The sequence below is a fragment of the Lichenostomus cassidix genome, chromosome Z (genome assembly GCF_008360975.1).
Source record: "Lichenostomus cassidix isolate B80296 chromosome Z, HeHo_3.0, whole genome shotgun sequence".
NCBI lineage: Eukaryota > Metazoa > Chordata > Aves > Passeriformes > Meliphagidae > Lichenostomus > Lichenostomus cassidix.
Window position 1 is genome coordinate 11128490 of NC_139511.1, and position 72089 is coordinate 11200578.

General features: G+C 38.5%; 1 protein-coding gene across 2 annotated transcripts; it reads left to right on the forward strand.

Annotated features, from left to right (window-relative positions):
• Positions 1 to 14102: 14102 nt before the first annotated feature.
• On the forward strand, positions 14103 to 43726 carry SLCO4C1 (solute carrier organic anion transporter family member 4C1). 2 transcript variants are annotated; one of them, XM_085041836.1, is made up of 13 exons: positions 14107 to 14499; positions 19392 to 19655; positions 23777 to 23971; positions 26607 to 26703; positions 27589 to 27710; positions 28375 to 28490; positions 28787 to 28931; positions 30781 to 30976; positions 35133 to 35286; positions 37026 to 37213; positions 39214 to 39278; positions 41225 to 41362; positions 42891 to 43726. In XM_085041836.1, the coding sequence occupies exons 1-13, from the start codon at positions 14139 to 14141 to the stop codon at positions 43013 to 43015; spliced, it is 2166 nt and encodes a 721-aa protein (XP_084897962.1). In that variant the 5' UTR covers positions 14107 to 14138; the 3' UTR covers positions 43016 to 43726. The 2 variants fall into 2 exon arrangements, with proteins under 2 accessions (XP_084897963.1, XP_084897962.1); XM_085041837.1 differs by lacking the exons at positions 28375 to 28490; positions 30781 to 30976 and having other exon boundaries at positions 14103 to 14499.
• Positions 43727 to 72089: the final 28363 nt, after the last annotated feature.

Here is a 72089-nt window from a genome sequence, read left to right on the forward strand (position 1 = left end):
CCCTGAAAGAAATGAGAGGCAGGAGAGGTTATAAGGAAAGAGGTGTTACAGTCTTGCCCAATGAGTCCTTGGCTGATGTATCATTGGTGTAAGCTCTTAGAGCACCATGCAATGACAACTAAAGAATGGCTTTTCCATATCTGTTAACAAGCACAAGCACAGCTTTTGAAATATTCATGCAGTGCCCAAACAGACAGTGCAATAGTTTATTTATTGAAATGGCCCAACCCTGGGCAAACATACTGGCTAGTTTAGTATGTACAAATAATTGCAACATATACTGCAGCAGAGGTGACTCAGAGTCTCATAGTTTCCTCTCGGTGTTTGCAGTAGCAAATCAGATGACCCACTTCGAGAAGTATCACTGGCAGTGGGTGTCTGCTTTTTCTGCAGCATGAATCCTGTCATAGAGGCACAGTCAACCCTATGAATGAGACATTGCCAGAAAGAGATAATACTAGAAAGACATAGTTTAGAAGAAAAACATTCGTTCTTGCAAAGGAATTCCTGTGTTTCTTGAGAAAGAATTCCTCTGTGCTCTGTCAAAATGCAAGCTGAGGATGAGGACCTACTGGTTTCATTCAAACAAGATGAATATAGGGATTTTGAAGCTATTCTGTTATGCAAGAGGTTTCAGTCATACTAATGCTTTCAAATTCCAGAAATAATAACTCTTAAAGTGGCATTCTTATAGCCAGTTGAAATATAATTCACATTCCTCACCCAAAAAAAAACCCCAAAATCCCCAATCAACAACAAATAACTCTGAACTTTTAGCATTGACGTAAGATACAATTATGACAGAAAAATATATGACTGATTTCATGGTAGACACCAATTACGAAACACAGTGATAAAATAATTACCATAAATCAGATTATCTCTCTGTTCTGCAGCCCCTCATGTTCAGAAGATGAGCAGCAATGCTTGCTGAAGCAGAAGTCATAAACATTGTTGAAACTTCCAGCCACTGTGCAGATTGCTCTAAAAACTGAGAAAGAATAAATTTCCTTTATGTCCCAATAAAATTTTTTTTTTAATATGGCTGCACCTAAAGCCCCATAGACAGCAGAGGTGGAAGAGGATTCTGCCCTCTCTGGTGAGACCCCACCTGCAGAGTTGCTTTCAGCTCTGCGGTCCCAGCACAGAAAGGACATGGAGGTGTTGGAGCAAGTCCAGAGGAGGCACCAAGGTGATCAGAGGAGCACCTCTCCTGTGAGGAAAGGCTGAGAGAACTGGGATTGTTCAGCTTGGAGAAAAGAAAGCTTCAGGGTGACCTAACTGCAGTCTTTCCATATCTGAAGGAAGCCCACAAGAAAGGAGAAGAGGGATTTTTTTACACGAGCATGTAGTGACAGGACAAGGGAGAATGGTTTACTGAAATAGATTTAGCACAGAAGAGATTTAGGTCAGATATTGGGAAGAAATTCTTCCCTGTGAGGGTGGCTAGGCCCTAGCACAGGTTGCTAGGGCCTAGTGGATGTGGATGCCCCATCCCTGGAAGTGTTCAAGGCCAGATTGGATGGAGCTTTGAGCAACCTGGTCTAGTGAAAGGTGTCCCTGCACAGGGTGGGGGAGTAGGAATGAGATGATCTTTAAGGTCTCCTCTTCTCCTAACCAGTCTCTGATTCTGTGATTCCAATGCAATATGCACTTTCCTCTTCTGCTATTTGACCACAGATACATAAATTTTCTCACATCCATTGTTTGTTACATTTCTTTTTCTAAATGTATAACTAAAGGCAAGTTCAAATACCATTAATAGCATTTTACAATTTCTTTTATAACCAATTTTTGATAAAATTGCTACACTAATATGCAAACAAACAAACTCTGTTCTCCCACAGTGACATGATACCGCAACATGCTCACATCTTTCTGTAGTGCATGCATTAGAACACAACAGCCCAAACTGCTGTCACTGGCATGGATTAGACAACTTAACCTTGGTTGCTATCTCTTTTTGTTGTAGCAAATTTTTTGAAGCTGTGGTGAAATTGTCTAGTGACATGCACTAAAAAATCTGGTTTCTCCTGTTGATATCACTCAGATTTCTTAAGACACCACTGCAAATACAACCAAGCAGTTGTTTTCCAGCTGGCTCAAACACGGGTATTGATCTAAGACCTACTGACTCATAGCACAGATTAGACCTGATGCCTGTGCTTTCAATTTATGATGAAATCATGTCCTAATAGCCACTTCTATAATGGAATGCATTATTCACCTTTAGCCATTAGGTGCTTTTAGGCATGCAAAACTAGAAATTACATGCTAATAGATAACTGAAAGGCATCTCATTAATTGAACTCCTTTCTTTCTTTTGTAAGGCAAACATACACTTTTCAATTTTGTTATTGAAAACAAATAATCCCAAATAAACAAAATTGGAAAAAGAGAAACACACATTCTAAGAAATTTGTTTTATGAAATAGATAAACATTTTCCTAAATGCATTATTAAGAAACATGTTGAGGCCTAACTCAATTTAAACTGGCTAATGAAGTACTGGTTTGCAAGCAGATGAAGACCAAAGAAGTAGCAGCAAGTTAGGTACTTCCAGATTGTACCAATGCTTGTAAACATCAAAGCTAAACAGAATAGTACTGAAATCAATAAGTTATGTTGAAATGTGAATTCATCCTATCACACAGAAAACGGAAACGACAATAAACTCTGGCAAAATGTTTTGTTTTGTTTTCCTCAGCAGTCCAATTTGGAGCCCTCTTCTGGAACTTCCAAGTAAAAGGCCAAGTGAAATTTCATTTAACTCTGTACACTTGAGACCTTATGAAACCTCCTCTGTCTTACAGAATCAACCTGGTTTTTTAGTTTTTTCACTTGAGGTGAATCATATTATTTTTATGAGCTCTTCAGTCTCAAATAGTCATACATACAATAGTTGTAATACTTGGAACAGAAATTTAGAAAATTCTCCAGTTATTATCTGCATTTGAAAGACAGAAAATGGGCAGCTTGAGACATTCTACTAGGTTATATTTCTTAAAATATTCTGTAAATATTAATATGAATATAATTTTAGTTTCATTTTTTGAACAAAAATGAGATTGTGGGAAAGGAGCAGATTGCTTTCTCACACCTACAAAGATTTTATAAATATCACAATTGTATTGATGGATTTATTAATTGAAGATAAAAGCTCATTGCTACAACATTTGAAGTTAATATTTACAACATGGACTCCAAACTTACAGATATGGAGATTTGAAATAAAAGTGGTCTTATAATTTTTACTTAAGAAATGAAGTAAAAGTGAATTAAAGAGAATTTGAAATATTACACAGGAAAATGTTATGTGAATTATGTCAGTAACATATATTTTAAGACATATTAAAGTATTTAACAGATAAAGATGGCTAGACCTGTCTTCAACATAAAAGACAAATAGAGCAAGAGTAGTACAAATATATGACAGGATAGGAATAATCTCTTCCTTTAAAATGGTATTTTTGCTCCTGTTTCTTCAATCTCTCCACATGTTTACAGCAGCCCTGTGTCTCACACACTCAACAGGTCAGATTATTTCTGAAGGTTAAGGCCAGAATTTTGGAATGCTTAATCTGGTTCTGAAAGAGACCCTGTGTTTTACAGATTTCACTGATCAGTTTATTTCTGAAGGTTAAAACCAGACTTTTGCAATCCTTAATCTGGTTCTGAAACAGGGCCTAAGTCTCTGTGGAATGATTTTGGCATACAGCGTGATGCATGGGTAATTACTGCCTTCAAATCTTTTTCAGACTAAGTGTAAGTAGTAAACACATGGAGTGACTGATTGGGTAGAAATTTTTTTTCACAACTGCCAATATATTTAGTTCATATTGTCTCATAAATACTTCCAACATTCACTGCATTGCTGGATTTACTGTTGGAGATTTAGTTTAAAGATTGCAGTTTAAACAATTCAATGTTATGTGAGATTACAGTTTACATATTGCCACACATCTTACAGACTGGGCAGGCTGTATTTATGAATTGAATTTTAAAATTTTTCCCACATAACATAGTTTACTGTAATGCTGTCACTGACAAATAAATGCCATAATAAATTACAAAAAATATCCAGAATTTTTTTTTTGGTCTAATCCCATACAAACATGAGTCTATTTTTAGGTACTTAGTTTTATATTAATTTTAATGACTGCATATTAGTTTATATTTTGTCATAGTCTGTATGCAAATACTTTTCCGTTATATTTTATTGTATTTTACTTGGTTTAAACTTAAATCCTGAAAATTACCAACTTTTCTGATTCCACACAGTGAATTTTTTCCTCACTCACATGATCTCCTACTAGAGGCACATGGATATTTCGTCAATATCAGTGGACAGTGACCCTCTACATCCTCTAAAAAAATTTCCTAAACAGTTTAATCTACATTTATGGAAGAATATTGCAGTTATTGAGACTAAATATATTTTTGATGGTGAATACATACAGTAGCGTTCCTATGCACACAGGTGTCCCATTGATGCCAGGGCTATTATTAGATGGATAAAATGTATCAAATGGTTACAGTCAAGGAAAAAGAAATCTTGCTCAGTGATGTGAATATCAGGATGTCTTCAGCTTTGCAAGTGTCAGGTTTTTGTTCTGATTACTTTACATGAGGCTTTTTAAACAACACCAGTCAGTGGGATACCTTCTTCTGGCATACTTGAATGGGAGAATCAGTATTTGTAATTTTGCCCTGAAATGTCAGCTGGGGCATGTGTGAGCATAACTTGTAATTTCAACAGCTAACATCAGTAGCTGATATAAAAACAGTGGAATCTTAGCAATGAGAAGTTAAGATGGCACAAGATTTGCCAAAAAAAATCCTGATTTTTTGTCTCTAAAAAGCATTTTGCTCTGCTCTATTTTAATAAGCTCAGTTTTTCTTTCCCTTCCCCTTGGGTTGCAACATCTACATCCTGGATTACTTGCCAGTCTTCATTTATTTAGAATGATTTACAATCTGTTCAATTACCTCTTAAAGCCTTCCTCAGATGATTAGCATTTTCCAAGGAGAATATATTCTAAATGGAATTGATTTGGCAGTTTCTTTTTGGTTGTAATCTAGCATTCTGAAACATTTTTAAGGTCAGAAGGAATTTTGAGAACAACTTAAGCTTTCTGCATAAGCATGCATATGAGTTGTATGCTTGGAACAAAGAAAACTATCCAAGTTCAAATAAGATTACTAATAGCTTCTAGCTGGAGGTAAAATAATAGGATGTTGACACAGCTAAAAAACTGTGTGTGTCCCCAGCTGTCTGCCATTTCCATCTAAACAAGGATGTGGAACAAAGGAAGAAAAACACACAATAGCAATTATAGATATAATGGATGGGAGAGATGCACAGCTGGTGCTATTTGATGTGACGTAGTTCAAGAAAATGAGAACAAATATTCATAACATGAGTTCCTCCTTAATCAGGCCAACCGGGGTCTCCAGTGCTCCGGACTTTTTCCTCCCTTCAGGTTTCCATGGCTGTGCTCACACGAGCTCTGACACAGTGCATCTGTGCTGCCCTGGATTAGGGAGCAGGGAGCAGAGCTGCATGAGCAGGAGCTGGGAGAACTTTGGTGAGGAGCTGTCCCCACTTCACCTGGGAGCTGCATCATGCCCAGATCCCCCTGCCTGTGGTGTTGATACCCTCAGTGCATGGCTTCCCAGAAACTGCACAGCAGCAAGTGCTGCTGCCTGACCAAACCAGTCATGAATGTACTTCCATCATGTTCACAACTCTAACAGTGATGGATCTGTACTGCATCCAAACCTCAACCACTGCTCCCTTTCTTGCCTTCTGTAACAGCTTCTAATACCTTTGATACCCTTTTTCTTATGATAGGTTTCAAAACTCCACCCTGTGTTTCTGATGTGAAGTGGAAAACACTATGGGTTGTTGTCTCACTTTTAAAATACCCACAATTACTCCTGAAATTTTGACTTTCCTCCAGTGACACACCCTAAGGTACTTTGGGTGTGAGGCTGTGAAGAGCCTCTGCCCCTCTGTCTGGCACACCTCTGCCCTTCTGCCTGTGGCCTGGAGCTTCAGCAGTGGACAGGGGAGAGACCCCCTGCTCTGTCCTCCTGGCTGTGCTATTGCCCTTAGCTCTTAGTTCCCAGTCCCTGGCACAGCCACTGGCTCTTTTTTCTCCCTGACCTCAGCTTAAGGGTTATGCTACAAGCAACTCTCTCAAACAACTGCTACCTCTTACAGAGTCATTGATGCCTCCAAAACTGTCATTCTGGATGTGATTTTTGCTCCCTCAGGCCTCCTGAAATTTCACAACCTCAATGTGCCAGTACTGAAATTACCACCTGGAGAACTGAGAGTGTTTATGGGGAAATTTGACTAAACCAGACACAGGCTGCTAGCCCACTCTTCAGCTGATACTTAGCTTTAGAGAGGTGATGACTAGTAACAGATTCATAGCCTGTCTGTTCTTCTGCCTCCCTTTACAATATCCTTTCCCAAGTTGCACAGGTGAAAAGATGATAGCAGCCTCTCCCCCACAATCCAAATTGAAGCTATCAGCCAGCTATCAGCTATCAGGGGCTTTTGGAAATATGAATAGAAAACCAAAGGAAGGGCTGAACACAAGAGGTTTCTGCATGGCATTCTAGCTGCTTACAATTTAGCGTCTAAATGTTAAAAGCATGGTAATTGGACTATCACTAATTCCTTGATTAGATGGCTGAGTCAGTGTGTTTTTTTCACCTAGAAGAAATTTGAACTTAACAAACTATTGGGAATTTAAGGAAGCTACTCTAACTTGGATCCCATAAGTTGGTGATAGCAAGAAGTGCCTGTAGATTTATCAAAATCTTCCCATGCCTTGCTGTTGGCAGCATGTCTCCTGGCACTTCTGGCAGGTATGTTACATCCTCACTTGTTGCATTTAGTGGGAAATCCTCTGATCCCTTTTCACCCTATTGCTCTTTTGTCACTGTGTTTAGGCTGTTACATAGATTTAATGTAAGGTTTTGGCTTATTAAATCTTGTGCTAATGCAGGCCTTTTCTTTCTGCAAGGGTTCTTTAACATCACCTACTTTAGTAGCAGTACACAATGCGAAACCGTGAATTTTATTTATTTGATGGAAGACCGTCAGTTTGACTTCTGTTTCCTCAGAGCTTCAGCTTCCCACCCAGGTCATCTTCAGTAAAATAGGTAGCTGCGATCAGGATATTTTAATTATATTACCTTAAACAGAAATAAAAGTCCAAACTTTTATTTCTAGTACAAAAAAAATCTAGTACAAAAGTAGACTGTACATGAAGCAATTTTTAAAAACTAGTATATACAATCCCTTAATCAGAAATTAAGAAATAGAAATGTATTGTTATGGTTTCTTGTGAACAACACCTATTATATGATTCTATGTATAAATTAAATGAAGCTTTAATTATTGTGTTATGGATGTCTAAAGAGATACTTGAAAATAACAATTTAATGCAGAACAACACTCTTTTCCAGTCAAACAAGTCAGCTGGGCATCTTTGCAAAAAAAATTTAAGGAGTTCTGTCATGGTTTAACTTCATAATTTGAGTACTGCCTTTGTTACAAGCTAACATACAAAGGGTTTGAGGCTTTTTTTCACTTACACCTGTTCGATATATTCCATGGATTAAATCTACCTGAAGAATCTAATATTCAGTGGACTGCTGAGCAGGTAAATTCCTTAATTTGCAGCTAAAATTATTTTAAACTCCAGTGCAATTGTTCACTTGACTTTGAATTGTCAATTTCTTTTTTTTTAGTTACAGCTTTTAATTTACATATTTGCTTTTTAATGTTAATTTCAGTATTTTGTTGGTTTCTGTGTTAGAAGAAATAAAGAAAGTAATTAATAACTGCAAAGCCGAATTTTTGGAATATTTTCTGTTCAAGGAGACTTTTGAAGGCCTAATTTGTTAATAGATTTTTTTAATTGAGAAGTTTCAGGGAGTTCATCAGCTGAATAATTTTCATGCATGAATTTTCTATTTTGTTATATGTATTAATACTGTCCAGCTTTTCTATTTCACATATTAAATTATCATGACTAAGCACATTTTTAAAAAAACTCATCCGAGCTTGGAAGCATTTTTGGCCAGGAAGACAAGTCAGTGAATGAAATCATACTAAAATCTCCAAAACAAACAGAAGCTTTATATATTTAGAGAAAGGGAAAATCCCTGAAAAAACCCAGACAAGTTTATGCTGCGTAAAAAAAATCATGGGGTAGATTTCTGTAATTTCAGTTTTATTACACTTAATGTTAAAATTTTCCTGTAAACACCTGGAAGAGTTGAAAATATTTGACATTCTGACAATCAAAGCAACTAATTCAGATTTTATATATTTATCTGAATATATACCTTACATCTAGACAGAAATGTCTAGCTAGTAAGAAGTTTTCATACAGTGTATGCTTACAATTTGCAAAACTGCTACAACCCCCATATAATCTTAATGGATTTTCCAAAACTGAAAACATCAATTTCTTAGAAAAATATGAGATTCAGGGAGAAAAATTGCATCTGAGTTTTCGAGACTACAGACATCACATATTGCAATGAAACTCAAATCTTACAAACATTTGATTTTGTTATCTATTTTTGAAACATTAACTATATGGACTGCATAGCCTTGGTACAAATTGGTCTCCTTTTTTAGTGGTATCTCTAAGATACTAGCAAGTTTCTTATTGTACACATTTCTGTCGGCAATATTGTCTAAAAGCCCAAATGGACAGATTGATAAAGTCTCTTTCCACATGCACATTTACAGCAGTGTTCTCAGTTAATAAAGAGGAAAAGTCAACTAGACTACTACTAGACTAGTAACTAGAACTCTGACAGAATAGCATTATTCCATGCCAAACCAAAATAAGCACTATTTTTTTTTTTTTTCTGCTGTTGAAAACAGGAGAAAAGCTCTGTTTATGCAATCAAGCACAGAATCACAGAGCGGTCAAAGGTGGCAGGGACCTCTGGAACAAATCTGGTATAACAGCCTGCTCAAGCACATATTTGCTCAAGAACATACTTGGTCATCATTTTAATATGTGTAAGATAGAAATTCCACAACCTCTTTGGGCAACCTGTGGCGACGCTTGAGCACCCTCACAATGGTCAAGCATTACCTAATGTTCCAACTGTACCTCACATGTTTCAGTTTGTGTCCATTGCCTTTGATCCTGTCACTGGGCACCACTGAGGAGTTTGGCTCTGATTTCTCTACATCCTTCCTTCAGGCACATTGATGAGATCCCTGTCCAGAGCCTACTCTTCTCCTGGCTGAAGGATCCTGTCTCTCTCAGCCTTTCCTCATATGAGGGATGCTCCAGTCCCTTCAACGTTGCGGTAGGCCTTCACTGGACCATGAATGCAATATGAATATTATAAATAGATGAAATACACTGCAAAGGAAAAACAAATTTCCATCATGGTAAGCATAGTACATAAGAGAGAGAAATTTTGTTAATGTTCCTGCTCTGTATATACAGAATTTATTGTACATCACATCATAAAGCATTACTAGCTTTCTGCCACTATAGGCCATCTATTTGCTGATGAAACAAACAATGAGGCAGATCCAATTTAATTTAATTTAATTTAATTTTGTTCAATCTGTGAACCTGCTAGAAAGAAAATAGGAGAGACTTCCCAGTTTTAGAAAACATTGAAACTAGTGTTTCTGAAAATAAATGAGATAATTAGTTCTTCTCTATTGATCTACTCATTAGATTACAATGGTAGAAAAAAATATGTGGAACTCACTGTGTGAAAAATCACTTATTCTAGTAAGGGTATTAGCTCCAAGTATGTTTGAGGGTCAAAACAATGGGAAAGTTATAGAAAACAGGTGAGGTTTGACTGAAAGTAAAAGATTATGGCATTGATACAAAAGAGGAGAAGCCTTAAGCTTCCACATCGAGGCATATTTATTAGGCAACTTAATAAATGAGGGGAAAAACTATAGGTATTGTAGGATATCATTTTAACTCTCTTAATATCACTATCCAAGCAATAAACAAGTATACACTTAAATGCATTTCACTTCATGACATGTTGGTTGGACTTCCCTAGAATTAAAATGGCATAGAAGTAAGAATGGAACGTCCATTACTAACATCTTAAAAAGGTCACTATTCAAAATATAGTGAATTTGAATATATATTTGTCATATATTGAAAATATAGTGAAAGTTGATATTGCTTCTTTGGGGCCTTACTGGTATCAGAATTACGCACAGACCAAACTAAAAGCTACATTACCATAATTTAAGTAGATTTAAGATTCTAGACAAGCAGTACAGTGGTGACAGAAGAACATGATTTCCCTGAGGCACAGTGGGATTTGGAGATACCTTCAGCTAGTTAGAAACTATAGGAGAAGAGTACATAGCTGTAGGTTTGCTTTTTTTACTTTCAAAGGGATAAGCATGTTCAAAAGGAAACCAAAGCAGATAATTTTTAAATAAATAAGTAGAAAATTTCACAGAGGCAATAAAAATGCTATTTTTACATTGTTTCCAGAACAAACACACCATCAAGACTGGAACAGGATTAAGACTTTACTAGTAACATCAAACAACAACGAGAGTCAAGAGAAAAGATAACTAATATATTAAATTCCTGGTTCTATGAGCCAATCAGGCAGGCTAATTTCTACTTGATTCTGACTCTTTATGGTTAATAACATTCCTCTTCAAAACAGGGAAATACAGTTGGTAAAAGTGCTAGTTGCATCTTTAAATAGCACTAAGTATATAAAAAATTCAAGACCAATTTTCTTAACCAGGAAAAAATTTAAAAAGAAGATGCAAAAGGAGATTCTTCATTAAAAAAAAAAAGTAATACTGTTTTTTCATAGTATACTTTGCATGAATTCTGACACAGCTCAAAAAATAGAAAGTTATGTGGAGAGAGCTAGTAGAGATGAAATAATTCAAAGAGGAGGACTTTTTTCCGTGACAAGGTATCAGAAATAAAGTTGTGCAAGAATTTGAAGTCTGAAACTTTCAGCCAACACTGAAAAGCTGCCTGGAAATTATGTTCTAAGGACCGCAGGTAATCTGCTTTGCATCTAATTTTATAGTTGGTAGAATAAAAGGGAGTATTGTACTGACAAAATGTTTTGCCAAGTTTCTGGGGGATAATCTTCTTGCAATGTGAGAGTGAGTCTGTGCTCCACTTGGCCTTCATATGAGAGGAGATGGCTTTGAGATGCTTGAAAAAAAATATTTTGAATACTCATTTTCCCTCTATCTGCCTTTTCTGGTTGCAAAAATTCAGTCACTTGAAATTGAGAGAAAACTCAGACTTCATAATGCAACTCTATTTCTTAAGCAAAACCACACATATTATCTAGTGTTCCCATGATTGCACAAAATGTGACATGCCACGATAACATGCAACTGGACAACTATGACTTGTGAGGCTACAGACTCAGTAGATGATCAAACACAATCCTGATAAGTTAGAAGGGCCTAAATTTTATAATTTTTCCACAAATTAAGCAATTTTTTTACTTTAAAATAGTTGTGTCTCTGCAAGGTATTACAGTGTTAATTTTATTACATTCTTCTGTAGTAAACATCCTTTTTTCCCCCTTAGTGTATAGCTTCCCATTTTTGCTTTACACTTAGGATCAGAAAGGGACTTCCTAGTTAATCGGTTCTCATGTCTTTATCCTAGTATATAACCTAGAATATATCCCATATAACTTGATCAAGCTCCATTTGGCATTTTAGAATTCAGTAAACCCATTATTAGATTGTTCCGAAAGTCACCTCTGCTGAAGATTAAAAGCCTTCTAATGTCAAAGAGAAACTTAATTGAAGTCAGTTTGCACCTTTGTTCCAAATCTTCAGTTGCACTTTGTCTTTTTCCTTATGGTAGCATATTTCATGAAGCACTTCACTTTTTTAGATTGAACAAGCTTCTTTCATTGAATTTATAATGGAAAACAAACTTCTCTGTAATATTTCTGCAGATTTTATCCTTCAAAGGATAAATTTGAGGGTACAAGTTGTACACTATGGAGGATAACAACATGTAAAGAAATTTTAGCAGGTACCTCTGACTGCAATACACACATAAACGATCGGACATATTTGCCCTTTTCATGAGCATCCTTGGTCTAGTCAAACAGATTATTAACCTCACCGTCTTTTATTACCATTTTTTTCTCTGAGACTCTAGATACTCTCCTAGAAACCACTTATATTTTGTCATTTTCAGGTTGGTTTTTTATCCCGGTCTTAAATACCAGGAACTTACACTTCTATAATGGCTTTACATATTGTCTCAGAGTAAAGCAGTTTATAAAAGCTGGTTAAATCTACTGCATTTCTGTGTGAATTGCTTTTGGGAACATAACCAGTGCAAAAATACATCATATTTTATTCCCTGTCTCTCTCTCTGTAGCTTTCTCCTAAAATCTGTATTTGACTAGCATGGTATAAACTCTCAAGAGTTCAATTTAATTTCCTGGATTATTCAATTCCCTGTTTAATTCCCAGGTTACACCTACCCTGGATACCACAATGCTACCTCATCTCTCACCAGTTTTTTCAAAAATATTACTTCATCTGAACACACTTTTTCCTCATACTGAACTCCATTCATTTCTCTTTTCCCTTTCCATTCTGTCACCTTCCTGTGGTGGTAAAACAAAACCATCAGTTGGTAGGGTGACAGCTAGATGAAGGTAACAACAAACCTAGCTGATCTGTCAGATCAAGGAAGGTTTTCATGTCTCATTAGCAGTACAATGATTTAAGAATTTTGCTATACAAGCATGTAGGCACTCTAGCAATGATCAGGATGTAATTTCAAATGGCATGTCCTATTTATTATAATTAGGAAGATAAAAAAATCCAAAAAATGGAAACTCAAAAAGAAGAGTCTTCCATGTTCTTCCGGAAACAAACTGGTGTCCCAGCTGGTTTATGCAGAGTTAGACTTCTTATGAAGCTGTTAGACTTCTCATGAAGCTGTTAACTGGAATAAAACTTGATAGCCACTTGAGGAAACAACATCCCAGATTATAGCCTGAAATTATAATTAATTCCAGGGCTTGGGGTCATCAGTGACCAGCATAGGAATGTTTCACTGGAGAGCAGCTTTCTGCACTCCTGTGGGCTTGAGAAGGTCATTGCTGACTGTGGTGGTGGAACAGCACCTTGGAGGGACCCTGAGGTGGCTGTGGAGAACAGGATGGAGAAGGCCCAGGGAAGTCCATGGCCATCTAGCTCTAGCCACCACTCACTGTCCTACAAGATACAGCAGAGGCAGCAATAATAGCTGATTTTCCATTTTCAAATTACCTATTTGAATAAATAGAAATATATTGTCTTATCTAACTTGTTTTCTTTCTAGAGAAGGATGTCTCCATGAAGTTTTCTGTGCTGCTAATGAATATTGGAAAATGTGTCCTTCTCTCTAAGAAGAGGTGGTGAGGAATTCAAGACGATGCCCTGGTTTCATTGTGAAACCAAAGTCACTGATGTCTCTGGTTTCAATCTTCTTTCTCTCAACTCTAAAATGTTTTGGACTCTTAAAAGGGCAAGGACTTTCCAGTACTAACTTGTACTGCCTAGAGATGAGCACCGTGGGGATAATCAATTGTCCTCAGACTCTCTCTCCCAGTTATTCTTGTGAACATGAGTCAAATAATTTATCCTAAATGCAAACAAACTCAGACTCTCTTATGCACTTGACAAATTCTCATTGTTGATGTCTGCAGCTGAGTCAATGTGTTCAATTACTGAGAACTCATGTATGTGGAAACTTTCTGTGGTACAGGAAGAGAATAATATTTCAAAAGGAGAGCAGCTGCAAATGACCAGAGTTTTTGTTGTGGGCGGCTCATGTTGCCTAAAGTGGGAAAGTACCACATCTGGTACATTTTGCAACCTTTCCCTTTTTGCAACACTTACATTAAACTTTTTTTTTTTTTCCGTTTCTCAAAAGAAACTTTCTTGATGACTTTTCTCAGGTAGGCGATTTTTTTTTTCCCTATAAGTGTTTTTATCCCTCAGAACGAGTGTTGTTGGATAACATCGAAGGCCGGTCCAGCCGCCCGCCATTCAGCGAGTCGCTGAAGCACTCGGCGCTGCGTGGCCGCGGTAAGGGGCGATGTCCCTGCCGGGCCGGAGCTGGGCGGGCCGGGGAGGGGCGGGCAAGCACCGCCACCTGCCCGGCGAGGCCGGGCCGCCCGCAGGGTATGTAGTGGAGTGGTGGGGGAGGGTGCCGACGGTTTCTGGCGCCATGAAGGGCCGCGGCATCGAGAACCCGGCGTTCGAGACGCCCAGCCCCGACGTCGGCCGGCGCTACCTCGCGGGCCCCGCCACGGCAGGTGCCGACGCCGCGGCCTTCGCTGGGCCCGGCGCCGAGGAGGGGCCCTGCGGCTGGGGCCCCTTCGCCCCTAGAGCTCTGCAGCTCTGCAACAATTCCGAGGGGTACCTGGCTGCCTACAGCCTGCTGGCCATCTTCCAAGGTAACCTGTCCCTGCTGCCCAGGGCACACGCTGCGCCCCGTCCCGGGGCTGGGGGGAACCGGGCGGGAGCCTGTGCTGGGGAAGGCAGGGAAGGAGTGGTGATGTTGTAGGTGGTGGGTAGGGAGAGACAGGGTTTGTCTAGTGCTGTTGCTGAACAGCAACGGTAATGGCTTCACTAGGGGAAGAAAGTACACTTGTGCCCTGGGTAGGGAAGTTGCTCATAGAGTATTACTCTTTGTACTTAGCTATGTTTCTCCTTTCTTCTTTTCCCTTGTACTTTATTGACCACTGCTGAGTCCACTGTGCTATTGGCTCTTTGCTTCACGCTCTTGTTAATGCTGCATCTCCTCTGATCATGGGGAAGTTGTGTTTCATGGGCACCCACAAACAGAGATTTACAAGCCGGGGAATAAAACATCAATATAAAACAGTAGACAAAATTGTACTACCCTACCACCTCCTTACCTGCTTGCTAATTAAAACAGTATCCTGGCCTGGTTGGGTGGGACTTAGGGTAATTTTGAAAACAACAAAAACATGTGATTTTATTCTATGAATCCCAGTGCAGCTATCTAAACTTAACTAAAACTTAACTAATGGTTTAAATTGACCTTGGGAGTAAGCTGGAGTTTAGCTTGTCCTAAATTCCTGTTGTTCAGCCCCAGAAATTCTTGTCCCTATTTTTGGTTTTCTGTTATAAGATTTGTTAGGGCCTTAGCAAGCCTGAGGCTTAGAAAGTAGGAATATTGACTGAGGGGAGAAGAAGAATTAGTGTAACAAATATATAAACTTGACATTTGTGAAGCTTAGATGTTTGTCTGCCAAAAGGAGTAACTGGGTTAATATTCTTATCCTTTCAACTTCATTCGACTAGCTAGAAAAGAAAAGGGTGTCTCCTGAACAATGATGAGGCTTTACAGCTTGTTGTTGTTCATAAAGAGATTTCTATAGAGGGCTGGAGGGAAATGTTGGATATTTGGTGTTAGAGGAGCAAGCAGCCTACACCAAAGAAACGCAGGGTATGGATGATTCCATTCCACCTGTAACCTCCCTGAGGCAACTGGGATTGTGTGAGTAGAAGAGAATGGGAGGCTCTGCTTAAAACCTTGCAGGCTTTTAATGCTACTTTTGATGCTTGGAGAATCCTTGCATGAACTATTGTCTTGATATGTGTTTCTGTGAACTTTTTCTGGTTTCAGCACCTCTTGAGTCTCATCTTTTCTTAGCATATAGGTTTAGTGTTAGAAAAGAAGGATTTAGAGAGTTTTGGGATGAGCCTGTTGTTTCTTGCTTGGGTTTGAAAGGCCATGCTACAGCTGGTAGAATCAGATGATTACTCTTGCAGTTGTCCTGCCAAATTTATTTTCTCATATTATAAATGAAAGGAAAGGGAGGGGTGGAAGAACTTCTTACGTAGTAGGTTTCAATGGTAGCTGAGTAGTAGCAGACTATTAGAATACATATATAATTTTTTTTTGATTGGCTTAAGAATATGGATAGACAATTAAAATGCCCTGAATATGACACTGAAAAGATTGTGTAAAACTAAACAAAGTGTCTTGAATATTTCTAGAACTTCTGAATTTCTTAAAATCAGTCCTTCTGTTCTGATCTGACTGTTGAGCTGAATAACAAACTCAGTGTAATTTAAAATTGTGTTTGTAGTTTGGATAGGTTCCCCATCATAAAAACAAGTTGTATCATAAGAATCTCTGTCCCCTTAGTGAGGTTATTGGTATTGGTTGTGCCACTCATCCAGCCCTTGCTTCTGTTATCTAACTATATATGTGTGCCAGGCACTTAACTAATCCAGTTTGGGTTTAGGGCCTTAAAGTAAGGAAACTTAAGACATTTGTTTTGGAAGCTGGCGTAGGCATGGCTATTACAGGTCTTGTGGCATTCTCGATGTGTTACCTGGATTTTCTGACAAGAGCTTTTCCTTTGGTTATAACATAAAGGAAACTGTGTGTTAAAGACTCAAGTTGCAATTCTTTTTGAGATGCAGGAAAAACAAGGGTTGTCAGCAAGAAATTCAGGGTTGTGTATGAAACTTTTTGAAAATATTCAGGTCTTGCAGCTTCAGAATTTAGATAAAAGGACAGAAAACACAACTGGGATTTTTCAGTTATGTGAGCTAATACTATATTTTAGTTTGGGTCTAGTCATTGATTTACCCTCCAAATTACAGAGACCATCACTGAGGAAGATATATCTATTAAACTTGGTAATGCACCCTTAGAAAATACTATTTCTTACTGTGTTGAAGATCAATGAAGTAATCCGTAACACACTTTTGATGAGTGTAAGTTGTTATACCAGACCTTTTACAAGTGAACATAATGGATGATTATCTGCAGTGATCTGGTACATTGTGTATCTCACTGAAAACATGTATTTATCAGATTATTTTCTAGCTGCTCTAGAAAAGAGATTGTTATCATTAGCACCTGATATGCTGTATTTCAGCTTCTCAGAAGATTCCAGGTGGAACTTAACTCCTAATTTCTGTCTGTTTCTGTTTCAAGTACATGTGAAACCTGTATTTCCAGAATAGAAAACACTTTGCCTAGAATGTTTTTACATGACTAATACCTGCTTTCTGTATGGCACTAAGAGTTGCTTAAATGTATGATTGCATCTAGTAATACAGTAACTGGATATGCTGCAGTTCATGGCTGTAGTAGAAAACAAGGTAGAGGTTTTCTCACTATTTTGAGTACAAGAAGGACTCTATTTCTCATGTCATTAATAATTTTTAGTAAATAAAACAATGCAACCACTACCTAAAATCTAGCGCTAATATTTTATAGGCCCACTAGATTTTGTGCTTTTACCAGGGACTTTTTAATTGTTATTTTTATGTGCCTGTTGTTAAATCCACTATGCCTGTAACAACTTCCAAATACATATTTTGGTTGAATGGAGGAAGAAAAAAATACTCTTGTGTTTGTGACAGCAAATAAAGCTGGTTTATCATTAATCTGGATTTTGTGGGTCAGTACACACTGTACTTAAATCTCTAACAGATGTGTCAAGACAGCAAGGTTTTGTTTGAGAATAGTTAAAAACTAGGTTCTATACTACAATTTGAAGCGTTGGGATGTCCTTACAGAACTTGTTTTTCAGATAAAGTCAGTATCAGCCAGGTTCTGTCTTTCCTGAAGAGACTTTAGTGATTAATCAGTAGATGATGTAGTTGGAGAAGTTACACTGCCATTCATCACATCTGCATTTTTACAGACGAAATCTAATTATCCAGTATAATTAACTGCAAGGTTTTCTGACTTTTAGGATGCAAATTAAAGGTAGTAACTTAAACTACAGGTAAAAGAAATGTCTTCTAGCTCTGTAATCCACCTGCTGTGTAGCATACCTTCATATGAGCATTTTAAAGCCTTAGTAAATGTTTGAAGTACTGGCAGATGGGAAAAATTTGTTTGTTCATCCCTTCATGCTAGTATTGTTCTTTGGTTAATGCTCCTTAAGAGGAAAATAAAGTTGCCGAAAGTGTAATTATTGGCAGTGGAAGGACACCTGATTACTTATGTTAATACCATATGAATTTAAGTGTGATGACTGAAGTGACAGGTGAAATTGTCAGCCTTAATAAAAAGGCCATAGTAGGGTGTTGGAACTAAGATAGTGCCAAGAATTGCTTCCATATAGAAAGCTGAAGTTTGGACATTAGAAAACAGCTGGTTGATTTGGAGGAATTTTTTTAACACATTAGAGTGCTCTAAGGAGACGTTGAAGTTTGACTCAAGTAGTTGTACTTATGGACGGTCCAATGCCTGTTGAAAACTAACTTAAACCCATCTCTGTCACTAGTCTTGTGTTCTCTTCTTAGAATGACGGCAGAGAATCATGTTTCAATTTTAGAGTAAGGGTAAGTGCGGGACCTGTGTCAGAAGAGCTGCTCATCAGTCATCTGTAAGGTTACAGAACTCAAACATACTTGCAGCTGTGACTCTTAAGACTTCCTAACTGCTTTTTTTCAGATATATATTTTATTATGGGTACAACTTAATGAAACTATGATTAAGTTGTCTGACACTGTTATAAGTACAGCTGTCTATCTTGTAACAGAATCCTATTTTGGGACTTCTAAAACCAAACTCCTGAAAGCTTAACTACCTGGTCTTTGTCATAGAAACAGAATGTGAAGCTGGGTGAAGATTCAAGTTAGAGTCGACAAACAATATTCTTGTGAAAATGGACAGTGTTTAAGCATGCACTGGCAATTGTAGCTTACTTCTACTTTTGGATAATTTTTTTTGCAGTTCAGCTGTGATTAGTTGGGCAGCTTGTGCAATGCCTTATTTCCAGGTTTTTTGATAGTTCTGCTTCAGGGAGATTAAAGATTCAGGAGTAAACATTTTTGCTCAGTTGAAGTAAATCAGTATATCACCTCAGTAGCTCTGAAACAGTTGCAAAGAATTTTTAAATAGCGTTACTCCTTTTTTATATTATAGGGGAAGTGTGTTTGTTCTTTTATCTTCCCTTTGTGGCGGCAGGGACTTGGTTTTTTGACAATACTTTGAAAACTATGTCCTGAACTTGCTTCAGTCATAGCTTGTATTCTATTGCAAGTTATAATCTTGACTACATTCCCTTTAATGTTTAAAGTATCTTATGACACCATAATTAATTCTGTTTGAAATCTCTGCTTCAGACAAATCCAAAGATCCTGTGCAAACTGGCTGGCCTAAACTGGCACTGTATCGTTCTACTATATACCTGTATTTTACAGCTCGCAAATACCTTATAAAGGAGCTTTGTATAAATATATATTAATTTTAACCTTTCCGTCACACAATGGTAAGTTTACCCCTGCAACTGTATTGAATTGAAGTATCTTTGACTAATTATCACCTTTTTTTTTTTTTTTGTAGGTCTTGTGGTAAATGGCCTGATTAACATTAGTATTTCAACAATTGAGAAGCGTTATGAGTTGAACAGTTCCCTCACTGGCTTAATCTCTGCAAGCTATGACATTGCTTTTTGTGTATTGTCACTGTTTGTATCTTACTTTGGAGAAAGAGGGCACAAACCACGATGGCTTGCTTTCTCAGCATTTATGCTAGGACTGGGCTCACTTGTCTTTTCCTTACCACACTTCAGTAGTGAAAAATACCAATATGGAGGTAAACTTGAAGGTAAGCTTATCGTTGTGATTTGAAAATTACTTTCAAAAATTAAAATCTCTGTAGCAACTTGGTACAATTCTTAATTTGGTGCAACATAGTTAATCTCTGTCAAAGTCCTAAAATAGGGTGCTATCTGTAACACTGAAAATAAATTTATTCTGTCAAATCTGTAAGTTCAAGAGCTGCCTGTCTGCACAGTGAATTTTATTTTGCCAGAAGCAATCTGAGTGTCAACATCAGTTCTTGCTCGTAAGCAACATTTGAATAAAATGCTTTTCTTTCTTGCATTGATGAAGGCAAGTAAAATTCACTTCAAAGAAAAAGTTATCTGGCATCTCTTTGTGACTAGGAATCAAGGTAGGTCAGCAATGTAGAATAAATGTTAAAGCTGTTAGACTTACTATCCTGTTAAAAGGTGACTACTTCTTGCATTTCTTTGTGGTTTTGAACTATTAAATGCATCTTGATTAATTAATTACCAAGTTTCTTTAAGTTTTTTTTTAAAAAATATTGATTTTAACTTGTGGATTTGTTTGAAATAAAGAGAAGACAAGCAGTATTGAACTGTACTGAACAAAGCAGTACTTAAATCATGGGTGTAGCTATCTCTCAGTTCTTAAACTTTTCTCATAAGAGAAGACTTTGGCACAGGGTGATTAATGCCAACTATTTGTATTTTAATTTAGTGGCACACCTATAACTAATACAGAAATGTTCAGATATGTTTAAAGCAGAATGACTTAATCTTTTAGGATTGTAATAGTTGTTACCACAGTGTTTAATCAAAATTCTGCCTTCAGTGACTAAGCATGTTAGAGTGCTTACTAAAAGAAATCAGTAGTCATTAAGCAATCTGATGAAAGGCTGTTGGTTCTCAGATTAATTTCTCTGGTGTTTATAATTTAATCCACTTCTATGAGCTGTCCAGAATTTAGTTAAAGTTTGGCAAGCTCTTCTTCCCTGTCTAATAAATGAGCATCTGGAATGGAAATTCACTGACATTTTAAGTGAATAAGTGAATAAGGTCAAAAGAAAGCACTCCTTAGTGTTTGGGGGTCTATGAGCAGATAATAACTTGTTACCTCATAGTGGAGGGGCAACAGGTTACTTGCTCTTTGCTCTGTTACAGTGCCATCTCGCTACAATTTTGGTGTCAGTATTGACATCCCTACTTCACTGTAGTATGAAAGGGAAGCTGAATTTAATATATGAAAGTTTAAACCTGATTTTATATTTTTTTCAAACAAGATACTGAGTGTGGGGGAGCAGATTACCAGCTATTGCAACTGCTCTTTTTCCCTTTCAAGCAATTCTAGTTGAAATCCCATAGAACACATTTACGTTTCATCCAACATCCATTATTGAAGATGGTTATAGATGTTGATACCTTCATTAGTGACATGTTTTTAAACTTCAGTTTTGAAATCTAAAAGCAGTATGGAATTTTTGAATTGGAATGTGTTTTCTTCACCACAGCATTGTCAGCTGACAGCATTCCTGCTGTTTTGACTGTTGTAAGGCAGGTGCCTATGCTGTGGCCGTGGTGAGCACATTTAAGATCTTAAGCTGATCTTAAATGAAACACTGTCAAAGATAAATGACTAAGAGTGCAGGGAACGCCTGTACCATGGCAGTCAATGTAAATCTCCAGGTGCAGTGCAACAGTTTAGTTGTTGTACTACTATTACTTTTAAAATATTTATATATGTATTTATATAAATATTTGGTTTTATATTATATTTATAATATATTAAATATATATGTATAAAATAATTATTGTACTATTTTTAGACTAAATTGATGGCTCAACTGTGTAAACCACAGTACAGGATTATGGGATGTCTGGTTTAGCTAGTTCTGAGGTTGATGACGCGTTTTACCTATACAGTTAGTTGCAGAATTTAATAAATAGCACCATACCCCAAAAGCCTACCTTTTTGATTGTTTGTTTGTATGAGTAGCTTGTAGAGATCTTAGTATTTTTTGGTTAGCTTATATTTGATGCTTTCTATTAAAATCTACCACCTAATTTATTTGTGAACAGCTCTTGTTACTTGTTATTTGGTTACTTGATTATTAATGTTTGTCTGTTACGTGTCAGTACACTGAGTTTTACATGCAGGATAACTTTAAAATACTGTTCAAAGCAACATTTAATATGACTGCCACGTTAATTAATAAGTCTAGTCTGAAATACATCTAGCCTCCAGCATAAATCTTATAGACTTCCTGGAACTTACTGCTTCATCTTGAGATAATAATTGACTTTTATCCTGAGTATATACATATCCTACTCTATAAATCTATTTGATCATTTATTTATCATAATACCACTTCCCAGAAACAGTTTAATCCATTTCATATTGAAAGAGCTGCTAATCAATGGTCTGCCTATTATCAGTTTTTTTTAGCCACTGGAAAATGTATTTTCTATTCTCCAGGAAGGCTTTAGACTCAAATTTGTAATCCAGGTATGATCAGCTGTTTGCTTTGCTAACTTTTCCAGGTTGCACGGGACACCAGTGCCTCAGCTGGCTCCGGTATGTGCAGTCAGGGCCTCCCCCTACTGGTGTGTCCCTAACAGAATCAGACTAATTTGGTTACTCAGAGATGGCACAGAAGATTGTGAAAACTGCAGATACTATAAGCAATGTACCTTCAAACTTCCGTCTTGGATTTTATTTTACAAATTTAAACATGTTTCAATATGTTTGTCGCAGCACATATGAATTGTAGTTTTTCACTTGACACAAGGAAGATAGCTTCATTGTGAAGACAGTCAACCATTGGGACAGATATACCCAGCACACTTCCTAAGTTGAAAGGAAGGAAAACTTTAAGGACTCCGCCTTTTGAAATGAGGTTTTCTTATCCCTTATGTTGGCCTGTTTACGTGCAACAGCACTGTATCACCTAATGTGTGCTATAGGAAGTAATGATAAAAGCCATGGATGTATTTCTAACACCAATGTAGACAGTTTTCTTTAAATATTTGTTGTGTAGCCAGCACTTCCTTATGCTTTGTTTTGTGAGCCCGAAGTGTGGATTGAGCTTGCCCTTTCTTTGCTAAAGTTAGAAGTGTTCTCAGATGTAAAAGGACCTAAGGAAAATAAAGGATGTAATAATTTTGTAGTGTAGTAGTGTGAATTAATCAGTCTGCTTACTTTTCATGTATTTTTACATGAAACATTTTCATGTATTTCTACAGTGGAAATGAGGACATTTTCATGTATTTCTACAGTGGGGCTCATTACCACCAAAAAGGATGGGTTTCTCCTCTTGGGGTTTTATGCTCTTATGTGGAAAAACATGCTAAGAACCATGCTTCTGGATCTTATCACTTGGTACTCTTACCAAAAGTGCAATGAGAGCAAGAGAAAGGAGAACACATCACATACTCCCTTTCTTTACTTTCTCTTTTCTCTTCCCTCCTTGTTGTGCCAAATATTGCAGGAGCAGACACAACCTTATGCTGCTGTACCACTGCTTTCCTCTTTGTGTGTGTGCACAAGTACACATGCTTTACATTAACTTCTCTTTTTGGAGACACATGTTTTGGAGATGTGTTTGTTCTCTGAGAGACAGTGGCATAGATTTTTAAGATTTTTCCCTTTTTCATAGGCAAACACTTCTCAAAGGAGTGAATGTAAAAGGGCGGATTATCTTTGCTAATGACTTGACTGTACTTACCAGCAGGCCCAGCTTTCTTCAGGTGGTTTGGGCTGCTCTGTCACTTGAGTGGAGATTGTTATAAGTATGTATAATATAGAATATAATTGTTATTCTGTTGTTCAGAAATGTTACAAGATACAAAACCAAAATGAAGCGTCCATTACATCTGGTCAATAATACTTTCAACAAGCCAAAATATTTTAATAAGGCTATTTCATTAATTCTGCTATCCTGGAGAGGAAACAAAACCCAAGCCCTGATAGTATTTCTTTTGGGGGATATGGTACCACAGAAGGCTTGGCACTGCTGTGTTGGATATAGTAATAGGTGTGAAAATTAAAATGGGAGCCTGACATAACAGCATTTGTAGTTTATATTTCAGTGCAGATTCTTCTTCAGGTTGGACTGTGATGAGTTAGGCAATATAATTGTAAAGTCTTGTTGTCTCTGTTTTTCAGATACATGTCAAACTGCAGAAACCACCTTTGCTAATGCTACCTGCAGTGCCAGCACAAACTCTTCCCTTCACAACTATCTGTATGTCTTTATCCTGGGACAGCTGCTGCTGGGAGTTGGAGGAACTCCTCTGTATACTTTGGGGACAGCTTTTATTGATGATAGTGTCCCAAAACACAAGTCTTCACTTTATATAGGTAACTTTAAAACTGTCTGTAACACTTTGTCTGGATAGATCATAGACTGCAATGCCTTCCAAATGCTTTTGTGAATTCCTCTAATTAAACAGTCTTGTATTTATTACTTTTATGCATTAAGTGTTTCTACATCAATTACTGTGCAATTTAGATGTTAGTCTGCTCTAAGTACCAAGTCTGTTCAATTTTTATTTTGTAGAGGAAAGTATAGCTACTTTGAGTACCCCTCCTGTCACTTTTTCACATCAGTAACTGAAAATGGTTAAACGGTAAAGGTAGCCTTTCCATTAACAACAGAATAGGTTGCAGCAAAAACTTACTTTTTAGTCAGGGGTGTTGAAAAATACTTTGTATCAATCAGGTCAGTAGCTAGATCATATTGTATCCTTTAACAATTTTATTGACTTAATTTCTAATAGCTAGCCACATACAAATTTGGCACTTGGATGTACTGGAAGAACAGGGATTGCTTTACTGAGGCTGTTTAAAAGCTAAGGAATACTAATTCTTGCAATGGTTTTTAATCCTTTTCCATCACTCTTCTCTAGGTTATGTGCCTTTTTATTGCCAAGTTCATTGCAGTCTAAGTCTGTTTTCTGTGTGTATAAAGATATTAATTTCTCCCATCTTATATGTAACCTGATTAAAAACATATTAGTTATACTGGTTACTTGCTGGAGGAATTCAAAGCATGTCAGATTCCAGGACTGTTTGCTAGACTAAATCAGTATTTTAAGGGGCAAAATTGAAATAGTTATCTGTTTGCATACAGTTTTTGCACACTTGTTCCCAGCAAGGTACTGCCTTTGATGCCAGCAAAAAGGACAGTTTCATATGATAAATCTTAGATAAAAAAGGCAAGTTTTATTTTTGCTATTTCTTTATTTTGAGAGAGATATTACACTTTTTCTTCCGTCTCTGTCTCCTCCCTGGAAAGCAGTGAAATAAATAGAGCAAAATTAGGGTTGCTACATGACTGGGGGAGCAAGTCAGGAGAATGGTGTCAGTGTTCATTCTTAGAAAAACAGACCAGTACAATAAACTAATGCATGCACAATCTTCAGGCAACTGAGTTCAGAAGAGCAGTATATTCTGCCTAATATGAGAAAATGGGAATGCAAATGAGTGGGTAGGTAACTAAGCCTTGATTCTTTTTCTTGCTTTCATGCAATATATTAAGTATATTGTGTTGCTTTACCTAATACAAGTAAGCTTATGCAAGGCAACAAAAAAATGAAGAAAACAACCCACAAAACAAAACCAAAACAAACCCAGAACCCACTCCTAAAACTGTAAATAGCTGTTAGCATCTTTTACTATAAGCCTGCAACTCATAAGTTGGTGGTTTCTTTCACTTTGAAACTGGGTGCACTTTCATGAGGATTGTTCTGCTCTTGCTGAACTGGGATATCTACAAGTAAAGCCACTGAAGTTAAACAATTCTAAATAGTATTTAAATTGAGTATATGGGAGGATATTTAAATTGAGTGTATGGGAGACACTTTCTGAACTCAATTTGAAGTTCTGTAGGGTGAGTATTAACTTAGCTCACAAAGTTCCTATGACCATGTAATTATTTCCAAAACATGGGAAAACCTGGGATATATCTATTCAATATTTATTTTTACTTACTTGAATATCCCATTTTGCATTGCTTCCCCCTCTTGCACCCCTCTCACCTTCCTGACTCTCCCATCATTTTCTCTTACTAACTAGAGGGAAATTAAGTACTTGTGATGCATGCATCCAAACAAATGAGTAATCCAGATGATTTCACCTGGAGAAGCAACATGTATGTTCTCCATATCATATGGAGAACATATCATCAACATAGAATATCAGCAGTATGAATGCATGTTCACTAATTAAAGACGGATCTAGTTGCTATTAATTGCAAGCCTTAATCTGCAGAGACAGTGCTCCTGCTATCAGTGAGTGCTAAACTGCGACAGAAGTCTGTCTGGAAGGCCAGGGACACAACTGTGACATCAAAAAACTCTTGTACTCTTTTGTAGGGTATGGTTACACCTGCAAATTTGCGGGTTGTTTGTTTGTTTGTCTGCCGGGGCGGGGGAGCTAGCTTGTTTGTTTTTTCATTTGTTTGGGTTTTTTTCCTTAAGAACTCTCAGGGGCTGTCAAGAGCCCTGGCTTTTTATTTTAAGGCAGATACTACTCCAGTCAGACACTTTAATGTAAGTCTGTCTTCTGGTCTTAGAAGGTCCAGCAAACAACTTCAGACTCAAAAATATAAATAAGCAGGTTCTTAAATATTGTGGCCAATGCTATTAACAACCAATGCTCATAATTTTACTTAGATTTCTTTTTCACCAGCTAGCTTTTAAATGTAGGCACAAAACGGGCAAAAAGCAATCTAATAATGCCTAAAGGTGCAGTTAGTGAAATGCCTTTTGCTGAACCTCTGAGTTGAAGCTTCTAATTTGAGAGCTGCAAATTTCCTTATTGAGGCATGATTATAGATTTTGTCTTCTGTATGCCATAATTGAAGTAGTGACAGTGAAAGAATAAGTTGAGTTACAGCAACCTTTTGGTCTAAAGTTGAATTAAGAATTTCATTAAAATAAAGTTTAAAAATGTTAAAGAAGTTATGGTGAACTTGATGTATTTTCTCTTCTAGGAATTGGCTATGCCATGTCTCTGCTGGGTCCTGCTATTGGCTATGTCCTAGGAGGGCAGCTGCTTAAGGTTTATATTGATATCCAGATCCCAGAAAGGCAAGATACAAATTAGTTTATTGCTTCTAATTTTCTTTTCCTATTTTTTTTTTAATCTTCAGCTTTTCTCCCTGTGAGGAGAAAGTTTTTAAAAAAATACTGCATTTTCACAAGCTTCATTAACTTGGAAGCAAGTTGCCCTTATAAAGGCTTCAGGCAAGTGAGTTACTTCCCAGAGTTAGTAGTGACTCCACTGTGTTTGAAAGTTTCTTTGTGGTGCGAATGGTTAGTTATAGCATTTAAATATTAGCTATTTTAAACCTCAGTAACAAAAAAAGCTTTTTCTTTTGCTTAGTTGTTTATTCAAGTTTAAGCTGCATGTACTGATTTCTTGTGGAAAAAGTTTCCATGAGTTTGAATATGAGGGTTAGGATATTGCTCCTTAGTCCTACGGAAGAGCTTGCTGGAAAATCTATCAGTTGAGTAATAGTCCACTATTAAAGAAAAAATGTTATAAGTTGTACTACTGTCTGAACCAACTTCTTCATTTACACTTCTGTTTCCTCAGTTTTAGAGCCTTCAGATCAATGCAGTGGCATTTTGAAGATCTGAATTGGCTTTGCTGTAACTCACTGATAATGAGGAATCTTTCTAAACCCAGCTTTTCCAGATTCAGGCTCTTGAAATTAGAGCCAAAGAACAGTCTTTAAATTGGAATAACATGACTAGTGAGTTGAAGGCTACATTTGGTAGAATACAATATTTTTATAATTGCCCAGTGAAGTTGGTTTAAACAAGCAAACAATATATTTAATACATATAAAACTAAGAAAATGGTATTATTAAAGGGTTTTCTGTTAAATATTTATTAAAAGGAAATACTCCAGCTCACTGAAATCTGAAATTCAGAAAGGTAAACCTGCTTTTTCTGAATTATTTTTCCAGTACAAAGGTGGATCAAGATGACCCACGTTGGCTTGGAGCATGGTGGATAGGATTTCTTGCATGCTTTTTTGCAATTTGGCTTCTTATAATACCTTTTTCATGCTTTCCAAAGAATCTACCAGGTAAAGGTTTAGCAGTACGTGGCTGCTTTGGAAGGGAGATTTGTTTATATTTGTCGATTATGGACTGCTGGACTGAATGTTTCATCTTTGATTTTGTTTTGCTGTTAACTCTCTTCGACTAAAATCTGAGGACAAGTACTCTTTTTTTGTTTCCTACTTCCATATGCAGCCTTTAAAACAAGGCAAATCAGCTAGAGGGAGGATCTTCTGTATGGTGGTCTTGCCCATGGCCAGTGGGCCGGGACTAGATGATCTTAAAGGTCCCCTTTCAACCCAAACCATTCTATGATTCTATACAATGATGTACAGTAGGACTGGAAACATGTATACCTAAGCATGGAAACTGGTGGTCAAAATTTGAAAGATGCTTGTAGCTAAGCAGCTAAGCACCCAGGACTATATTTAAAGCTTGTGTGTTAACCACCAAGAATCATGTGGAAATTCCATGAGCATCCAGAGGGACTTCTTATACTAATGCTGAAGGCAAAATGATGGAGGAAAAGAAACAATGAAGTAAGAAATGGGAGACTGTGAGGATGATTTAAAAAAAAAACCAAATAAAAATTAAAAAAAAAAAAAGGCTTCAGTTTTTGTAGCTTTTTGACATTGTTTAGGAGTGCAGGTATTCAATGTTTTCATTGTCAATAAATATGGCCATTTGTAGGAACAGCAAAAATACAGGCTGAGAAAATCTCTGAAACTCATGATGATGGAAGTCAGATACTGGTTCAGACCAACAATTTTGGACAAAGTTTTAAAGACTTTCCTATGGCTCTCATGGTAAGAAAAATCTCAAATTTGCTAAAACTGAATATATTCTGAGAAGTGAAATTCTTTTTCAGAAGTTTTTTCAGAGGTCTTTAGAAAGGTAATGACTTACCATGTTGTGATAGGGAAGACTTCAATGCTAATGATAATTTAATACTCATTCATCTTGTTGATAATTGAGATTGGTAGAAAAGCATATTGCTGAAGTTCTATTTCAGAGTATCTACCTTTAAAATATAGTGACTTCTACTTTAGTTGGTACCAAAATCAAATAATTTCCAGAGTGTTATGATAATTTCTCCCTGTAGATACTATTGAAGAATCCAGTGCTTATGAGTCTAATAATAGCCAGTTCCACAGAAGCTGTAGTTGCCACTGGATTTGCAACCTTTCTACCAAAGTTTATAGAAAATCAGTTTGGAAAATCATCAAGTTTTTCAGCAACTCTTGGAGGTAATGTGGCTTTTTGTTTTATACAATTAAATTTTACAATTAAATATATTGTGTTGAACACTTCATTAATGTTACAGGTAAAAGATTATATAGGTATCTATTTTTGTGTGTGAGATATTTGTGAATGTACTTAGATGGAATGCAGTGATCAGAATAGTATTTTTGTTATTCTTGCCTGCCCTAGTACTCTAGTACTGAATTCATCAAGGGTGTAGTTCTACTTGTTGTTTGTAGGTTCTGAAGACTTGATACTCATATTCAAAGTGGAGTGAGGATTTTGTGTGCTGATGAAACTATAATTTCTTTCTTATTCTTGGTGAAAAACATTTAATTTTCCTTATTTAAAATTGGCTGTAGCACCTTAGTCCCTACTAAGACAATCAAGGTCGAGGGCAGCTAGAAAAAAAACAGTGCTTATCACAAATAAGTTGACTTTGCCTTTCTCTTCTTTAATTCCACACTGATGTTACAATGAGTTTGCAATAAAATGACTAATCAGGATATGTTACAAAGCCATTATGTAACTGGTTCTATAGTTGGCTTACTGTCACCTGTTTATTATTTGATATGCAGAAGTAATAGAACAGGAGAAAGCTATGAAAGACTTAGTGTTGGAGAAACAGAAAAAATCTGATGGAAGAGCTGCCCTCAGTAGGGTCACATGATTAACTTTGACACTATTAATTCTGAAGAATAGCAACCAGATCAAGGCAGACATGTCCATGATGCCAGATGCTTGCAATAGGCAAATTTAATATTTCTAGAATGTGTCTTGCTAAGCTGTAGAGTGCTGCAATGTGGGCATATGCTGGTTGAGTTACTCTTCCTCCAAAAGAAGTGTTTGGCAAAGACTTTCTGAATTACTGACTCCTCTGGGCAATACAAGATAGTACTGTAGCATCAAAAAAAAGTATCTGCAAGATTTACATACAAATACATTGGAATACACGTTCAGTTGTTAACCAATAACCAGGAGTGAAGTGGAAAACTGAGTGTTACTTTGTTTTGTCCATAGGCCTTTTCTGATTGTCTTTGAGTTGAAAATATTGACAGTGCTTATTAAATGTACAGCTTTTAAGAAATGCCTACACTAATGCTGAAAGCTGGCTGTACCTGAACTGAGCTAGTTCAATGACCGTGGAAACAAAACTGTTGTTGACTATTGTGATCTGTGGCCCACGCAGTTTTGTCACTATACCTGGACTGTCTGTAAAGTTAGCTGTCTCAGGTCTGTGTAAGTTGTACTGAGTTCTGTGTTGTGTTATAGATTAGCGACGTAAAAATGCTTAATTATTTGTCTGGAGTGCAAAGATAAATGATTGCGTACTATAAGGGACTATGACAGCAAAACTGACCCACTGATATAGACTTCTTCAAATCTTTCAGATGTCTTACTGCATCTTGTACTGTCTCCTGTATAATAGTTATTATGTTCTGTTATTTAAAAGTTCATAACAGATATATAACGAAGAGTATGGACATGTCAAAAAAACCCACATGAAGCAATGAAAGAGTATTTTCTGTTTTCATGGAGACATCTACTGGTGTTCAGACACTTCTGCCCCATAGTGCTCCTAAATCATCTAGTCTGGCTGTGTTGAAGTTGGGTTTTGGACAACTATAAATTACGCTGTCCATAATTTAAATCTCTGGAAATGCTAAAGGTAACAGCAGAGTAAGTTACTCATGCAGTTAGATTCTGGTAGTGTGGTTTGAAAATGGTATCACATGGACTGCATTTCAGGGGTAACTATTTTGTCTTTTTTCTAAGTATAGAATATTACTCTTAATTGCTTCACAATTATGTCTTGCATTTTTATGTAACTACTCCTGTCTTGTTTTCCTCTAGGAATTGTATTAATTCCAGCAGCAGCGCTAGGCCAAGTCATAAGTGGTGTCTTGGTTTCCAAGTTCAAAATGAGTTGCAAAGGCATAATCAAGTTCGTGATAAGCACTTGTTCAGTGGCCCTAATGTTAAACACAGTGTTTTTATTTGCTAAATGCGGGAATGAACCTTTTGCAGGTGTCTCTGAAACGTATAATGGGTAAATATATTTTAATGCACTCTTGGGTTTAATGTTAATATTTAAATGCATAGGTTACATCATAGAGTAAAAATCCATTTAAAATGTTATATTTTGCCTTGATGTATGAAACTGAATTGTTTTATGGAACTCTAAAATTTGAGTTTTAGAGTTGGAATCTTCATGTAATAGATTGTATGAAAAAAAGGTGTTGATGCCTTACCAACAAAGGATTCTGAGCAGTATAGTACTGTTTGGCACAAAAATCTCTGTTTCTGTAACCATACTAGATGTAGTAGCCATGGTATTGACTACAGCTAACTTTATATCACTGTAAACATCACTGTAGTGGTGGTTTTGCATCTGTTATTAACCAATTCTGGAAAATATGGGCAGTTTGTTCCTGGAAGGAGTAGTAAATTTCATGAGAGAGTTTAGAGGTGCAATGCATTTTACACTGATTACAATCTTTTTACCGGAAAAGCGAAGATGTTATTGTAGCATCAGTTTCTAGCGCATCCAGTCTCCTTTTATGAAGGAGGCTTTCTAATTTTTTGCATGTAAAATGGCTGATACAGGACAGAAATTTAACAGAAAGAGGGCATAGCTCTGTGACACAGTTTAATAATAAAATGGGTGGAGTAACATGGTTAACTGAAACACAGTTCAAAATATTTTTGGCTGACATTTATATAAAAGAATTGTCTAAACAATATGTACTTTCCCTTAAACAACACAATTTTCTTTTCTAATGAGAATGTAGTAGTCACACTTCTATTTGTAGTAATTATAATAAATTCTAGGATGAATTTTGACTGTTGCTGTGAACAAAGCTTACTGTGGAAACTAGTAGACCAGTGGGGGGAAAAGTCAGAAGAGTGAAAGCAAAATGAAGCAAAATTAAAAGACAATGTTTGCTAGTATAAGCTTTCTTTAGAGATGGAATTTTTAGGTCCATATTTAAGAAATCATTAAATGTATGTGGTCAAATCACCACCACAGACACTTTGTCATAGAAAATGTCCAGTCATACATTGTTAAGGAAATAAGATCGTAATGTTTCAATTCCCTCAGTTTCAAATAGCACACAGAAGCAGTGTTTAAAAAGCAGGAGGAAGGCAGCTAGTTCTTCCAAAAGTCTGCTCTCAAGTGGTCAGTTACTTTGTCATGAATTAACAGTGCCAGACACACCACCAGCTGTTTGAGGATCTGCCAAAGAGCCAGATAGTGCTGTGCAAAGGTAGTAGGCTGGTACATGGGGAGTGCTAGGTGCCATCTTAAAAAATCATAGGCATGAATTGTGTGCTGTGTAAGCTGGTGAACAACTTACCAATACCTTTTTATTGTTTTCCCCAAATCCGCCATTTTATACAAGGGCTAGTTACCATATCTTGTACAAAAGCATAATCTGATAGTTCTGCTCCAAGGTATAAAGACACTGGAAGTGAAATAAGATGGGGAAGAGGAGTGTTATACTTTAGTGACACAATGGCATGACATGTACCATGGAAATGCAGAAGATGGGTTGGAGAGGAAATTAGTTTTGTAGCCTCTAATGCACATGCAAGTTTGTAGGGAGTAGAAATAGAATGCTGTGATACTCAAACACTCATTTGTATATAGTTTTCCAGAAAGTATGCAAAGTGAATCAACCAAATACAATAGATTGTTGACTGAAAGAAAATAAAAAACTTTAAAGCCCAAGTTATCACTCATTCTGATTTCATCTTTACAATTTGCTTTATAAAGTGACAGTATATTTAAAGGCCAGTATTGAAGTTTGATGCCTGTAATATGGTTTTGCTTCAGTCTGAAAAAATTCTAGCAGACAGATGACTTGGACAACTCAGAACTGTGAAAATCAGAGTTCAGATTTTGGTTGTAGAAAGCTTGTAGTTCCATATTGAACAGAAGAATCTGTATTCATCAATCAAATGCTGAAGGTATGGTATAGAAAATGGGATATGAAGTTATCCATATTTTTATACCAGATCCTATGATAACAACCAGCTGACAAAAGTTAGAGCTGAACTGATTTTCATCCAAAGTTAAATACAGCTAACTTGTATTTAACAGTTTTGTATAACTTTGTCAGTCATTAACTATTGCTGAAGACCACTCATCTACAGCAATTTAAAGTTAACCAGTCCTGAAATATATCTCTTCCCTTGTTATCCATTATAAAAAATGGCTCAGTTTTACCAAATTCAATGTTACATGTTTGACTATACTTTACTGGACATGGGCATCAGAATAGTCGGTGGCACTAATATAGTACCAGTTCTTAAACTGTTTTCCATAAAGAAGCAAAATATATAGCAGTAGCTTAAAAAAATTAATAAATCTATAAACTTGTGGAAGAATAGCCAAGTGTTTGCCTCCTGCTTATGCTACTGAACAAATGCCTCTGAAAGAAAAAATTATGAGACTTCTTTGAGAGTTGACTTGGTGCAGATTTTTGTGGAGTATTTCAAGAAATCTGTCATGGCAAGCATTATCTTCTTATTGAAAAATAGCCTGGCAATGTGAGGGAAGCTTTTACAGGTTTAGTCTCAGAACTGTATAAGAACATGATCACTTGTTCGTGTAAATGAAAACAGCATTGTACTTGTAGTAACACTGTTTATTACTAAATTAGGCTGTCAGCAGAACTAACATGGTTTATTTCATCCAGCAGGCACTTCAAAGAATTGATTTTGCCAAATTCTATTGCCCAGTGTTTCCTTAAAAGCTTGAAGGAACAGAAATGTGTGACTGTTTCTGTACTTTGTTCATTTTCACATGTCTCTGGGACTCTAGTTTAAAAACACCTGCAGAGTTTTTTAAAGAGCATTCATTCAATGGCCTCATCTGCTAGATTTTTTAGGAAAAAAAAAATCTATTTTGTTATATTTTTCTCTGTGCATAACAAAATGTTCAGTCTGTCTTTGGAGGTGAGGGAACGTTTGTGTAAACAGCACAAATGCCACCAAATTGATTAAATATTTCTAGACTTTGTATGCTTCACTGGCTAACAAGGCTGACAAGGCACTGTATGAACAAATCTGTGATTACTGAGTTTACTTATGGTGCGCTGTAGTTCATCTTCATATATAGGAGAATTGAAGTTAGTTTGTTTAGACTTAAAACACAAGTGTAATTTAGTGGGTTTCTGCTGTACTATAACAAAATGGATTTTATGTATAGTTATGATGCCCTTAATACTCCATTCAAAGTTTGAATGCATGTAAGTTAATTCCTAGATAAACTGTTTCACCTATTTGTATTTTTTGCCATCTCAAATTCTCATGAAGAAACATACCTTTAAGGTAATTTATGTGGAACTTTCATATTACAGTACAATATGTAAACTACTGGCAGTGCCAGTAACCTGGTTTTAGCTGATTGAACTCTTAACCTGTGAAAATTCTTGACTTACTAATGATTTACTATTGGAATCAAAGGGTGTTTTTATTCTCTCCAGTTATGCCTTAGGACTGTCCTCACACAACCCAAAGTGATTTTTTCGTGCTAATATGGTGGTACCGCTTATAATAAAACCACATGATGACCTGTATTGGAAGTAAATGCCTGAATTGAGAGTAAATATAGTGAGCCAGAGTTAAAGTAAACTCTGTTATTTATTATTTAGTCCCTAAATAGCCAGACAAAATCTTTAAGGTCCTTCAGCATATGTCATTGTACTCTGCATTTAACATGTGCAGTCATCTTAGTACTTGTATAATTTAGATGTCTTGACAGGAGTGTTAAACAGTAAAAATGTGATGGCTTTGCAGCTGGACTCATAAATGGGGAAAAATCTTGGATCACAACTCCAAATACTGTTTTTAATTTTGTAATTTCTTCTTAAAATTATAAATTGAAGAAATTCAAATACTTAAGTGGGAGGGAGAGGATAATATAAGAGTTGGGCTGAGATGCAGAATTTCATCATCTCTTGTGAGTGGAAATTGGAGGAGTAATCTTTGGAAGGAATAATAGCATAAAAATAACTAGGTGCATATTAAATGGAAATTCCCTCTAGAGCTGTAACTACTATGCTTATTTTTAAAGAACTAAGTGCATAAATAACTTGAATATTTTAAAATTTATTATGCTATAAGTATTGCATTACGTATTTACATATCTTCTCCTTTTCAGTTGCTTTATTAAAAGCCTATTAATTTGTGCTTTTCAGAACAGGCACTCTGTATAACTTAACAGCACCATGCAACGCTAACTGCAGGTGTTTGCGCTCCATGTACTACCCAATTTGTGGCAGAGATGAAGTTCAGTATTTTTCTCCCTGTTTTGCGGGATGTACCTCATATATTTTCAACGATATGAAAAAGGTACTTTATGCAATGAAGATAGCTGACATTGTTTGTTCTGGTTTCCTGTAAAATGCACTGTATTTCAAAAATGTCCTTCCCTTAGTATGACAGGAAATTGCAGTATTTATGAATTTAACTGGCATTTACCAGAAGATACACTCTGACCCGGTGTTTTTAGGCATTCCACTTGTGAGTGGTGTGATGTTTAATATCTAGTTTATTTACTTGATGACAGTTGATGATACACAGGATTACTTATTTATCAGTGATACAAAATATGCTAAAAACACATTACCAATAAGGGTAGTATTTAGCAAAATTCAGTGATTGCAATACACAGTTCACTTCCAGTACCAGTGTGACTCCCATTGCTGGCCTCTAACATGTTCACTGCCACAGTGCTGGGCCTCCCCAGTTGTTGAGAAGGCATACGTGGGTTGAAGCCCATTGCTCTCTGAAATATTTCTGGTAGTTGTCTGCCTTTTTATACTCTGTATTGGGGTAAGCCACACTCAATGCCCTTTACCTCCCATGTTTGTGTGACTAACTTAGGATAATGTGTCAACTTTCTTAATGAACTCAGGAAGAAGCATTTACGCCACTGGTTGATTCACTGAAGTGGCATAGCTGCTTCTTTTCTGTATAGCTTCCTTTGCAACAGTTCTGGTCATTCACAGCCTGCATTGTTCTGTGGGCTTTCTGGACACATCACTCTTTCCCATCTCTGAGCCTTGTTCCATTGCAAGAGTTTACTGGTTAGCCACAATGTTTCTCACAGTGTTTCTCACTGCATCATGCCATTTTGCAAATGTACTTCTATGGGACTTTCTGATACTGAAAATGTAAAATCTAAATGTATTTTAAATAGAACTGACAATCAGAAAAGTCAGCAATTGTCTTGACATTAGCTGAAGTTCTTGTCTAGAGCTTTAAGCAAAATTCAATGTGTATTGTATACATGAAAATCTGCTTCTGTGAGTTTTGAAAGCTTGAATGTTAGTAGCCCCTGATACAGGAATTGTAAGTCATGCAAGTGCCTGGGTATTATCAAGCCTTCCCAGAACTGAGGGGCTTTCTGTGCTTGTATCTACTAGTACAGCAAACTCTTGAGCAGGGATGTGGGAGGAGTATAGAGAAATCCAAAAGGCAGGCTGACCCAGGAAATGCCTTTGTACTTTTTATACAGGAAAAGGACAATGAGAAGGTAAATAAAAGGAGGTATTATCCATAAGAAAATGTGGGAGACTGACCACTTCTTGAATGGAAACTTTACACTTCACTGACACGTTATTTTTTTCTTTGAATACAAACTTCTGGGGATTTAGATGAAGAGCATATTTCATTTGTTCACCTGCTTATAAAAGTGGTCCAGTATTGCTTCTGTTCAATTCTGCTTAAATCTTAAGAGTAGAGCTGACCTCTCTGTCTGCATATGGTTTGCCTCTATCTTCTGCAAGTTTTTTATGCTTGTAACTAAAAGCCTGCTCTATAAAAAATGGAGACTATCTCTGTCTTTTTAGGTCAAAAAGCCAAAAATAACTTTTGCTCAGGTGAGGTGGGATCAGACAAGTTCTGATGAACTAGCTTTAAAAATTAGTGTTAGTGTCATGTGCTCATCAGGAAATGGACTGTTTCCCATTTGGTAAAGTCAATGCTTATTCTTGCTTTATGTGATGCAGACCCAATGAAGATATAGCAAAATAGTGTCACTACATGTCATTCTTGGAGCTGAATTTTGTCATGTAAATTATTTGTAGACATACCACAACTGTTCCTGTATTGGGAAACCAAAAAGAGAAGATGGTTCAGAAGACTTTCGCTATGAAGCTGTCCCTGGGAAATGTCCAACAAAATGCACATTTTTACCTTTATTCCTGGCCTTCTTCTTTTTTGCTGTTGTTTTTACATTTATGGCTGTTACTCCAACAACTGTGGCCATTCTCAGGTATGTTTTTTGGTCTGAAAGAAAGGGAACATTCTTGTGAAAACAAGTATCAGTGAAGTACTTTTATTTGTTTTGTTTTGCCATGTGCTATTTGAACGAGGTTGTGTAGTAAGCAGGCAGTATTTCAAACTGACGGCAGTCGTATCAGTGTTTACTCTTGTTAGTGGATATGGTTTGAATCTATATAAAAATAAATCTTTCTTCCTTGTAGCAAAATCTGTTTTATGGGAGCACTCTTGACTGTTTTAGTTAAAGCAAAAAGGAATAAATGTGCCATTTGATGAAGAAAATATTTGACTAGCTTGTATATTGATAGTGTCAGGATTTCAAATTATATCAGGGAAAGAACAAAATAACAATTAGTCTTGTGTTCTCAACCTTTGATTCCTGTCTCAGTTCAGAGTTCTGGCTTGAAAAATGTAGTCTGTCAAGAACTGTAGACTACTTCCCATGATATTGATGTTGCATGTATTGTGATTATTAGTATAAAATGTGATAGCATGTTAACTGGTGATTTTGCTGTCTTACAAATTGCTGAAATTCAAATATGTGAAAGCTAGATTTTTTGTTTTGTTTGGATTTTTAAAATATGCTTCTCCTTTTGAATGTAGAGCTGTTTTGCTTTATGTTGAAGTCTGACTTGTATGTCTAATACTTGTAGTGAAAAAATATCCATGATGTTCAGGCATGTTGCATTGTGAGGGTGTGGCTAGATGCCCTTTGGCAGGAGGCTGAGGAAATAAATACATACTACAACAGATCTCTGCAGTAGCCTTCTGACCATGTTTGGTGTAAGTCTGGACTACCAGCTTGTCATATTACTGGGGGCAGTGAATATTGTCATATTTCCTGTGGGGGCAGGAAAATGTGAAGTTCTGCATTATCTTCAAAATTGAGCCAATGTAGATTTATTTCAATAATTCTAAGCAGTAGAATTTGGATATTTGAATTCTTATATAATTCAGCTGAAATAATGGAACTGTTTTGATGGAAGAAAGGACTGTAGAGTAGTTCAGATTTTCAAAAACTAATTTAAATAGATAAATGTCATTAAGTTTTACATTCTGATATCTTTTCAGTGAGTCTATTTTGTGCAACTTCAAACATAAACTCATATATTCATGACAGTGCTACAGTGCTAGAAATAATCACATGCATGATGTAAAACTTCTTCTTCTCTTAAATGCCTTTATAGATAATAGGATCCTAACACTGACTGCTGATAAGTGCTCATCTTGGATGTTTTCATGTGGCTAATTCTCATACATATTCCCGAATGTGGGAATAACTTCTGAAAGTGTAAATATGGTCTTTTTCAACACTGAGAGTTTAATAAAAGGCATGATACAGTTTATTAAAGAAAATAGTTCCGAAACTAAATTGTATACATTAAGCAAGTTAGGTTGTATTTAATCTTTATGGTAGTATCTTTAAGACACTGTCATAAAAATATGTTTGCTCCTGGAAAAATATCTTAAAATTGGTAAGAGGTAAGGAGGTAAATTCTGCTACTTATTAAATCAATATATTGGTTTGTATAGTTTAGGCCAGTAGAGTTTATTTATAAAGTCAGGTGAATATATGCAAAGTTTATGGAAATACAGCAAGTTGCTGTGCTGCAGTCTAGTCTCAATTCATGTATTGCATCTTTAGATGTAGTAGCTCACAATTGCACCCTAGCACTGTCTTTAATTTCTTTGGTTGCTCTATGGAAAAAATTTTGGTAGTATATCAGGGTGCTGACAGCAAGCTTCCTTTCTATTTGTACTATTTTGTTAAACTAGTTAAATATAAAATTTCTTGATGGGCTACTGGAAGTTTTTCTATCATTCATCTAAACACCAGTTGAAGTAGTTTGGTTAGTTGTTCTGCACACTGGATTTCTAAACCTCTGCAATTAACAGGTTAAAAGATTGTGTAGTGACAAAGCATAATTACTGAGAGACAGCACAGAAATGGAACTTGTTTACTCTGTCTTTAACTGCAAATCTTGTTTACAGGTGTGTGCCAGATAAACAGCGCTCATTTGCTCTTGGAGTACAATTACTGTTTCTGCGACTATTGGGTATGACTTTCTTGTTGAAGCATTTACCTCTGAATAATCTATTTGACTTTTTTTTCTAGACCTTTAAATAGTGTATTAAGAAGCTTTCAGAGGAGCTTGAAGCAGTCTGTCATTGGCTTATAGTATACACTTTTTGTAAGGTACCCTCTGGATTCAAATTCCTTGTTAATAGGGCATTCATGGCCACTGTAGCCTTTCTCATTCTTAAGAGTACAAACCAAATACAGGTAACTGTCACTCTTTCAGTAAAGAATATCTGCTGTTACTTTACCCAGAAGACCTATTCTGAAAGCTGAGATAAGAAAGCTGATGTAATAGAAAACAGCTTCATGTAGTTAACTTCTGAAATTCAGAAGTTAAAAGAATAGTGAATAGATGTAGCCATTCTTCTCCTTCTTTCCCTTAGAATGCCTGTGACTAATTTTAACATTTATTGAAATTGTAGACAAATGTACATAAATAATTACTGAGTGTAATGTGGGAAATACAATACTTAAATTCTAAATCTAAGCATCTCCAGCATTTTAGTAAGACAGATGAATCTCCTTAAGTAAAACAAAGCTAAGTAATACTAACAGGCATTTTCTGGTCCACGCTAATTTGAATTTTCTCAGGCATATTTTAAATTCTTGTTTTAGTATCAGATGGTTTTTAAATGGCATATTTAATTCAAGACTGGGACAAGACACCATTGCTGATTGGACTTTTATACCAATATTTAGGACTGCAGCCATTCCCTCTCCTTTGAAAAATCCAACAGTTTGAGTTCTGCTTTGCTGCATTTAAACTCTGATTAATCTAAGTCATTCTACCAATAAAGTGTAACAAAAGCAAAGATCCTCACATGTAGAAATTAGCTGAAAGGTAGTGCTCAGTATTGTTTGTCTGTTTCACTTTACTCAGAGCTCAGATATTTATGGTAGAGTTCTAACTCCTGACTTCATTGTGGAACAGTAGAAGTTTTTGCACTGCCTGTACTATGACTGAAAAAGGCAGCAATTAACAGCATTATTTACCAGCAACATATTTATGCTGCGGATTTTAGGCATCACACAGGGGTTTTAGGCAGAAGACCTGGTGAGGGACATAGCTACTTATTAGTTCTAGAAAAGTTTAGGCCTTGGGTAGGTTGGGTAAGCATGCAGTGATGTACCTGGAGTGCTTATTGTAAAATTGGCTATACCTGGATGCAAGAAACTTCTGCATTATAACACACAAATCACACAGCATTAATCAATCTATGCGAGAATAATTTTAAACATTGGGTTTTTTCTGAGTTTTTTTCTGTTTTTTGGTTTGTTTTTTTTTTTTTTTCTATTTTTTCCCCCTGTGGTTTTTTTCCCTAGGTTTTTTTTTTCTGGGTTTTTATTTTTCTGCGTTTTTTTTCTGTTGGCATTTTTTTCCCGTTTTTTTTTTTTTTTCTGTTGGGGTTTTTCCTGTTATTCTCTTTTTTTTTTTTTTTGTTTTTGTTTTTTGCAAAATTTTTACTGGAAGCTTGGCTATATCTGAGGAATGGGAAGAAATGTATAACTGAACATATGAACATAATATTTTAGTTGCCTTCATTTGGAATAGATCAGAATTCTTTCAATTAATTCCTGCTTCCTTGATTAGGTGTTTTTATCCCTGATTTTAATCATGTTTTTTCCAATGAACACTGATAAAGTTAAGCTCAAGTCTTTGAATAAACTTCTTGCTTAACAAAGTGAGAACGGTGTAAAGAATTAACTGATACTCTATGCATCCTACCTATTGTTATTATTGAGAGCAATGTTAGGTGCAGACATGCTATGTAATATGAGGCCTATGATTTTGATTAAAATGTTGTGTTTAGTGTTTGATTCTCCCATTTTATCTTCCCCACCAGCTTGGCATTTCACTGTATGCATGAAGACCAGGTATTCCAAGTAACTCAAACATTCTAACGTGTTAATGTATTTTTTTAGGTACTATTCCTGGTCCAGTTTTGTTTGGAGTTGCTATAGATAACAGTTGTACTCTGTGGGATATTAATGAATGTGAAACTAAAGGAGCCTGCTGGATATATGACAATAAAAGAATGGCTTATTTGCTTATGGGCATAAGTAAGTATTTTATATTAAATATATATACACCTGGTAATAGATACAGTGATCCTGATACTAGATGGGAATTATTTAAAAATAGAATCTTACACTTCTAATTTTTAGCAGCAGTGGTTTTAAAGTTTTTTTCATAAATAATAACAAGCAAAATATTATGGAAGGAGAAACACCACAGCAAGTAACCCTTTAAGGTTACTTAAAAAGCTTTTTTAATAATAACACAAAATAACTTTGCTCTTTGCTCTTGCTTTATTGTCACACTTTATTTACTAGATTTTAAGGGACCGGTACACATTTCACTCTGTCTTCATGGCCATGAGCATGATTAGGGGTGTGAAGATGATTAGAGGGATGGAACACCTCTCCTAAAAAGAAAAGGCTCCAAGCTGACCTTATTGTGGCCTTTCAGTACCTGAAGGGGAGCCTGCAAAATAGAGAAGGATTTTTTATCAGAGAGCACAGTAATGGAACAAGGGGCAATGTATTTGAACTCAGATAGTAGGTTTTGGTTAGGTATTAGGAAGAAACTCTTACTAAGAGGGTGGCCAGGCACTGGAACAGGTTGCAGCAACAAGTTATGGATGCTCCATGCCTGGAAGTGTTCAATGTATGAGCCCTGAGCAGCCTGATCTACTGGAAGGTGTCCCTGCCCATAGTACACAGCTGGAACTAGGCAATCTTTAGTTTTTCTTCCAACTCAAACCATTCTGTCATTTTCTGGGTTGGTGTGTTGGCAGTTTAAGGTCTGAGGGGCTTTCTTCCTCTTTTTATGTTTCAGTTCTTTTTCCTAACTTATCTAAAGTTCTTGAAAATATCTTTGAACACCAGCCAAAAAAATTCATGACTTGTTTAACAATCTGTTCCCTTCAAATGCATGAGGTATTTATACCAGTGGGAGAGAAGGTAGGCTAAGTTTGCATCTGTGATAAGTGCTGCTGTCTTGTCTTCTAGCAACTGTGGTATTTATAGTGTGTAAACTGAAGTGCTGCTGTGTAAACCTGAAACTGAGAAAGCAGTAGTCACAACTTGGGGTTTAACTATCTCATGGTATATTTGTGATAAAATACAATCCCTCCTGTTTTGCCCTTCTCCTTGGCCTTCCAAGTTGCACAAATACCTTTCTGTAACCTTTTACGGCAGCTGACGAGAGAATACTTAACAATAATTCTATGTAGGAAGTTTTAGTTTCTGGAAAAGAGAATATTGATATAAAGAATGACAGTGCTGAAACAAGAAATAAGGAAGACTTGCACTTTAGGCTAGAACGGGGTGAAGAAATACAGAACTGAAGCAAAGGTAACAGCTGCTGAAAGCAAAAACTGGCAGGCAGGTGAGGGGACTGAATTCAGGTGACTGACTGCCTTTATCTGCACTTTGCAATTCATGCAAAAATACATTTAAATGGAGGCTATGAATTTCAGCCTTACGGGGTGTATGTAACTCACCATATGAAGCTTTATAAATGAGCAAAACATTGCATCTGCTACAAAGTGAGTGCAATAAAGACTCTCCTGTTCTGTGCATTCAGGTGCTGCTTGCAAAATCATCACAATCATCTTTTTGGTCATGGCAGTGTATTTCTACAAGCCTCCACCACTAACTAAGGCCCTGCCACGAAAGACTTCAGAAAAGACATCTGCTATACGCACATAAAGTGTGAGCAAATCAGGGACTTTTGAAAGAAAACAGTAAAAATAAGCATTATTACAACACTTATACCAAAGTTCTTGTACACTGTTTCCTAAATATAAATGATCATATTGAACAATTTAGCAACTTGAAATATTTGTGAATGTGCAGTGTTCTCTAATTTGCTAAACATTGTTTATTATTCTATTGTTTCTATGCAAAGAAGTGACACTGAAATCTGCAGTCTAATTTTAAAAGTCTAGTATGTAACTTAATTGAAACAAGATGAATACTCTGATCATAAAACAGGAAAAATAAACTGAACTGAGCTGACTGCACCCCATTTATCCCTAAATGTTACTGTACTGGGAGAAAACAAGTAACTTCGTATATTGAAGGGAACTGTGTATGTTTAAAAAGGACTTAATGTGCACATAATCTGGGCTTGTGCCTTTGGGGATTTGTCTGTAGGAGCACTTGGGAATGTGTGAGTTTGGCTATGTTTTAGAAATATTTTTACATGTTATTTTAATAGCATAAGTTCACTTTTTAGTATTTGTAGAAAAATGTAAACAGTTAGGATAGGATAGCTGGGTTGCAAAATAAAAGTATTTGTTAATTTAATGCTTGAGTTTCTATCTGGAATAAATACAGAGACTTGCTGTCCAGCTGCTTTATTGAAGCATTGTTAAAATATTTCTATAAAATTTGAAAATAAAACCTATTTTCTTACTATATCTGTGTATGCTCTGTCATTTCCAAATGTGACTGAGTTCTTCTCAACTCCAAGAAACACAATGCTGAAGGCTACCAAGAATATATATGGAAGCATAAAACTAAAATATAACTTTAGTTGTTCTTTTTGACCTAACCTAAGTCATGTTATTAAAGCCATATTTGTATAGCACAATACAAGTGGTCGCAAGTTAGCTACTATTATCGGACATTAAACTATATTGCCTAATACCAAAATATCATTCACTATTGACAGGAAAATTTTAATCAGTAAGATATGCTCTATTTTACTTTTATCCACGTGTTTTACTTTGTTATGAAATGGGTTTTTTCCTGTGGTTTTTTATGTAACTTATATGAAGCTGTGTGCCCTCTTCCTTGGGCTTACAAGGACTATACTCATTGACTCTGCCAAGATTTTTAAATGAGTGCTAGAACAAAGGATTATGGCATATGGCTCATGTTTCATCTAATTCTTTACATGTAGCTGTTAAATTAGGTAGAGGTTAAGTATGCAGCTCAAGAAGATCCTCTATTTCTAAACAACTATTCAGGAAATAAAGCGAAATAGACTACACCCTGTGAAAGCACTAGACTTGATGGCTTTTGAGGGAGAGAAGGAAAGGGGCAGGATTTGCTCGATCCGTATCAATGAATGTCTTCTGGTAAGTTTTGTGATCATTTCCTGATGAATGAGGTCATAGCATGATGAGTAACTTCGCCTGAAAGAATGAAATACTGATCTTCCTTAATGTTTGGGTATGTGGCCTAAAACTCTGAATTAATTTTCCTGCTCTGACATGGCTTGTATGGGGTATAGCAAATTAGGACATGTAGCTTAACTAGTAAACTTGTATCTTTTGTTCTGTCTTAGACTGTGAGATCATAGTTTAGTTTCTGCTGCTTAGTGTGGTTGCACAGATTACAAAACTTCTGGGGCAGAGCAGTGAGAGTTTCCTCTTTTGAAGAAGTTTCAAGCAATCTTACTTGGACTGGAGTGGTTATTTGGGGAAAAAAGAAGGAAGAATTGCTGTTGTAATTTATAATCAAGCCCATGACTCATTAAAGACTTCCCTTGCTGGTTTAGGAAGAGTAGCACAGTGACTAGAAGACAGGCCAAATAGAAGTTTATCCATTCACCAAAGGAAGTACAAAAGCCTGCACCCGGGGGAAAAATAATCTCATGCACCAGTAATAGGCAGGGGACCACCCAGCTGGAAAGCAGCCCTTCAGAGAAGGTCCATGAGTTCATGGTGGACAAGCTGACCACAAAGCAGCAATACACCCTTTCTGCAAAAAAGGGCCAGTAGTGTCTTAGTGTGCTTTAGGCAAAGTGCTGCTGCAGGTCCAGGGATGTGCTGCTGTCCTTACTGCTAGTGAGACCACATGTGGGGTGCTGGGACCAGGTCTGGGCTCTCCAGAGCAAGGGTGTTAGAGACTCACTGGAGTGGGTGTGGTGTGGGACTACAGAGAGGATTAAGGGACAGGAGTATCATCTGTACAGAGAGCTGGGGGAATCCTTTCTGGCCAGCAAATCAGATTCAAGGGGGTTTTGAGCCTTGCAGAGGTAGAAACCAGACTGTTATTAATTCCCAACTTTCTGGACAAGAGGCAGTGCACACAAAATGAACACCTGAAATTTTCTCTGAACATGAGAATTTTTATTTTTAACTGTGAAAGCAGTCAAACCTTGGAACAAGTTTCTCAGGAATTTGTGAAGTCGCTCTTGTTGATGTTTAAAACCTAAATGGACATGATCCTGAACAATCTGTTCTGGCTGACCTTCCAAACTCTGAGCAGAGATTTTGGACTAGCTAGTCTCAAGTGTTCCCTTCTGCCCTAAACTGTTCTGTGTTTCTGGGAGATGTTCACCAGTGGGACCTTTGCCCCATTCACTGTATGACTTGTAGCTTCTGTATGTGTTTTTACAAGGACAGAGACTTACCTGCTTTTGCCTAGTGTTTTTGGTTTCTTTTTTTGGGTGTTGTTGCTGATATGTTTGTTTAATATCAGCTCATATCTCAAACAACACTTGGCAACTAATACTCTGTGTATGTCTCACTGGTTGATGATAATTCTTTTCATGGTAACAGTAGTAAAATTTCAAACAGAAGTTGACAGTCTTATGTGATTTGTACATGCTGTGTGAACTGCTATTTAGAGTGGTTGGATTGCTAAATTCACAGGCTCTTATCTTTGAGGTTATATCAACTACCGCAGATTTGGGGTTTAAGAAATTCAAGTATTGTCAAAAATAAGAATGATTTAAGGCTTTTTGAAAGTTGCATCTTCTAATTAGCATGATAAATTTTAGGAACATATCTTAGTGTAAACAAGGTTGTCCAACTAAACATTGTAGTAGAACAAAAGTTTTAATTCATCTGTGAACCAGAAGTAAGCTTCTAAAACTAAGTATATTTCTCTAGATGGTTAGTGAAAATGAATTATCTAAAACTTTATCCGAGCCTCTGCTCAGTAAATATGTAGGATTCCATGAGTCTAAAAAGGGAGTGACCATAATTAACTGTTACAAGTTGAGACTACACTTCTGATCTAAATTTTCTTTGTTATTGTATGCTTTTTTAATCTCAAAACCAAGACCGCAAACTGCATTTTCTCTCATCTGAAGAGGAAGGAAGATGATGAGGTAACCTCAGGCTCTGACTGGACAATTGAAGCTGGAGCCACTGCTAAAAAAAATAATTTTTTGTTTGAGAACCTCTCCATATATATTAACACCGAAATTTACTTGCAATGGCAAGAGTACATTCTTTCTGGTGTCATGAATACTGAGAAAGGGGAAAATATGAATTTTCTTTTGCATATGGCTACCATAAATATTCTTAATAAAAACTTTGAAATATTTTTTATGCATACCTGGTTTGTGAGGTCTCTTTGCACATGATTAGAAGTATCTGAACAAAATGACCTGAAACGTGTTGGTTATAAACAGAATCGACCAAAGTACATTTACTGACAGATTATGGACAGAAACATGGGAACCTTAGCAATGCTGCAGCTTATTAGCTGTTTTTACATTTATCAGTTGCTGACCATCGCTGAGATAATGACAGTATGACAAACTGCTTGTTAAAGTAGTAAGAAAATTACTAAAAGACATCTGACTCTGAAAGCCTTCAAAAAGGCTGTGGGTAAAGTAGTAATTCCTTTTATGAATTAATAAGTATAAAATAATTTCTTAATCTATAGTTACGGTAGAACATACAGTTATGGTATTAGAACTTTAGACTGCTTTTGTTTGTGGGTTTTGTTTTATTCATTTGTTGTGATTTTTTAAATTGTGTGTGTGTGTGTGTGTGCTTTTTTCCCTCCCCACCAGATGGCCCTGTTTCTGCTAAAAAGTAGCCAATTTTGTTGGCTTTTGCATGGAACATTCCAATTTTTTAGAGTGCAGAGCAGAAAATATGCAGCTTTTGCAAAAATACTCAGTTAATGAAAGTGCAACTGGTGCCTTTTGTCTGCTTGAGTTCTGCTTTTGCAGTGGCAGTGACTTTTTTTTGGGGGTAAATAGATGAATGTGCTTGTTTATGACTTATTTTCTTTTCATGACATGTCTGTGAAGCACACTATGCAGCTCTATTTTTGTATGGGTTCTTGTCAAGTTTTTTTTCCCCCAGATGATAGAACTCTACAGGCAAAAAATATCAGACTTAGAGTAAGGAAGTGTTACAAAAATACTGAGGAAGACAGTTAATCTTATATCTCAGTAATATATGATGAAAAAAATTTGGCATAAATTATTTGTGTGTTGCTTCCATGGAAAATATAGCCAGAAGAATTGGCTATATATATATATATATATATATATATATATATATATATATATATATATATATAGTCTGCTATATAGAGGAGTCTTATGAATTTGGGCAGCCTACTCATGTGTATGCCTTTCAAAATCTGCATAATGGCAGTGCTGGTAACTGGTTATAAAACAGCCACTCCTCTCCTGTCTACTGAATGCCCTAGTAAATGCCCAAAATGGAAATAAAAGTGGCACATATGAAGTTTCTTTCTGATCATTATTAATCTTTGAGCTTTCATAATGAATATATTAAGTTTTAGTATGAAATGGAGCTCTTGAGCAATGGTGAACTATAAACCAGGAAAATCATTATTCTCTCCAAATTATTCACATATTTCAAAAAATTGCTGGACTAAATTAATACCTGTTTTGCCCCAGATATTTTGCTGTGAGATTGTCTTTAAAGATTAAAAATGAAAGAAGTATTTAACTTGTATGGAAGTAAAATGATAAAGTGGGGTCTGAAGTCAGTGAAGGTTTTGCTGTTTATATAAAGGGAATCAGGGTGCTTAGACAAATGTCAAGACAATTGTTTGATATTTCATGCACTTACCATGTATCCATAGTTGGAGGAAGTTTATGTCACAAAACTGAAAGGATTTGGTAGCCTGTAAACCTTGCAAGAAATGACTGAGCTATGATAGTAATGGAAGCTGGAGATGGAAAATTAGTGCTTTTCAGAATTATTTTTCCTACATAGTCATGTTTTAAAAGTGTCTCATTTGTCATGTTTTAATTGTCCAGATGCAGAGGTTGGTTTCAAAGACTAGGAAAAGCCTGCTGATTAATGCAAATCCACATCTCCACCTTTGCACTTCACATTTCTCAAGCATCTGTTGCTATGCCTTCAAATGGCAAACTGTCAGGCTGTGGATCATGGAGGCTCCAAAACACTGAAGTAATTACCTGCAATAAGTGAGCTGAAGCAGTTCCCACAGGATATTGGCAAATAAACGTGCTAAACCAGCTATATCAGGAGATATGAAATGAAACAAAACAAATGCAGGCTGAAAATATGACACAGACAAATTCATCCAGGAGATAAAGAAGATTACATTGCTATTGTACTTTATTCTAGTCAAGGTTAATGAACTGCATTTGAAGAGCTTTGTAAACCAGTTATTTGTGTCTACCAGAGCACAAGGACATACAGTTGACAACTGCATTGGGAAACAATCTCCTGGAAACAAATATGGTAGTGGGAACATTGCAGTATTGGATAGGTGTTGTGGTTTAACCTAAGCCCCCCCAGGCCACTTTCTCACTCCCTTCTGGTGGGATGGTGGAGAGAATTGGAATGGTAAAAGTGAAAAACCCTTAGGACTGAGATAAATACAGTTTAATAAGTAAAACAAAAGCTACACATGCAAACAAAGCAAATCAGGGAATTCATTCACCCCTTCCCATGGGCAAGCAGGTGTTCAAGCCATCCCCAGGAAAACAGGGGTCCATCACATGTAATGGTGACTTGGGAAGAGAAGCTGAACACTCCAAATATCCTCTGATTCCTTCTTCCCTAAACTTTATTTGTAAAGCATGATGCCATATGGTCTGGAATATCCCTTTGGTCATTTTGGGTCACCTGTCTTGGCTGTGCCCCCTCCCAACTCCTTGTGCACCCCCAGCCTCCTGACTGGTGGGGTGAGAAGCAGAAAAAGCCCTGGCTCAGTGGAAGCCCTGCTCAGCAATATCTAAAACATCCCTGTGTTATCAAAACTGTTTTCAGCACAAGTCCAAAACAACATTCCAGACAACCATGAGGAAAATTAACCCAAGCCTAGACAAAACCAGCCCTGGAGGATTTTGGTGGTGGATGAGACCACCTCAGAAACTGCTGAGGAGCTGAGTGGTCCCAGTACAGCAGGATTTCGCTGGCGGGAAAAATCCTAAGGTCTGAATACACCCCTTGGGAATAAGATGGTCCTCCCCAGACTATGTAAATCCTCCTGTGTTGCTTGGCTGTAACCTAACCCCTGACTCCATCCCTCCCTTCTCCCCATTGGTTGTGGTGTTCCCCTCCCCACCCCGCCTTCTCTTTCCTGTGCCCTCAGAGAATCCCTATTTCTAGGGAGACCCTGGGTCTATCTTCTTCTTTCACCCTGGACCCCTTCAGAACAAAGCTCTGGAATATCCAGCTGATTGAGCCTCTGGGTTCTTTACCCCTGGTAACGCATGAGCTATCCAAAGCTCCCTGGGAGAGTGAGAATCTGTGCCTTACACCGGCTCAGGTGTGAGAAGGGTATTTCTGCACAGCACCAGAGCGGTGCTGGCCCAAGTGATCTCACTAAACCTCAGAGATGCTTTCGGTAAACGCAGAGGCCTGGTCCACCCTCCATCACCCACTGCGTTAGAGGATAGCTACCTTTAGAAAAGATACATTATGTGCAATTTAAAGGAGTTCTCTTTCTGATACTATGAAAATTATTTACCCTCTTTCAGGGCTGGATCTGTCATATGCATAACTAGTCTGGTTTTTGTGGGTTTTCTTTACAAGGTGATATACCAGTGTTTCTTTTCCAGCTAGCATTTTAGCAACATTTTCTTGAGCATGGCTCGGTTTCCCTATCATTTGATAGAGCACATCAATGAGGAATCTCTTTTAATTTCATCTCCTAAGAAAATAAGACAAATGTGACCCATTATTGTCAGTTGACTCCTTGCTTAAGGTTTCCTTCATGTCCTTCTTGGGAATTTTTTGACTGTGACTGAATCTGTACCTCTTTTGACACAGAGTAGACACAAATATGTGGAAGCTGCCAAAAAGTTCATCAGGACAGATAGGTGCCATTTAACAGAGAAAGTTCTAACTCAGACACTAGCCTTTATTTACAGGCAGTGGTCAGCCAGGTGATGGAATGCAGACCTGGAGGAGTAGATGCCCTTTCTAGATGCTCAGTGAAATTACACTGAGAGTGATTACTAATCATGTTCCTTAAAAACTGGACAAAGAAACCAGAAAGTGAGGATTTATGGTTTAAACCTGCAATAACTAACACAGAAAGCACTCCAGGCAAACATTTCCATATTTAAAAATCTTCAAGGTAACACAAATTTCAGATTCACATAGTTTTCATTTAAACAGGGCTCTGACTTCATACAGATACCATTTTTGCCATTAGTTAGTACTTACTATTGAAGAACTGGCTCTTGTACACCCTATTTACTGAAATAGATGGGAAAAGTCTTGCCTATTGTTTTGATCCCACCACTCAGCAAATATTTAACTTTAATCATGTGTGCAGTTCCCTCAAAGTATCCTTAAATTTCAAGCTCAGCAGATGCAGAAATTCTTGGAAGGAAAGGGATGTAAGCAACTCAGGGCTAATGTGGCATAAGTTTCTACCATGGAATGGTTTTCTCATCATGTTCACATGTTCAGACAGACACATACTCTCACTAAAAGCATGAAGCCTCTAGGAAAGACTATGAAAGTATTAAAAACAATTGTAAAAGCAATTCGATATTATTAATTCATTTGCAGTAATAGTAAGTCTAACCTATTTTATGGATCTTACTGCATTTTTCAGTAGGTTATTACAAGTTTTTGGGGCATTTCTGTTTCATTGAATACTTGAGCTGCTAAGGAAAGTCTACCTCAGAGCCTTTTGGAGTTAGAATTTTTTTTTATTAGTATTACAAAAAGCAGTCTTTTTTCCTTGCCTATTTTGCTAAAAAGCTCTATTGGACATTTTCTGAATACTGAAGTTACCATTCTGGGAATAGTTACAGATATTTTGTTTCATTTTTAATTATTATTTTTTTAAAAATTTGAAGCTAGTTATGTGAGCAGACCTAAGCACATAAGCTTTGTTAGGCTTCAGAATTACACAGAAAAGTCTAATGAAATTTTCTTCCTGTTTAACAATAAACGTTGGCCTCTAAGGCATTGAAAAAGACTAAATGTCTTAGCCCAATCTAAGAAGCTACTCAAGAAATTTTAATATCTTGTTACTTTGTCTCCCATGCAAACTTTAAAGTGCTTTACAGAGTTTCCAGAAACAGCCCTCAAACTGTCTGGAGGGATGTTGACTAATGAAATGAAGATTTTTCTGTGCTATCATAGAATCACAGAATTATCAAGATTGGAAGAGACCTTTAAGATCATCCAGTCCAACCAGCTTCCATTGTCATCCCTAAACCACATCACCCAGTGCCAGATCCAGATGCCTCTGAAGTACCTCCAGGGATGTTGACTCTACCACCTCTCTGGGCAGCCTGGTATAATGCCTGACCACCCTAACAGTGAAAATATTTTTCTAATATCTAACTTGAATCTCCCCTGTCTCAGCTTGACACTATTTCTTCTGGTGCTCTCTCTGCAGGCACAGCAGCAGAGACCAACACTCATCTCACTACACCCTGCTGTCAGTGAGTTGTAGAGAGCCATGAGGCCCCCCTGAGCTTCATCTTTGTGAGACTAAACAGTCCCAGCTCACTCAGCTCTTTCTCATGCCACATGTTTTCTAGACCTTTCACAAGCCTTCCCTGGACACACTCCAGCACCTCAATGCCCTTTCTAAAGGAAAGGGGTTCAGAACTGGACACAGCATTTGAGGTGTGGCCTCAACAATGCTGAGTACAGGGGAATGATCATTTCCCTGTTCCTGCTGGTCACACTATTGCTGATACAGGCCAGGTACCATTGGCCCACATGGCCACCTGGGCGCAGTTGGCTCATGCTCAGCTGGCTCATGTTGACCAGCACCCCCAGGTCACTTTCCACTGAGCTGCTCCCAAGCTACTCTTTCCCCAGCTTGTAGCACTGCATGAGGTCTAGGTTTGTTTCTGTTTCAAGCATGAAAACTGAAAAACAGTTGAGATTATGTGTGAAAAACAAAAAAATACACGTTTTCTGGGATTTCTTGCATTATACGCAAACAGTACTGTATTAAGATGCCTACATGCTATCCAAAAATGTTGTGTAAAAAACCTTCAGATTGCAACAGTACCAGAAGACTAAGCAGGTAAGATGGACAAGAACTGATAGGTAGTAGTGCAAAGTATTTTGATTTTCCTTGTTTTCCCTTTGAACTGGTACATTGTGCATGCTGTGCTTAAGATGTACTTGATTTAAAGTAATTTTAAAGCATTTGTAAACCAATTCAGAATCCTGCTGTTCTAAATTAATTTCTAGAATGGATGCATTTGGAATGTTACAGATGTATGGAATGCACAATGTTGTGAAACAACAGTTTACTAATGTGACTGAGCTTTATTTAGTTTACTTTTTTATTCTTTGTTATGCATGGCTTTTATCCCTGTTTGGGTTTTTTCAGGGTTTTTTTCAGGGTGCTTGTGTCAGGAAAGATTCCTGTTGCCAGAGGCAGCATGCATTAACTGAGAAAAAAACTTTGCTTTTTTTCTCTCCCCCTTTTAATTAAAAAAACAAGCATAAAACTGCTTGGAACACTGTAGAAACTTCTAACTAAAATTTCTGCAAAACTCACAAACCATAATGAGCAGCTGCTATGATCACTGTGCGAAATATTTATGGAGATGTCACCACTGAGCCAGAAAGTGTGTCACATAATGGGATTATTGATATGCATGTTGAAGCCCTTAAGCTACAGAGCAACAGTTTGTTTGCAATAAACTCTAATGGAAATGAATGTGGACTGGATTGAATTTGATCTAGTAGAACATCTGTCCCTAATGCTGGAATTAAGACATATTTGTCAACTACATACAAAAGCTACTTAAATAATGGAGAATTGGAAACACATAGGTAAGTTTTAGCACATTGTTACTCAAAGTACTCAGTGTCTGTGAATACAAAAAGTATATTCCCATGATAATAAAACTGAATAAAAAGGGGAAAAATTATTTGCACATTCCAGTTAGGTGTTTTTATATTTTATTAGCTTTGCATTAGTGGTGTTTCCTACTCTGCTGGAATATATTTTTATTATTATCATTATTATTATTATTTGCCTTGCGCTAATGAAGATTTTTGTACCATGAACTCAATTTCCAGAGAAGTCACAAAAAAAAGAAATGAAAGAGATGCAGGAATGATTCTGGGAAAAAACTGTGTGATAGGTTTGGTGGACCTTCTACGTAGTACATTACTTCTTTATAATTACATGTTAATGGGTCTTTTGGTGATACAAGAGAATCAGAAGTTAAAAAATAACTTGTAGAGACTACCTGATAGACAAGACTGATAAACTCAATAAATAGAGTAGTCTTAACAGTCACTGTGTTTGCCAAACAAGGACTATGATACTCATGGAATCGCCACGCTGGCAAAAACTCAAATATGTTTTTTGGCCTTTGGATGAAGATTCAGAACGTACGTGCAAAACAGAAAAATCTCCTGTCCTTTTTCAAAAAAGACTCCCAGAGCTCCCCTACCAAATGGAACTATGCTGGCACAAGGATATAGAAATGACTTTTGAACCGTTAAACATATTGAGAAATTCCATGAATGTGTAGCAATGTAACCAGATATATACCGGGCTGTACGGGACTAACGGTGCGCGTGTCTTTGGAGGGCTACCTCCCACGTGCCTGGCGCTGTAATAAACATACCACCTTCACAACTTAAAATTATATAGGTTGTGAAGTTTTGTCTTTCTTTCCTAAATCAATGGAACTTACTGTTCAAGTTCAGTGTTTGGGGAAGCTTGTGTTTTGCATATGGTTTCGTGATGGTATTTGAGACTTAAAGAAGTCTCAATTCAACATGATATCCCTTGTGTAGGCAGAGGGCAATATGAAAGTTGGTATGGGCACAGTGATTAAGTTTGCTTCATTTTGAAAAATTATCCAGCTAAACCAGACTGACAGCTGTGATCTAGTTAATTCTGCCATTTGCTCATTTGTGTAGTTTGCTTGTATGTAGTCAATGTCTGCCAGTACTGTGGTTTTTAAAACATCAGCAGAACTGACCTGGGCTCAATAGTGCTGAATGCTGTTATTCTGTGCTCTGTGGAGAAAGTGTGAGATCCTATACACACAGTGAATGGTAGGTATTATCTTGTTATAAGACTCTGTTCTTTGAATAGTTTAGGCTTAGTATTAAGGCATTTCATTCACCCAGAGCTCCACAGTAGTTTGCATGGATGGCCTAGTGCACTCAATATGTATTTTGCAGTCCTTCACTTTCATATTAAAACTAGCAAAGTGCTAGTTATTAGCTTTATCTTGTAACTTTGTCACATTATGTATGTCAGACAAAATATTTTCCTTGTGTTTTCATTTTATGATTTGGTTTAGAAAGCAGTATTTATAATGTGTTATATAGAATTAGAAATGGGGAGGATTCATTACCTTTTGGAGTGAGGAAGAAAAACCATTAGAAAACTGCTGATTAAGTTCATTATTATTTGCCTGAACAATAATGTCCTTTTAGAATAGTGCTCAACATCACTTGTATGTAGTAAAATAACACTATTAGGAAGCCAGCATGATGCTTCTTTTAATATGAGCCATGCGTTTTACTATGGAGATTCTTCAGAGTGTTCAGGTGAAGCTCTGCTAAAAGACTTGTGTCCTCAGCAATCTGAAAAATATGTTCACTTACTAAGATATCTGAAGGGACTATATATACACATATATATATGTGTATATATATGTATATATATATATATATACACACACAGAGTCCTTTCAGATATATATGTATAGATACATATATATATAGATATACAGGAGTACTGTATGGAGGTACCTGAGCTCCATTTTAAATACTGAAGTTAGAAGCAATTGCATCTCGTGCTTGTTCAGGCAACTTGAGGTGAATAGAAATCTTCAGTGTCAATCTTCTCAGGGAATCCTGAGCTTCAACTTGCATTAAAAAGCAAAGTCTTCTGTGATTCCACTACCTGGCATTTGAAATGTTTATTTGTTATTATCACAGGGAGCCAGGTCTAGTTGGTCTTAAGTGTCTAATTTCATTTCAAAAAGGATATTGTGAGGGTAAGAGTAATTGAGATGGACAAACTGGGGTACTGAGATCCCCTTCTTCCCATCTCCTTGCATATACTTCTGAACTTTTAAATTAACTAAACTGCAGTGAATACATGATCTAACAATACAAAAATATGCAGTTGCTGCTCTCTTAAAATTATGATTCTATTGGGAGTTTATTCCTTCAAGCAATATATTAATTTTCTGAGATCAGCATATTCATAGCAGAAAATTAAAATGGAAGTAAAATTGTAACTGTCAGCATCTGATGCAGAGCAATACACCAGTAACCATTAAAACTTATTGTTCTCTCTGCAGAGGGAAAGGAATGATGAAGATTATTTCTTTTAATACTCCCAGCTCAATCCTATTGCCTGTTTATTGTAAAAAAATTATGTGCTTGAACAAATTCACTTTTCTTTCTACAGCATTAGCTTCAGATTTTTGCTCTATAAAGCTTCTTGCTTCTTGTTTTCACAGGCTAAAAAAGAGTAAAATCTGAAACACAGGATGTCAGCATACTTTTCTTTTCCTTGACAAATTAAAACATTGTAGTGGCTTACAGTTCACCAGTGCCAGAACTGTTGATGGGTGTGTTGAAGGTTGGGTGGGGGATGGAATTTTCTCCTTCCCTGTCACTAGGAAACTGACCACACTAGGAAAACTTGAGCCAAGTGCTCAAGGACCATTAACTCTTGTGAGAGTCAAAGGCTGTGGCTGGGTGTGGTAAGGGGAGGAGGGTCTGACCGTGGGGGACTTCACTTGCTCACTGGGCACTGGAGAGGACAGAGGTAAGCTGCCATAGTCCTTTGGCTCCGACCGTGGGACGTCCAACTCTGCACTGCCTTCTCCTCCTGGCTGGGTGAGCTCTTGCTTGGGAAAAAAGCCCAGGATTCCAACCCTTTTCCCCGCTGGGAGTGCATGCCTGCCTGGTTGTGTTTTGCAACGATTGCGGAGGAGTCCAGCTGTCGTTGCCCCAGCCCCATTTGTCAGAATGCACTGCGGCATCTGTCACAACTTCAGAGTCCCTGCCCCCTTTGCTGGCTAGCCCGGGTCAGCCAGCCCTGCCCCCTTTGCCGGCTAGCCCGGGTCAGCCAGCCCTGCCCCCTTTGCCGGCTAGCCCGGGTCAGCCAGCCCTGCCCCCTTTGCTGGCTAGCCCGGGTGAGCCAGCCCTGCCCCCTTTGCTGGCTAGCCCGGGTCAGCCAGCCCTGCTGCTCCAGCTCGCCGCTCCGAGCTCTCTGCTGTGCTGCTTGCTGCCGCCCAGCCGCCATTACTAAAGCCGTCAGACTGACCTGACCCTGCGCCACAGCGCCACCTGCAGCTGCTCGGGAGTCATCGCACCTGCCCTGCCCGGCTGGGAGCTCAACAGCGCCCCTGCTGGCTGTGACTGTAACTGCACCAAACGGGAAAGTGCTCAGCAGCCCAGAGCAAGCTGCCACTGGGTTTCTGGTTTTGTTTGTTGTTGCTATTCTTGTCGTTGCTTGTTTACTTCATTATAGATACTAGTAAAGAACTGTTATTCCTTTTCCCATATCTTTGTCTGAAAGGCCTTGATTCCAAAGTTATAATAATTCAGAGGGGAGGGGGTTCACATTCTCTATTCTAAGGGAGGTTTCCACCTTCTGTAGCAGACACCTGTCTTTGGAACCAAGACAGGGTGTTTCTTGCAGTACTTGTGTCCACATTCCTGGCAGGAAGCTGCGTCTCTGTCAGGTACAATGCATGCAGTGGATCTAAATGGCTCTTGAGAAGCTGTGGAAAGCATCACATACTGATGCTGCATGCTTGGCAGGAATACAAAAGGTTTGGAGCTCTGCATTAACAAAGAAAACTGGGAGGATGAATTTTTCAAGGGCTCAGTAGTATAGAAATTTAACTAACACAAGATCTATGCTATACTGTTTGGTGGTTTGTTGTTTTTGGTGGTTTTTTGTTGGTTTTTGTTTTTTTTTTTACATACTATTGGAGTTAATTTCAGAGAAAGTAGTAAATTTTAAGAATACCAGGTATGTGGTTAGCCTATTTCAGGTCTTGGGACAAAAGATAGAAAAGATTTTCTAAAAATGTAGCTCTTATAAAAACATGAGTTTGAACACTGGAAACACACGCAAAATATCAAAATAAATCTGCTGGGGACAGGCTACAAACACCCTTTTATAGGCTGCTCTATGTTTTTGTATTCAGAATTGCATCCCATTAAAATTAATGTTGAGGTCTCAATAACAGACCTCAAGTTGACAAGAAAATACAAATCTGTAGCTTTATAGTTCTTGCCATGCTCAAAATAGTCAGATAAACCACTTCATCCTTTCATTTGTTCTTTTTCCTGCCTCACTTAGTTCTTCCCTCTCATAACTTTCATTATCTCATGATTTTATCGTCAGAATAGTGCAAATATAATCAAATTTATGAAAGGCTAGAACAATCTCTGGGTACTGTTGGAAGTATTTTTGCTTTTTGTTTGGTCCTGGGCTTTCCTGTGAAACAGCATGATTGCAGACTGAAGTTAAAGAAAAGTTAGAATATGGTCTTGGCTGTCTTTTTTATCTAACTGAGTTCACTAATGACCACCTTCATTCCTGGATAATTTAAGTCATCCATTGAGACATAATTTTATACCTTTACCACAGGCGAGTTTATAGTATCTGCATTTTACTGTAGATAACACTGCGTCTTCACATCTCAAGACAAAGTTAGAGTAGAGATGTGTGTGTTTTGACTGAGGATTCTTTCTTTCATTCTTTAGTGCAACTCAGTCACCTCATGCTTGTGGAAATATTTTTTGGGCTTCCACACCATAGGGGCAGCTATGGGTCAGTCTTTGTCTTGGTTCAGAGTGATTTGTCTGTTTTAATTTCATGCTTTAATGCCAGTTGTTCATATCACGTCTACAATAAGGTTTGTTGATGGAGATACTCACATTCTCTTTACTTTAGGAAAAATAATAAAAACATTAGTGCAACTTTTTTGATGCCATAATGGTTTTTATCTGTTGGTGTAATTCAGAAATGTATCTTCTTGTTTCATAAAGCCATCCAGAACACAGGGGCAGCCACACTCCATCTGAGGGGACTGCAGTGTTATAAGGCTAACACTGAGATAGGACTAGCAGGAAGAAAGCTATGTTTGGGACAGAAGTCCAGATTTTAAAATATGTACATCCCCAAATGGTATCTGTCTATCTCAGGTAATGCCCAAAGTCTAGGGTTACCTTAGTTTTTGTTTGCAAGCTTCTACAGATGCTTACCTGGATACAGGTAACTCTTATCAGTTGTATTCAAACTAATAATATTTCTGTGCTGACTGGAGTCAGAGTATACATCCTACCTTCCAGCTAATTGTCCTAGCAAAGGATTTAATTAATGCATTGTCATGGAGTGTAGCAAACAACTGGAAATCACATCTACTCTTGTTCTGATTTTAAAAAAATACATCTGACATGAATGTGATAACAAAGCAAAATCGATAAGTTCTGATGAAAAAAAAGACACTGGAGTCCAAGCTCACCGCCATATCAGTGTGAGTGCACAGCTCAGCACACAGGAAACACTGATGGCCCTGGTACCTGCAATTTCTGTGAGCAGCAAATACTGATTGGTTCTATTCATTCTGCTGAACAGAAAAGGCTGAATATGCACTATCTGCTGCAAACTTTTTTCTTACACCTTTTTTATTCCATAAATGGGGAAGCAACTCTACTATTATGAGAAAATACAATATGTACAATAACTCACAATAAAATGGACAATTAACAAGAATCTAAAACACAGTTGTAAAACAACCATGTAAAGCACAGTTGGAAAGTGTTTCTGTGAAAATGATGTCTTGGCATTCTGTATTTATTTTCTGTTTAAGCTTCCAGATCAGAGCAGAAGAGGCCACACAGGACATATATTACACGACTGCAGTTTTGCAGTAACCTCTGTCTGCAGTCATCACATTCTTCTGAATTTAAAGTGCCTCTCAGATGTAGCTTTAACCTGGTCATCTTTCCAGCTTGATTTCCTGACCAAAATATTATGCTGGCAAAAATAAGTGGTTGTTGCAGGTCCAAACAAAGGTGGTGGGTAAGGGGTTTTGGTATGGAGGAGGATGAAGGGATGACCTGCTGATAGTAGTTGGTGGATTTAGTGTGAGGTCATTATTACACTTTAGTGGAGTAATACCCTCCCTGCCTTTGAGGGTGGGAAATCTTGTGAGCATTAATGCTGTATCTCACTGAATCAAGATATAAACTTGCTTATCTATCATTTGCTTAATCTTTAATTCTGAACTGTACTTTTCATAGAATTATAGAATCACAGAATATGCTAAATGGAAGGGATCCACAAGGTTCATTTAATCCAACTCCTGGCCCAGCACAGCTTAACCTTCCCTTGACACAGCACACAGCTTTGTCTCATTCCTGTGGTTCCAAAGCAAAGAAAGCTTTAAACATCTCTGCTTTTTGTATGTCCCTGTTCATGAGGTGATCATCCCCATGATGTGACTATTCAATGTTGTTTCTAATAGTTATTTCTACACTGCCTTTAGCTGTTAATATATTTTTAAAAGCTCTTTATTTTGTTCCCACAGTCCTGTCCAGCTTCAATTCCAACTGAGTTTTGGCTGCACAAATTTTTCAAAATAGTGGTAAGCAGCATCTCTGTATTCCTCCTGCTTCACCCAACCTTTCTTTCACTTTCCTTTTTTTCACCTCAACTCCAGAAGATCCCTGCTTAGCTAAGTTGATCTTCTGTCTCACCTGCTTGACTTCCAGCATTTTGGAATTGCTTGCCCCTGTGCTTTTAGAATGTGGCGCTTTAAAACTCACCAGCAAACATGGGCACCAGCACCTTCTAAAGCATTTTACTGGGGACCTCACTAACTAGTTCCCTTAGCAGTCTGCAGCCTGTGCTCCTCATATGTATGAGGATATATTGGTCCTGCATATCTCCTAGAGAAAGCATGTCTTATAATTCAGTGTGGGAGATAATTTGTATGCAGTCTATTTTTTAAAATTTTTGTTTTCTTTTCTGCTAGGCACGGTGCTGCTGAGGTGGTGGTGCTGGTGCTGGTGCTGGTGCTGGTGCTGGCACCGAGAGGACTGTGAGGCTGTGGGGGCTGAGAGGAAGCAGTGGGGCTGGGGGCTCTAGAGAAGGGTGATGGCTGTGGAGGCTGAGTGGACAGGGGAGAGGCAGGGGTGCAGAGAGGGCTGGCGGGGCTCAGGGCACTGGGGACGCTGAGGGGGATGGCAGCACTGGCGGGGCTGATGGGCTAGCAGGGTGTGGGGGGGCTGCAAGTGTGCTGAGGCTATGGTGGGGCTAAAGGCAGGCTGCAAGTGACTCTGTGCTCCCTTTGCTTCCTAGATCTCTGTCTGCTCGACATTTCTAGAAGGGCTGCTCTGTGGGGGACCAAGCGACCGAGGGGGAGGGAGCATGGGGAAATGGGCCTGCCAGGTTCCCTGTGTATTTTGTTCTACCCTATATGTATCCAGTTATCATTGGGCCTGTCTGTCTCCAGTTCTATTTCAGTGCATATAAAATTGTGAGCTATAGGGTTCTGTTTCCTTAGTTATAGGGGTATGTAAATTTGGACTGTTACTTTTGTATTTGTATAGTTACATATCAGTTCCTGCCATATGTAGCTTTTTTTATACAGATAACAAGAGATTTACTCACTATAGATTGTTATGTTTATCTATATATGAAATTCTATGTAAGCTTGCATTGCGTTGTACGGTTTTGTTATTGCACTGTGGGTGTTTAGATAGTGTGATGCAGAAAGTTTTGTCAAAACTTTGCATAAGAATTTTTTAAAATTATAATACTACAAGCTGCATGTGTATTTACAATAATACAAAGCAGAGGAGCAAAGGGCCAGGGAATCCCTTCTCCATTGGATATTCATAGAATCATAGGATGATTTGGGTTGGAAGAGGTCTTGGAGATCATCTTGTTCCAACCTACTGCCATGGGCAGGGACAACTTTCGCTAGTTTGCTCAGAGCACTGTCCAACTTGGCCTTCAACACTGCAAGGGATGGAGAAGCCACAGCTTCTCTGGGCAACCTGTGCCAGGTCCTCATCACCCTCACAGGGAAGAATTTCTTCCCAGGATCTAATCTAAAGCTACCTTCTTTCAATTTGAAGCCATTTCACCTTGTGCTGTCACTACACACTTCCATAAAAAATCCCTCTCCATCTTTCCTGTAGGCTTCTGTCATGTACTGCCAGGCTGCCATTAGGTCACCCAGAAGCACTCTTTTCTTCAGGCTGAGCAATCCCAATTCTCTCAGCCTTTCCTCACAGTGAGGCACGGAATGACTCCCCAACTCAGGTAGTTGTGAAGTAGGTATGCATTTATTCCAGCTGGGGGGCATGGGGCGTAGCCCCTCCAAAAGCATGCACACTGTCAGCAGCATTTCACTTGGTTTATATCAGGTTACAGGTTGCATATGCATAAAGTTGCACAAAGCCCCTATACATATTCATTACCTATCCCCGCTTCATATTATAATGAGTTCAAAGTTCATTTAAATATGCTCCCGCAAGCTCAGTGTCACAGATTAATTGTGGGTGAGGGTCCCAAATGATTAATGAGTACTAAGTCAGTAGTCTTCCTCACGATGAACTCTTCACCCTGTTCCCTTGCACATGCTCCCTTGGTTCTTGGTCCAAGTCCAAACCTTAGAAGCAACTTGTACCAGTTCTGGGGTCCGAGGGCAGGATGTATGGTCACACTCAGTAGTTTTTCTCAATTATTTGGCTCTCTTCTCTCTATCCTCCCCGATACTAGGCAGGCACAAAATCATTAAGCGAATAATAAATTGTCTTCAGCAAGCAAATCTTAGTAAATCATTATCCAATCTCTGGCCTTCTAAATCAGTTAAAAAATTATTGTTATTATTATCCAGCTTCTAGTTTAGTTCTCTTAAATTAATAAATTTATTTAGTTCTCTTAAATTAATAAATTCTAGCTCACCCTGAATCAATAGCAGAGGTGTTTGATCCCTCTAATCATCTAGGTGTCCCTCCTCTGGGCTCTCTCCAGCAGCTCCATGTCCTTCCTGTGCTGGGACCCTATAGATGGAGGCAGCTATCAGACCCAAAGGTGGGGTCTCACCAGAGTGGGGCAGAGGGGCAGAATCACCTCCCTGCCCTGCTGCCCACAGGGCTTTGGATGCAGTCCAGAGCTTTGGATGGCTTTCTGGGCTGGCGGTGCCCATGGCTGGCTCATGTCCAGCTCTCACCCACAGCACCCCCAAGCCCTTCTGGGCAGGGCTGCTCTCCATCTGTTTATCCCCAGCCTGCGTTGGCACCAGGGCCTTGCTCTGTCCAAGGTGCAGCACCAGCACTTGGTCTTGTTAAATCTCATGAGATTCAAGTAAAAAATGGTATTAGTATCTTAGAAGACTCTGCCCAATAGCTGGTCCTATCCACAGGGAATGTCCTCCAGCTCAGATGGTAATATGCTATACTGGCAAGAGCTGCTTTGTGAGACACATTTATAGATATTAACAGCTATGTAAACATACATACAATTAGAAAGCACAAGTTATCAGCCTGCTGAAATTGTGCATGAAATAGTACAGTCTGTATTATTAAACTTATCCCAAAAATGGTATTTATTACTTTCTCATAGAACATATCAGCTCTCCTTGAAGCACTCTTTTCTCAGCAAGACAGGCTCTTTGAATAGATATGCATTCCATTGTTGCAGTCATAGTCTACTCCAAAAAACTGAGAACTGATCTAAATTTTCTTACAAAAAAAAAGGTATTTGTATTTCACTAATTATTCCAAAATAATATTCCATCTTGGAAATTATTCTTTAAAATGTTATTGATAGCAAAAAGTGAATGTTGTGAGGAAGCTAATGTGTAAGTGTTGACGTGTAAAGCCCTGTACGAGGTCTATCCATTAACTTAATGCACGGAGTGTAAAGAACCCAAGCTCCAAGCACATAAGGACATTTGAAATGAATTAGTGGTCACTTTACAAAAAAAAAAAATTTCAGTACAGCCCAGGGTACAATAATCTGAATTTATACAGTGTACACAAATGACATCTTTAAAACCACAATAAAACCCAGAAATTACTGTTTATTCTCCAAATCCACTTGTAAAATGGTGGAGTTTATCCAATAGAACTAATGCTTAATTTCGTTGCATAGCACAAAATTTAGTAAGTAAATGGTAAAATGGCACTACTGGAGGTACTTCTGTAGAGTCTTATCTTCACAAGTCTTGTATATTTAGTATGAACATGAACAAGCAAAGTTCATAAAATGTGTAAAATCTGAAACATAATATGGTCATTATGTTTAATTATCATTAACTCCAAGAATAGGTAAAAGTAAATCTGAACAGGGAACACTAACACTAGAATTGAGGTAAAATAACCTGACAGGCAATAATTAATATTTTCTCCCTTGAAAGTATGTAAAGGCCAGTCTGCCTAACCTCAATGCCAGGGAAGGTTATGGAGCAGATAATCTCAAGTGCTATCATAAGGCACTTGGAGAGGAACCAGAAGATCAGGATTTGTGAAAGACACGTCCTGCCTGACCAGCCTGGTCCTATGAGGAGACGACTCATTTGGTGGATGAGGGAAAGACTGTGGACGTTGTCTGCCTGGGCTTCAGTAAATTCTTTGACACAGTTGCGTCCAGGATGCAAAAAAAAAGAAAACACTTCAAAGTATATGTACACATGCACCCTTCTGAGTCCTGGTTGAACATGAATCAGCAGTGCCCTGGCAGCCAGGAGGGCCACCCATGTCCTGGGGGGCATCAGGCACAGCATCATCAGATGGTCAAGGGTGGCAATTATCCCACTCATCTCTGCAATGGGGCAGCCTCATCTTGAGTCCTGGGGGCAGTTTTGGGTGCCACAATGTAAGACGTACATTAAACTATTAGAATGTGCCCAGATGTGTCGGTTTTTCTTTGCCCAGAACATCAGCAAGGTATCTGTAGCATCTAAGAGAAATTTAAACCCTTCGAAAGCTGTTGTGGTAGGCCTGAAGAAGTGTCTGATGGGTTGGGAGAAAATGCACCCCTGTATTCATGTGTTGGTTTTGCTTAGCCCAGTTTTTGCTAATGAGTGGGGAGGGCCACAAAGATGGCTCCTGTGTGTCCTGAGTGCAAGTTCTGGAAGTTTTTCACCATGTCCAGCAGAGCCAATCTCTGATGGCTCTGAAAGATGATGAACATGCTGCTGGCCAACTGTGGGCCAATTAGAGATGTTAGTTACACCTCTGTGAAAACATATTTAAGAAAAAATCAAAACAATGTGAGTATGCACTTCTTTTTAGCTAGAGGAGGAGGTGGAGGTAAAAATATGTGAGTGGAAAACAACATGAAGACACCAAGGTCAGTGGAGAAGGTGGGGGAGGAGGTGCTCCAGGCACCAGAGCTGAAAACCCTCTGCTAGCCATGGTGAAGACCATGGGCGGAGCAGGTTGTCCCCTTGCAGCCCACGGAGTCCACAGGGGTGCAGAAATCCACCCACAGCCCGTGGGGAGGTGTCCACACCAGAGGAGCAGGTGGATGCCTGGAGGAAGCTGTGATCCAGTGGGAGTCCCAGCAGAGAGTTAAAGTTGCAAAGGCCTTGCAAAAGAGAGAGAGGCTTTGCCTTGCTCTGGAGGGGAACAGCCTGGCCGCGGCTCAGAAGTCTGCACCCTGTGGACAAGGACTTGTGTTGCAGCAGATTTGGGCACTGCTGCTCGTGAGATTAGACCCACGCCAAAGAAGTTTGCAGAGGACTGTCTCTGGTGGGAGAGACCTCATGGCTAAGTAGAGGACCCCTCTCCTTGATGGACTGACCAAAGGAAAACCCCCTTACCCTGCCCCCTCCCCCTGCTGTTGGTTGGAAGGAGGGATGGGGATGAGTGGAGAAACAGTGTCTTAGGCGGCAGAGGGGTGAGCAGAAAAATGGTGATTGTAGCAGAAGAAATTGCGATGAGAGATTGACTAAGAAAAAACCTCACACCCTGCCCCCTCTCCTTCCCTCCCAAGCTGTTGGTTGGAAGGAGGGAGGGGGCTGAGTGGAGAAATGGTGTCTTAAGAGGGAGGGGAGTGAGTGGAGAAATGGTGTCTTAAGAGCTTATTTTTACTTCTCACTTTCCTCCAACTCTGTTAGGTTAATAAATCACTTTGAATGTTAAGTTTTAAGCCTATTTTGCCCTTTTCCAGTGCATCCTCCCACCAGTGTCTTATCTCAGCTCCTGAGTCTGGTGTGTGTCTTAGGTTTTTTTCCCCCTCTTTTATGCACAGCTGTGGCAGGAGAGAGAGCAGAGCGAGCAGGAGTTGTAGGTGCCTGGCATTAGCCAGGGTCATACCACGACAACAGAGGAGGGAGATCAACATGGTGAAAGGTCTTGGAGGCAGAGCTTAAACGGATGAGATCACTTGGTTTGTTCATGTGGAGAACAGAAGGCTGAGGGTGACCCCACCATGGGCTACAAGTTCCTCAAAGAATGAAGCAGAGATGCTGTTCTCTCTCTGGGAGCGCACAAGGAAAGGGAATGAAGCTGCATTAGGCGAAGTTTAGACTGGATGTTGGGAAATGGTTCTTGACTGAGATGGTTATAGACCACTGGAATATGTTTCCCTTTGAAGCAGCCATGGCATCAAACCTGTAAGTGTTAGAGTGTCTGGATGATGGTGTTAGTCATATGGCGAAATTTTAGGTAGTCCTCTCAGGAGCAGGGAGTTGTACTCTGTGATTCTTATGGGGACCTTCCAATGTAGGATATTCTATGACTCTCCCTCTATATAGCCTAATATTGGAAATGTTTTTTATAAATCAATAATGCACTAATATACAGTTTATTCCCATCAGAAAACCCCACAACAATAGAACTGTTAAAGACACACACTAAAAGTTACAAACAGAAACAAAAATAATTTCTTTTTAAGCAAAATAAAATTACACAGTTAGAGGGAAGAGAAGGGTATTTAGAAACACCTACATGAAATAATGAATTTTAAAGAAACCCAAAAGCAGATGAGGTGAAACATTCTGTTGGATCAGTCATAACGTGAGAACAAAGTTTCTCTGAAACTCAAAAGTGGCAAGGAGAGAATTCATTGCCAAAACAGAGGACCACCCTAGTGACATTCAAAATAAACTAGGTACTGATATTGAAACATAGATTTATTTAGATCGGAAAAGACCTCTAGGTTCGTCGGCTCCAACCATTAACTCTTCAGTAACAAGTCCACCACTAAATTATGTCCCTAGATGCCACATCTGCATGTCTTTTCAATAAATATGGGCATCAAAAAATCCCTCAGTCAGAAAATTGCCAGAGCCTGGAATAGTTGATAGGAAATATTACTGTTTACTGTACTGTCTTTTTCCATTTCTGTTGATCCTGTCCAGATTTCCACTCTTGAACCATAACGCAAGAAAGCAGAGGGAACAGAGCTGGACCTTGCAGGACTGTTTAAAAAACATTTCAGTGTTCTTTTGGATGCAGATAGAATAAGGAAATTAATGATATTACTTTATCATAGCAGTGAAATAAATATATTTGAAAAGAATTGAAATACCCACTGTAAATTTTTGTTAAGTTGGTCACACTTTCCTTCAAATAGCACAGTATTATATGTTGTGACACAATGGGATGAAGTATCATCAGTTGTGGTCCAAGTACAACATATTGGTCAGTCCCTAAATGTCCTACTCCAAGTTTTCAGCCCCATTCTGTGACCTTCTGCCTTGTTTTCATTTGAATGTTTTCTATTTAATGAAAGCCCACAGAAGTCTCTCTGATGACTGTCTAAATTTCTGTCTCTATATCTATGGCAGCAGAGAAGTCCTTTGACTCACATTATTGTTCTAAAGCTGTCCTTCAGCAAGAATGTGTCTTTCTTCATCAATGTTTTGTTTAGTAGTCCAACCAATTCTGAAATTTCAGTAGAAGAAACTAATTCCCACCTCCTTCTTTCTAGATTTATCTTTGCCACTTGAACACTAATAAATACTACTTGAACGTACAGTGTTCAGCTTCAACCCCAAATAACAGATACTTTTTCAGTACGTAAGTGCTGTTAGATCTGCTGTAAAGCAGAAGCAGACCAGACCAGACCGAAGAGGTCTTCTCTAATTTGAAGCAACTCTCTTGATCAGAACTTGTTAGATATTACTGTAAAAGAAAAACAATTGCTTTAAATATACATCCTTCCAAGCCAGGGCAGAAGTCCTCAAAAACATCTTTTCCTCTTTACATATCAAGCTCAGCACAGAACTCCGACTACAGAGCTGTTGTTCATTGTATTTTGTTTGTCAGAAACCATAATTTGATTGGGTCACCTAAGGAAGATTAGGTGAGAAGAACATACATTTTACCATATAATTTTCAAAACTGACATAAGAAATCTGAAATATGGAAGCTGTTTTCATGAAGAATTCTGCGACAAGTAGACTTACTGAAATATTATGGGGCAGGAATACTACCTCTTGTACTAATAGGAGACAAGGGCCTAGGATATTAAAATTGTAATTACGGATAAAAAAAGAGGATAAAAAACATGGGGAATTTCTAGAGCATTTGTAATTTCCAGACTCAGTAGCTAGAAATAGTAAAAGTATTTAAGATAGTTGTTCTTCAAGGAAATATTCCAGGATAAACTCATTAATAAACTCATTTAAGTCTTTCCCCTCACGCCAATCCTTTCTAACATTAGGTGAATCAATTCATTTGATCATTTAATGATCATTCATCTAAAACTTATTTGTAGAGCTGTTGCAAATAAGTAATAAAAGGTGAATGTAAAGAAAGAACTATTATACATTGAGTACATTTACATTCAGTGAGCATATCCCAAAGAGTATGCAAATTATGGAGATTAGATGTAATCACCATCCTTATTCTCATGCTATGCCCCAGCATGCTGTGAAGGACAGAAATAGACTAGGTTTTCTACAATTCATTCTTGCTCATATATATTAAAAAGAATGTAATTCAGTTCCAATAACATAAAATACTTTGGTGTATTGACTACTTCAATTTTTAAACTGGAAATAATGCTCTTTTTGGTGTTTTCTTTGTTGATATTTACATGACATCAAAGAGAAAAGTTAAGTCCACACAATGACATCACATACACAAAGCAAGTTCTGGGGAAAAATACAGGACCAAAAGCATTTCAGAAGACATTAAAATACATTTACCTTGTAATAGTAAAGTTCTTAACAGCAGGCACGTACTAAGCAATAATTGCCTCAGTGGCTAATGATCCCAGATGCAGCTGAGGACCATTAACTCTGCCCAACTGGTCATTAACTGGCAAAAGAACAAGAATTCAACCATGATTAAGAATCATTCATTTAGCTCTTTCGATACAAGTCACAGTTTCCACACGCAAACTTTAAATCACAAGGAATTTACATTTTCTGTTTCTTCAATTACAGTTTAAAGAAAGGAGATTCACCATCTATAAAGAATCATCATCATTAAGCTGTCAACATTTGCCTTCAGCGGTGCTGTCCCCTGGGGCGGCCCGGGGCCCTCAGCCTTACCGGCCCCTCAGCGGCTCCCCGGTGCCTTGAGCCATGACGCCCCTGAGGGGGACGGTGCCTGCTGCCACCGGCGCTTCCCGCCGCTCCCGTCAGCTGCGGGCAGCCGGGACCTGGGGCTGAAAGTGCTGCTGGGCACTAGCCCGGCTGCTAGCCCGGATCCCAGCACGGCCAGAGGGCACAGAGGTGGCCCAGCAGGCAAGGCAAGAAGGGACAGGGCAGCAGAGTGCCAAAAGAGGGGAAAAAGCAGCACCTTCCTCTCCAAATAGCAAGAGACCTACCTCATCGTCCATATACTTTGAACTTTTGAAATAGGGGGCTCTAGATTGAAAACATTAGCTCAAAAATTAAACTATAAGCAGCTGGAAATAGAACTGGAGGAAAAGGCATTCCGGCTGCCCCATCTTCACAGCCTCTCCCTTGGCTGCTTCGCCCCGTGCACAGCACTCCTCCTGCAGAGGTAGAAGCACATGAAGGAAGTGTAGGGCTGCAGAGCTGCCGTGGAGCTCTTGCTAAGCCCTGCCTGGCAGCAGCCCTTGCCGGCCCTTGCCAGCACCTAGGGCTGGCTTAGGACAGCGCAGAGGGAAAGGCACACAGCAGAGCCTGGGACTTTCATATCTGGCCTTCTTGAGCTGTCACAGCCTCCCACATTTTATTGGAGACTTGTGTTGTGTGTCTTCCTGCTCTTCCTTGCTGGCTTGTAGTCCCCGTCTCCTGCCCAAGACCCTTTCAGTGCTCTTTTTCTTATCTTTTCCCCTGCCTGCAGGTACCCTGCAAGCCTTTGCATGCATGGTTGGATAAGCTAGGCAAGGCCAGGGGCCGCAAGCTGAGTCCCTTCTTGTTGGAGCCACTGTGAGCTGCTTTTAGCTGCTTGAATCAGAAGGGTTCGTCAGGGCTTCAACCATTGCCAGGGACTCTGTGGAGCTCTCATGGGTGCTTGGAGGCAAATCTGGAGGTGCCTAAAGCAGAAATTCTGGAGGTGAAAGGTGGCAAGGGACAGCCCGGAGGAGTAAGGCAGCAATTGCCGAAAAAGCCCCCTTAGCTACACAGAGAAGATGCTTTGCATCAGCCGCCTCTCACACAGTGCAGCTGCCCCCAAAAGACTGGAGAGAGCTGGCATGAGCTGATGTCTGAGCACAAAGCTTCTCAGGTTGACCCTGACTTCCTCTGCTGCTTTAATATTGTCTTTTGCCCACTGATGAAGAATTAAACCCTAAAACATTGTAGAAGCGACCTGTCCAGTTTGCACTACCAATTGTCAGTGCGGGGGTTGGCGGGCAGGCGGGAGAGCAGGAAGGAAGCAAACAAGCAAGGAATGTGAAAGGCTCAAGAGATGGCTTGTCAGCAGGATGGACAACAGCTCCTTGGCCTCATGAGAAACTGCCTGCTTGTCCGGGATGCACTGTGACCAGGTTTGTGTAGCTGACATACCTCTGTCTTTTGAGCCTGCAGCAGTGTGGCCTCTATGCCATCTTCTTGGCAGGCATATGGCAGCACGGGGGATGCATGGAGACTACTTTTTGCATGGGGCTCTTCATTCTCTTGGCTTGCAGGGCCACTTTGCTCTTTCTGGTTGTCCCGGGTTAATGATAAGACTCTCTCCTCCGAGAGCGAAGGGCCCCGACACCCCCTCCCCCACCCACAACAGAACCTCTCAGATGAAAGTGAAGAAAAAAACTATTTATTTAACAAAACCACGCAGAGTGCCCTACAAGGCACAGGGGAAGGGGAAAAACAAGGTGAAAGGCAGTTATTCAACCTGAATAAAAAGTCCTTTTCTCAGACGCAGTCCCTCTCCTCCTCGCCCCCCACCCGGGGCCGGGTGGAGCTCCCCGGAGAGCTCTGCTGTCCTCTGGCCCTCCTGGGTCTCCGGGTGGCAAAGCAGATCGAAGAGAAGGGGTCCAAACGAGGAAAAAAGAAGAAGAATGGAAAAAACGGGAACAAAGCTCACTCCGACCCCCGTCCAGCACGCAGTCTCTGCCGAGCGACGAATCCTCCCCCGGAGCGAGGCTTGGGGAAAATGTTTTCAAAAAAACCCGCGTTTCTCTCTGCGGCTGGGTGCAGTTAAAGAGACAGGACCACACATTTTTTTTCTTTCTTGGGCATATAAGCCAACGATAGGGGATAAAGGATTATCATATCATCAATCCAAGACACTGGTGCAGCTCTATAAAGCAAAAGCACCAAAATCCAGCCAAGCAATATTTTGGAAGACATGAGCACACAAAGCAAAAGCCATAAGCAAGCATTATGCCACTTGTCTGCTGGACATGGAGATTTCTGGGACCCCCAGTCCCAGGTTGGGATAAGCCTCCCTTCCTGCTCTTACCTGTGCATATCTCTTTGGGTTTGGGTGACTTGTCTGGGCCAACAGTCCCCTCCCCAAAGACTCCAAATTCTCCATCAGAAACTCCACCAGCACCTTCACCTGCACACAGGAAAGCCTCGCTCTCAGCCCTGGGGCCTGACAGCATGCCAAGCAGCACCTGCCATCACTGCTGAGCCTTGCCTCTGCACAGAGAGCAGTGGCTCTTGCAGGGGCAGCTCTTGCAGGCAGCTTCCACACCAGCCTTGGCTGCAGAGAGGCAGTTGCCAGGCACAGGTACCTCTGGGCAGCCAAGCTGCTGTGGGCCAGCCAGGCTGCAGCCAGCTGCTGAGGTCAGTGTAATCTTGTTATTCTCAGCCAGCAGGGTCTCCAAGTCCAGCTGCTCCTCCTGTGCTGGGCTCAGCAGGCTTGGCGCAAGGCAGATAGCCAGGCTTCTGCAGCTCATTTGGCTGGTAGACACGTGCTGACGGATGTCTCACAGCAGTTTGAGCAGCTGCTTGAGGAGGAGCAGGTTTGCGCAGGCAACTTCTTGGCCACCCTGAGGGAAGACAGAGGCAACATTCATCAACAAGGCCATGTTGCCCACCCAGAGATTTCCCCAGGCAGGGCTGCAGCCAGCGGCTGTGTTGTGCAGCTTTGCAGGCGCTCTCAGCCAGTGCTGGAGGCTCCCACACTGCCACAGGAAGGAAGCGCGGTCTTGCTTCCCAGCTGCTGATTTTCCCAGAGCCCATGCAAGGGGAAATCCCCGTGCATTGTCCCACAGTGGAACTGCCAGGTGGCAAGAGCGAGCTGCC

Excerpts from the sequence above, each read along its gene's own strand:
- SLCO4C1 (XM_085041836.1), top strand. The coding sequence starts at position 14,139 with ATGTCCCTGCCGGGCCGGAGCTGGGCGGGCCGGGGAGGGGCGGGCAAG. Across the intron at positions 14,500-19,391 it reads CCTGCTGGCCATCTTCCAAG|GTCTTGTGGTAAATGGCCTG; the intron begins GTAACCTGTCCC and ends TTTTTTTTGTAG. Across the intron at positions 39,279-41,224 it reads ACTGTTTCTGCGACTATTGG|GTACTATTCCTGGTCCAGTT; the intron begins GTATGACTTTCT and ends GTATTTTTTTAG.